Here is a 72,089-nt window from a genome sequence, read left to right as displayed (position 1 = left end):
GTACTGACAGCTTGGTAAGCGAAAACCACTCGGCGCCCCTTTCTCTCTCTTTCGCTTTAGAAAGAAAGAAAAAAAAAAAAGGGCTTGGAGCAGCTGCCCCACTCGGCTCCATTGTCGGGCCGGCCCTGATCTAGAGTCTGTCCCAGCAGCAGAAAAGTCAAGGGAACCTATTATATATATTTCCTTTTGACCATGAAAGAAGTACTTAATATAGTAACTTAATAATATCATTAATTACAGTATAAAAAAGGTTAAATATTGGGGAAATATTTAATTTTCTTTCTTAACCCCTTCGTGACAAAGGCTGATTTTACTTTTTGTACCCTTTGTGACAATGGCCGTTTTAACATTTCTGCGCTGCTCGTGTTTAGCTGTAATTTTCTTCTTTCCCGTTTACTGAACCCACACACATTAGATATTGTTTTTTTCAGGACAAGAAGGGCTTTCTTTAGATGACATTGTTTTGATTGTATCGTATTATTTACTATTAAAAAAAGTATAAAATATGGTGAAAAATTTTGAAAAAAATGACTGTTTCTAACTTTTAGTTGAAAAATCTTTTACTCATCTATAAAAGGTAATAAAAAAACCTGCTAAATAGATTCTACTATTTGTCCTGAGTTTAGAAATACCCAATGTTTTTATGTTTTTTTGCTTTTTTCTGCACGTTATGGAGCAATAAGTACAGGTACCGTTTTTGCTATTTCAAAGCCATTTTTTCCAAATCTGGTAATTCTTCCCCCCATGTGCCATTTCGGGTATCTTTGAAGCCGGCCAATGCAATTTACCCCATCAAGTCATATATTTTTGAAAACTAGACAGCCCAGGGTATTCCAAATGCTGGTATTTTAACCCTTTCCAAGCACTTATTCTACCATCAGCCTTTGTCAAACTTTATGGTAGTAATTTTTTTGCATTTGTTTTTTCACACACATTTTACTTTAGGTATAAATAAACAGGTTCTGGTATATGTCACTATCAAAAAACACCCCAATATGTGTTTAGCAACATCTCCTGAGTACAGCGATACCTCACATGAATGATTTTGCCTGGCTGTTTGGGGGCAAAAGGGCCACATTTGGGGCATGCACATTTTTCAATGTTGCACTTTGGCATTTGGGGATCCACTGCCCATGCCCTATTTGGTACATCTTTGAGCCGGGCCATTTCAGTGTGCCCAATAAAGCTATATATTTTTGAAAACTAGACACCCCAGGGTATTTCAAATGCTAGTATTTTAACTCTTTCCATGCACCATATCTACCACCAGTCTTTGTCAAACTTTGTGATAGTCATTTTTTTCCATTTGTTTTGTCACACACATTTTACTTCAGGTATGAATTAAAAAGTTCTCGTATATGTCACTATCACAAAACACCCCAATATGTGTTCAGCAACATCTCCTGAGCGCAGTGATACCCCACATGAATGATTTTGCCTGGCTGTTCGGGGGCAAAAGAGCCACATTTGGGGCATGCACATTTTTCAATGTTGAACTTAGGCATTTGGGGATCCACTGCCCGTGCCCTATTTGGTACATCTTTGAGCCGGGCCATTTCAGTATGCCCAACAAAACCATATATTTTTGAAAACTAGACACCCCAGGGTATTTTAAATGCTGGTATTTTAACTCTTTGCATGCACACATTTTACCACCAGCATTTTTTTAAAGTTTGCAGTAGTATTTTTGTGTGTGTATTTTTCCCACACACACCTACTTTATGTATGAATTTACAGCTCCTGGTATATGCCGCTGTCACACGACACCCCAATATGTGTTCAGCAACATCTCCTGAGTACAGTGATACCCCACATGCATGGGTTTGTCATTTTTGGGGGGAACTAAAAGGCCACATTTGGTACGTGTGCATTTTTCTAATTGGAAATTAGATGTGTGGCCATCCTTCCCCCCGTGTTAATTGGGACCTTGTTGAACCCGGCCAATTCAATTTACCCCATCAAATCATACATTTTTTTAAAGTAGACACCCCATGGGCATTTAATATGCCAGTATTTTAACTCTTTCCATGCGAGAATTGTTTTAAGCTAATATGCTAATTTTAGGACTTGCTCACAAAAATATATTTTTTATATATATATTTTTTTTTTGCCTTTTTTTTTTTAACATTTTTTTTCAACTTGAAGGTTCCCCTGATAGTGACATCAGTGGGAAATTATTTTTACATTTTACTGTTTTTTTACTATTTTTTTTCTAATTATTATTAATTTTATTTTATTTTTAATTTATTTTTTCTAATCACACTGTGATTAGAAAGCTGAGCTCCATTGACTTGCATGGTTGAATGCAGTACCTATATTCAACCTGCAAGTGGAGCCAGAGTTCTCTAGAGGGTCTGGAGACCGTCTAGCGAACTTTTTAGACTTTATTGTTTCTGTATTGAATTTTCCCGGACCGCCGCCATCTTGCAGATGGCGAAGATCACCGGCAGCTGCGGCTGTGACCGCTCTCCGGAGCGGTCACAGCCCATCCAAAGGTAAGTGTTTGGTGTCGCTGGATGCCTCCTGATCGAGGCATTCCAGCGACACCATTTAAGTTTAGGAGGTGATCGTTGATCGCCTCCTAAACGCTTTTAAAACGGGCGTCCGCCGCCATACAAAGTATGGCGGATGTTGACGCCCCGGGGAGGGGCCAGAGATGGCCCCTTTGTGCCGATAATGGCGTTGCTGAATGCCTCGAGGTCGAGGCATTACAGCAACGCCGTTTCGGTGCAGAAAGCGAAAATAGATCGCTTTCTGCACCCGTTTAATGACGTGCCGGTCCTGGCACGTCATTTGTCGTTATCGACATGAATTTCCGTGACGTGCCCGGACCGGCAATTGTCATCAAGGGGTTAAACTTCTTAGGGCATAGGTGATAGGTCAGTTTTCATACAACATCACTTCCAGTTTCAGAATTTCAGTTTCCGGCATCCATGGGATACAAATATACAGTAAAAATGCTTCCCACAATCCACCACCATAAATATTAAAAACAGAATTATTTATATAAAAAAATTACAAGAATTATATAATATAATGTATCTTATGATTTTTTCCTTCCTTTTAGTGCGTGATTATAGGGAGGGGGAGTAGTTACAGGGAGGGTGAGAGAATCCACTTACCTTACCGGTCCTGCCAGATTCTGATGTATTCGAGCTGAACTATAGGATACGATATCATATTGTGACCCTAAGCTTCTATACATCACGAGGAGGCCAGATGACAGCTGTGATTCACATCTAAAATAGGGATACATACCTGGAGACACAGGCCCTTTAACATAGGGGAACCTATGTTACACCACTGATTGCCTACAGGGCCTATGGAGGACAGGAAAACATTCAGTGTTTTAGTTAGTTGGCGGACCATGATAAATAAGCATCTACTAAAAGTTGGAAGGTTGGCTGTCAGAATCAGACATTACTACCTTGAACGCAAAGACTTTCTTCTCTTATCATGTTTGCATTTTATCCAAACAATTGTTTTATGAATTATGTATTATATATATTATAAAAGTGTAAACATTTATTTGACTTCTTTTCAAGTTACATTGCATTGGCACCTTTACAAATTATTCAAAGCTTACTCTAGCTGAATTTCCTTTTTGATCTCAACAAATTGCACTGGTAGGGCTAGATTTATGAGAGATGCTATGAGGCTGCAGGAATTAGGAATCACCACAAGAGGGAACCAGCACACTCTAGTTAGTTATTTTTATGTCAGTAGCTGGGTCAATACAGTTGTCAGACAGGGCCTTGTGCAGGGCGACTGCACTCTCCTGGGTGTTGAACATCAGGGCAAAAGGCACATAAGAGACTGACACACATAAATACAGGACTACCCTAGGACTATAAAATAACAATTGGAGATTTAGTCACATCTTATGGCCATAGTATGCTTAGCCCCCCACTACAGCAAAGTACTCCAATATTCAGTGGGTCCTAGCACTAAACCCTGCCTACTGAATTACTAATAAGCTGAAACATTGAATCTAAACACAGAACCGAGAAGGATGATCCTTTAGACTGTTGACTGAGACAAACATAACACCTTATAAAGGAAACAGGAGCTGAAGCTAAGAGCAGAACTGGAATCAAAGAATCAGAAGTACAGGACAGAGCATAAGGAACTGTAGCGAGACAGGGGAACTGTAGCGAGACAGGGCAAACTAGAGATAAGCAGCTCCGCAGCCTTAATGGGGCCTGACAGTTTATTGCTAATAATTGCAGTTCATGCCTGTAAACTAACAAAACATTAGTTTTGGTCCTGGCCTAATGCAGCATCCATATTCCTTGCAAACCAAGTTCTGGGCTAATTTGGTGAAAAAGATCACAGTGACGTAAGTTGTTAATAAGAAACATTATTAACATTAATTAACAAAATATAACATATCAATTTTAGAAAATGCACAATATGACTCAGAACTTTCTAAAATAAATATGTATAGACATAAAGAAGAGGATCTTTGTGTTTTTTAATTTAAATTGGGTTAACTGTTTAACTTAAATACATTGTGAGGTCTGTATATTCTCAGTGTATAATACAGGATATGCAGCTCAGGACTGAACATGCCATAGAATTAATGAATACACCTTAACAAGGCAAATAAAACTTGCATCTATAATTAGTCTACTCCAATGTCAGAGTTGTTTTCCAGTTTGAAAGTGACTTCTAAACTGCTCTAAAAACTAAATGCTCGCAATATTCTTCTTATCTTTATTCTTATATCAGAAGAATGCTTTAAGACGTCTTTTATGACTGCTGTAGAAACATGCACCTCCTTCACATTACACCATCAGGAGCTCCGGAGCAGGTGTGATGGGTCTTGGGGAACACTTGCCCCTGAAGAAGACTTTATAGATTTGGGACAAATTGAGAATAAATGGTTAGCTGGGGCAGGGTTGAAATGTTTTATTTCCCACCTGTGATTATAGAGTAGATCCAGACGGCAAATCAGCAGTGTAAAACATCTTGTAATATATTTAAATGCTACTTAACATGCAATATTAAGCATTATATTATTTTCTGATTTAATTATATCTATATATTCTTAATTATAGTTTCATAGGCAGCCTTATCCATAAGAAAAAGTGTGATTAGTGCACACACAGTGTCCACCCCCTCAGAAACTCAAACCAAGACAACACAAAGTAAACACCTAGTGGATGATGGCATTTATACACAGTTTAATTACTTAAATCCGTAGTAGTTTTGGACAAAACTATTATTCTCTTATGAAAACCTAAACAAAGTCAGAAAACATGAAAAAGAGGAAACATCTGCTTTATAAATAAAATGTTTTGCAATGGCATTATTGTTCAAATTTACCTTTCTTGGCTGTCAGACTGCTAAAATAGTATCTCACTTTCTGCCGCGTTAGTCCACTTTTAGTCCACAGGGGGATTTTACATTATATAATATTAAAAGAGCTATTTTCATTTTAGGACATAAAAAATAGTACATTTAGTAAGTTTTGATTAACATGTTTTGCTGCTTTATAGAAGGGTGACTACATAGATCGCTTAACTTACAATTCTTAATAATTTGCAGTGGGCAACTTTTTTAACATCTTATTGGTGCGGCTGGAACATTTACAGTATGCCAAAATTGCTAGCTCTCTTTACTGATTGGATGTGGGTGAGCCAGTATGGTTTGGCACAAGCCAAGATGTGACCAAGCCACGCACCAGCCTAGTCCACTCACATGCTGAGCCTGCCTTGCTGCCCAGATACAGAGGTCCTTCTAGATGAGTAAAAAATAATGAATTATATTGACAATGTTGTCGGATTGGGAAGTATCATATGCTTTTTTTTTAATCTCATGTTGAACCTACTGTATACATAGATTTCCTATATGTCTTTTTTGCAGGAAAGTGGTGGACATTCCAAAAAGGAGATTTGGAATTCCTCTTGACAGAATTGGCATGAACCGCCTTGCCAATGCAAGAGGCTAGTTGATTTAATAAGTGAGTTTGTCTTCTACTATGTTCTGCTGGCAGAGTATCAAAGACAATACCTTTGCATGGTTGATGCTTGCTGCACGCTCCATTCCCAATTTTGTATGAACCCAGTGGGGTCACTTGAGTGGCTACAGTGAATGTAGCTGTGACTAGACCTAGCAGCTGTTGTACCCTGAGTCCAGTTGGTGAGCAGAAAGTTCCAAGCTACATAGATTTCATATATCTTTATGATGCATGTTTACTGATTACAAAAAAAGAGATCCCTTTACCTTTCCACAGCTAAATGGCCAAGGAGTCTTGGGGTGAGGTCCCATATGAATGCAACCCTGGGTTCTCTGTACATTTGTTACCCCCTTGCCAACAATCTTATTTGGCTAAATTAATGTTTGTTGATGAAGGCATCAGTATTTTTTTTTCATTTAATTCACTTTTGCTTTTTAAGGAATCGTTGGCTTGATTAAGGAAATTGTAATTAACAAGGAATTCAAACTCTGACTTTGGTACCCTTACATCAAAAGTTGTTTAATTTGTTGTCTTGTTCTGTTGAGCTACCTTTCCTGTTTTTATTTTGCAGGTGCTCACACCCTGGATGATATATGATACATCTCAGCCACCAAAACACTTCTGATGCCTCAGAGAGTTCCTGCTGTTGATTTATGTTACAATGTTTAATGAATTGACCATCTATAAATCTATTTCACATCCTCTGTCAAAACAATAATAGATTCAATCCATCAGGTCAGAACTTTTCACCGCCAGGGTGTGTCTGCTCAGATCACAAGGTGCAGATGTGTAAATAGTGCACTGCACGGCAATGCTCCTAACCTTTAAAATAATCAATTTCAATAATTGTGTTTTTTATTGTTATTATAATAATGAAAAAGTCAAAACATTAATTTTTTTAATTCTTTTTTGTGTTAGGTTTTGTAGATAAAAGCGTAATTTTGTCCTAAAGGGCAACTGTAGCGCATTGTAATCTTTAGTAATACTGAGAATGTCAGTGCTCCTTCTATCACTCAAGCAAGTGGCATTAACAAGATCACCTTTACATTGTCTGCAAGATTGATGCCCAGGGGATGCATTTGAGTTACCCACTACCCCAATACTGTGTACAAACTTGTGAACATTTTTAAGGTGGCTCTGTTTTAACCCTCTTGAGCACCAAAATGCTGTTCGGCACCAATAGTAATCATCCATTACATACACATTTAGTAGATGCTGCTCTCAACATACCTGTCAACTGTCTGTTTTCTTTGGGTCAGTGATGAGATGTTTATACTAGTGGTTCTCAAAACAGTCCTGAAGGATCATTATTAGTACAGGTTTTATAAATATCCCTATAGGAACACTAATGGGTGGCTCTGAAATCTTGGACCCTTTACGATCCTTGGAGACAGATTTGAGAACCACTGTTTTAAAAATGTGATATTTATATCACCCCGTTATGGTAATTTCAAAATATTTTTCTATGGAATGATGCATCTGTTAAAAAGCTTCCATTCAAAACTAAACGCACACAGGACATTGAGATCAAAACAGTAAGGTTGGATTCTGGAACAAACCATGTAAGGAGTTGAAAGAGACATACATTTGATATGTACACTATACATTGGACACCAGAGGGAAGCAGAAAACAGTTAGGTCACACTAATGCATATGGAGTGGCTGGTCCACACTTCTTCCTTTGCTTATTTAGCTAATAATACTTTCTATAATTGTAAAATTACACCTCTAGAATACCTTGTGCTTTGCTATGTAGACACATTTGTCTATGGAAATGGAATACTTCTCTTGCATTACATTACAAGTCAATAGAATGTGAGAAAAAATATATGTATTATTTTCATGTCATATAGTAGGAAAATGGTTAAAAACAAAGACTTATAACAAAGAAGCCATTTTTTATGAATGCGTAATGCAAATTATCCTTCACCATCCTTGTCATTCCTGGTTGAGTTAAGGCTGGAACCCAGTATTGTCCTTGCACATTAGGAGAACTAGTAGGAGACTGGGCTGCTAGGCTTTAGGTACACTTGACATGCAACATTCCGCATGAACAAACAACTATTGTTATAATACTCAATTGTTCTATGACAAATGCATGCTTAATATGTGAGTTTGTCCTCACTCTTTTTCCAATATGTTTCTAATACTTATTCCCCATTAGGAATGAAACATGTACTTCTTTTCCTGTAATATAGATTTTCAGACACCCATTCTTATAGAATGCTAGGTTGTAGATATATTATTAGTTACCCTTAACCACTACATTTGGTATAAAATATTAACGTATATTTGATGAGTGCTTGCTCTTTTTCTTGTATTTGTTTGATGTATGGTTGGCTAACCAATGACCTCCCCAGCAGAACAAGAACCAAAATCATCCACAGCCCCTACAGTAGGCACATGGGACTGGTGGTTGGCAACTTGGCATTGCGGTGCAATGTACAATGATAGAGGAGCATACAAAAGCATGGCTGTCTCTCCTTTCGCTTATATTTGGCAACCCTTGTAAAGCTTATTTGGCATTTTTTACATTTGTTTGTTTTCTTATTAGAAACCATGCTAATTATGTGCAACATTGTAATGATATTCCTTTTTAAATACTGTATGTGTATTTCCCAGCAACATATGTCCCAAGTTTCATATCACATTTCTTTTCTTTCTTTTTCTATCAGTTTTGCTTAAGAATCTATTTTTAAAATGTTATTCATAAAAAGAGAGCATTAAAAGCCTCGGTTACATTTTTTCAGGCTACTGAATTTCCATCTGTCTTGGAATAAGAAATAAAATATTATTGACTATACTCAAAGCAATTTGTTTCCTTGTGTATTTCTGAAATACTTTATCGATGGTGCTTTTCTGGCTAGCCATTTGCGTGCAGGGGCAGGGAATGACTTATTAATAAGGGTATTTACAATGTAGTAACAAATTAAAAGGAAAAGTCAATAGAAACTTACAAAAACTTGAAGGCTTATCCTAAGTAACAATAACTACTGAAAACAGAAGAATTTAATTGAATTGAAAAGATTTTTGATACACAGTATTTAAGTACGAGTATTTAAGCACAATGCTTAACTTTTTACTAAACAATAAATAAAATAAAAGGGAACAAATCTAAAATGAACAGATAAAGCTGTTATCAAACCAATTGGATATGGTGCTTCAGGAATTCTCATTCTCAATGAAGAAACTAAATCTCTTTCTATAAATATTAACCTACCTAAAATATCTACTGTTATATGAACCACATGGCTCATGCATAGGGACTTCTTTTTGGCTTGTATAAACAGTGGATCATTTATAATTGTATGTTTAATATTTCATGTTGTTTTATACATAATCAGCAGGCTTTTCCATCATTTTGTTCTCGGGAGTAATTGAAAAAGTCAAGTAAATTGCATTTTAGAGGAACAGTCATGTCTGCTTTGTGACATTGTCCTCCCAGTCTTTTGTTGCTCTGCAGACTGTTTCTCTTTGCAGCTCTTGTGGAGTTGGGGAGAACTCCTGGTAAAACTAAACAACAAAGAAATGACAGTATCATTACCATAACATTACACTTTGATCCCTTCTTTACGAAGGTCAATCCAAATAATAAAAATAAAATATTTAAAAAATGTTCTGGTGTACAAAAAGAATTTAGAACCTCATCAGATATTGTTACCCAACTAAACTGAGGGAATTTTTAATGGGACCTAGAGCTGGTAATAAATGTAGTATAGGCCTCCTCTTTCTTAAAAATGCACTATTCATTTATTATTTTTTATGCAGTTTGCTTAGTGGTCTTCTAGAATTTAGCTACTCAGGATACACAACGGATTAACACTGCTCTTTTGTAAAGATGCCTTACAAAATGCCTTTACTATTGCCCAATAGTAAGATTATCCTGGCTACGCCTATTCTCTCCATCCCAGAAGTAATGTGTATGATGCCATCTTTCTGTTCACACATAAACAGATATGTTGTCCTTGTATATGCTACATTACAAAACAACAATCAATTCCTCTGATTCCAATGTTTGAAGAATAATATTTTTCATTATTATAAATATTTTTTATATAACCTCCAGTTATATGATTAGTCATACTTTGAATATCTGCCATTTTACAGTGTCCAAAACTCTCTTCGTATTGTTAAAAATGTTCCAGATTATTATAATTGTTGTTATTTTTTGCACCATTTATGTAAAAAGCAATAGATTTATTTAACAGAAAAGTAGAATTTTGAAAATGGACCTGGTAAATGAAAGAGAATTTAAATGAGTATCACTCCGGATGAATTACAATGAATTTTGGGTTAAAATGTTTTGCTTTTAAGTTTGCGATGCTTAAACATGCAAACCACACAATTTAATGTAATCTCTTAATAAAATATACTATATTTCCTATTTAAATCTAGTATCATATCTCAATGATTCTCAATGATTTAATAAATGATTTTCAAGTAGGGCATTGAATAAGAGAAGTAAAATCATTTAACATGTTTAATGTCATACCTGCCGTGTCCGCCGCGGTCCCTCGCCGGTCTGCCGCTGGTGGGCGGCGCTTGCGCGCTGACGCGCTCCCGTCCCCTCAGTGTGACGTGCCCGCGGCACGTACACTGAGAGGACGTGCCGCGGGCACGTCTTCTCAGTGTACTGTGCGCGCGGCACGGACGGAGGGGCACGTCGATGCGGCGCGCCCACGGCGGACGCATGATAACATGCGAGCCGCCGTGGCACGCCCACGACGCGCCAGTGGTCATGAGCGAGCCGCCGCGACGAGTCGGCGGCACTCGCAGGGTTATGAGCGGGTTGCCGCGACTCGTTCGCGGGGCTCGACTTCGGCGGCATCTGCCGATGTGGCACACCCGCGGCGCTCGCGGGTGTAGCACACGCAGATGCCGGTTTGTTTATTTTTCGCGCCGACGCCATTAATGTGCGCCGGTCGCGATGACGTCTTCCTTTGTTGTTTTCTTTTGGTTGCTATGGTGTTTCCCGCCATGCTTCCTATTTAAACCCCCTGTCCCATTAGTTCATTGCCCGTTCAAAGAGTCACTGTTGTGTATCTCTGGGTTATCGTGAGTTATTCTGATTGATCTACGTGTTCCTGACCTTGGCTTTGTTTTCTGACTTCGATTCTGTGCTGCCTGCCCCGACCTTGGCTTGTATATTAACCTTGATCCTGTGCTGCCTGCCCCGACTTTGGCTTGTATATTGACCTTGCTCCTGTGCTGCCTGCCTCGACTGTGGAACTTCCTAGACCCGTTGTGCTGTGCTACGCTACCGTCTCTGCATTGTGGGTGCATAATCCGTGTTGTCCTAGGTCCCGCATAACATTTAACGTGTATGAAGTAAAGAAAACACAATATTAATTGATAAGAGCTTTAATAGTGTTACAGGTGAAGTTTAAATTCAGACAACCTAATCACCTAAATAAATGATGAATCAGATATATCTATGGAACTATTTGACCATATCCTATTTAAGGCCATTACAAAGTAACAGAATTAAAGTTCATGTCAACAGCATGAATTTTAAGGGCACATGTTACCACAACTGTAAATGCATAAATCATCCAATAATGTAAACATGAAATAACCATGATATTTAACAGAAACTTTTTTCTATCTTAGCAGTTCAAAAAATGAAATGAAAAATAAAAATAATAAATTTTACAACATATCCACCCTGTTTATTACACATGTTATAGTTTGCAGCTGACTTAAAGCTTAAGAAATGATAATTATAAATGGAACTACTAGTTAGAGAAGCAGTGGGTTTGTAAGTAGTATAATACGCTTGTTTTTCTGCCGAGACAGTCACCAACAGTACATAAACATTGCTTAAAAAAATAACTTTGAATTTGCTCTTGTTACTGATGGTACTTGATTAATATGTCAGAAAGTAATTCGATTTGGAGTTCAATAGGCTGATGTCTGAGAGGCGATATTCACACGCAGTATTTCCAAAAGCAAGCTGTGGAGAGACAGAAATGAAAAGTTAGTGTTATTCAGACTGAAATATCATGACAGGGGTGCATACAGGTACTGGCAGCTCATCCGATGGAGATGCTATGGTCTATGACTTGTGCAACACTTGCTGAATCAAGAAGCTCCATGGAATATGTAGGCAACCAACAGGAGTTATTTACATATTATTATTTATTAATTTATGTATCATCATCACACTCCATCATGTTTGCATCCCTAGGCACTTCCCCAGGCCATCCTCCCATCCAGAGTTCCCTCTCCAGATTGTTTTAGCAGCCACAAAGCCATAGTCAAGATAATAAGTCAGGGCTAGTTGCATCACCACTGCAGTACCGACTGCAGTGTAGATCGCAAAGAAAAGACTGATGACATTGTTGCCTTCATGCTGACACTTGTACTTACACTGACAGAGGAGATATAGGCATTCTCTTCCTCTGGTGTCAACACTGTGACCACAGGAAGAATCCCTGAATCTAGTAGAGATCTGAACGGATGCTGCTGCAGTCTCCTAAGCACCACCCAGCCTCTGCTCACTCATACAGTGATGAGGAACGTAGAGCTGAAGAGTCTTGCTTCACGTCAATATATTATTAATAGGGATGAATAGGATGAGAATGGGGGTTGGGGTTGGCGTGTACAATAAAATAAAAACAAATTTAAAAAAAATAATGAAGTGCATAAAAATAAAAAATACCAAAAATAAAGGGAATTAAAAAAGTAATGTAAAACATAGTAATGTCTAGCTATTTATCAATCTATATACACCATGTAGCCCTCTCAGTAGAAATATACATTTTAAAAAATGCTTGAGGATTTTGTCACTTCAAAGTATAAAAAAAATATTTTATTCCCGCACTGCAGAAGATGTATTAACCTCGGTTATGGTTTTTATGAGGTTTTATGTTTTAGATCGAATAAATATCGTGTCCTATGTATGAATTAGGTTTCAAACAAAAACACTGCTTGTCCTGAAAACAATACATCATTAGTGTGGATAATCTGTTAGATAATAGAATGCCCTGTCTGCTTCTATTTCATCACAACAGGGACACCAGTGGCAATAATAACAGTCTATTGCGTACAATATATTATTATTATTATTATCTTTTATTTATATAGCGCCAACAGTTTACGCAGCGCTTAATACAATACATAAATTCAAGGGATATGACAAGACAAGAATTGACAGACTAAGACAAACCGATACATTTGGTGGAGAGAGCCCTGCTCGCAAGCTTACAATCTAGAGGAATATATCTAATTTACTGATTATATATATATATATATATATATATATATATCTACTGGAGTTGAACTGGTGTAATTCTATCCTAAATAACTCCTTAGGATGTTATTATAATAATTTTAAAGTTTCAGGATCCTTTAAACACAATAGCTGAATGGACAAAAAATAAATAAAATGGAGTGTTGTAACATGAAAACCATTCATGTGTCTGCATGGGAAGCACACCTCGTTTGTTAGGATGTGATGCAGACAGGCCATCCACAGTATACGTCACATCTGCAGTCTTCCCTTCCAAAAGCTGCTCCTTGAGTTTCTCCAGCTATATCAGATAAATATTAATTATTCTGAGGTCTTGCCAGGAAATAAGATTACCATATGGTCTAAATCATTTTATTGAATGTATTGTTGTCCTTGTAGCTTTTTTTTTAACCATGGGCCTGAATAATAATATATATGAATCCCAACAAAAATGCTAAAACATATAATGTAAGTATTGCATCCTTGGGTACAGGTAAAATAAAGCACCTCAAATATATTTAGGTCTACTTAGGTTAACTGTAAATAAAACTACATTTATTGGTGATGATAGCAATACAACTTAATAAATATTGCTCGGTTCTGACCATTTTACATAGTTCACTTTTCTGGATATGATAAGTCATAGTACCCCTAGGAAGGACTACCAAATAATAATTTAATAATAATGCTTTCTACCGTCTGTCTGGGCCAACCCTGTATGCGTAGCACTTAGTTGCAAGCAAATAATAAAATCTACACGCTATTATATAGCTCACCTGTTCCAGTTCTTCAAGCCTACTTTCTAGAACCAGCTCTGTAAGGAAAACCAAAAAAAATCATATTATTATTTATTCTGTTTTACTGGAAGTTGGAATAATGTATGAAATTTGCTAAGAGACTTTTTTGCAATTTATAAAAAGATCCCAAGAATTCTGAGCCACATGGGTAGCTTCATTATATATGGAAAGGGCATATATTTTTTTTATATGATTAATCATTTCAGTTTGCCCAAGAGTTAAAAATGTTTTCAGTTATGTCACAAATATCCAAGCTTATTTTTCAAAACGGCAAACTAGAACATATATAGGCTACTTATTTAAAGTATTTCTTTTATAAAGCTTTGCTATTCTTGTCTATTAGTTAGTTAATGGAGATCCTTACCAAAATGAGAGGGTCTTCTTACAGGAACGTGTTTATTGAGGAGGAATGTTAATAGCATGTCCTGATGTTGTATATCTTCTTTCTCTGGAAACAATTCATTATCTGGAAAAGGTTTTAGTGTATTTTACAACCCGTTTTTAAAAAAGAAAACACAGAGGAATAAGGATATTGAACGCAGCCTCACAATTTAAAGATCAAGTAGTTTGGAAAATAAGCTCTGCTATTCATCACTAAATAATCACATTAAGTCAATGAAGACTCAATGTGATTCAGTGTCATTGTTTGGGTCAATGAAGACATGTAGGTAATTGACAGTATTGTACAAAAGTATATGTAAAGTAATTTATGCACATAATTTGCTTTAAGGGTATAAAATGTATATGTGAGATTTACACATACTGTACATGGCTACAGTGCATCATGCAAGAAAAATAAAGTAGATATATTGGGGCACTTCAAAATGCCTAATAGGAAATGCATAAAAGTACATCTTTATAATAAAACCACCCAGAAATAATTCCTACTTGGAAAAAAAATGCATATCAAAGATTTAGATATTTACTTGGTTAGTTTGTTTCTACGAGTTTGTTTGTATTATATGTTCTGTATATTGTGTATGCATTTGCTCGAGTTGGATATTTTTTTATATATATTTCATGTGCCACAGTAACTATATTACTTACATGGTATATCATGAGGCAGTATGTGGGGACTGCAAATAATTACCATAGCTTGCCTGTTATTAATTGGTTAACTCACATCCTATATGGCTGTATGTAAAAATAAATATGGCATCATGACAGAATGTTGATTACTTTACATAGGCTTACTGTATAAGGACCCAGTCAGTTTAATAAGGATCTCCATTATTAGTAAGAATTAAAACAGGAAAGTGCTACGCAGGACCAGTCATTATTTGATTGTAACTCCTATTTAATATCTTCAAATGCTATCTGAGTCCAGGAATGATCTGCTACACCTGGTAGAGAACAGAGTACAGGGGGAAAAAATACTGTGATTTTACACAACTGATTCTCTTTAACCTGTTAAATAGACCATTTATCAAATACGTCTAATACATTTTGTAAGATGAGAAGAGCTCTAATGCTTTGATGAATATAGATGATGAAAACCAATGGTAACAGAGATGGAATATGTAGACATGTAAATTGGGGTACATATGGGTTAAGGAAGTGCATGGAATAAAAAATAGACCCCTGATCCAAAAGCCTTTATAATCAATGCAGTTACTCCATGAAAAACCCAATTAGGTAAATGCTGGTCATGACCTCTAAAAAATATCTTACAATATGGTTCTAGAGCTCATATGATATATATATATATAAATATATATATATATATATATATATATATATATATATATATATATATATAATTATGTCTGTGCTCTTATAGAATAAAGAAGTTAGGTAGATAGATGATAGATAGATAGACAGATGTGAAAATATACCTTGAAGTAAATAAGGCTTGCCTTCAGCAGACTGCATAGAAATTATGAACAGAAAAGTTAGTGTCCCAAGGCACAGATGAATGGAAGCAATTTTATCCATCTTATTCTTCCCGATGATTAACCAGTCTTGAAGATATAGGTTTAGAATGTGCATTTTCTTTAGCTGAGCTCCTTTTTAAATGGTCGCAAGAGACACCAATTGTGTAATCTTCCAAAATCCACCAATGAAAATAATTCATCCTGTCAATGGTATTCAATTCTTGGAAAACTGACAAATGAACTGAGTGAATTCTTGACGTCAAACGTAGGTCAATCTATCTTGGATATTACCCATAAATCGAGTGCATGGATACTCATACTAAGTACTAAGAAGAGGCCGGTGGCTTGTTCGGGCTAATTTATTGTTACATTTCCATGCTCTCATTTTAATTATGCTAAGATCTTTGTGATGAATGCAAAAATGAAGGCTGAGGAATCACTAATTGAATTGAATTTAGAACCCAGGATCCTTACAACGACTTTTACAGTTCATGGCTTGGTAAAACGGGATAAGTGCAGAGATGAGTGATAAAAGCGGGACTGAAACTAGACTGAAGAAAAATATCATATTTATCAAAGATACATAGCAGGTCTTCAGATGTGTCATGAGAAGTTGTAATACATTGTGTTTCTTGAGAGAACACAAGGCAGAAATTGACCAGTGGTTTGATTAATTTTAGATGAATTGGATGTCCTCTGCTGCTGATGACTTAAGGTGTAACTGTTGTTCCTTTGATTTTGTATAGCTATATGTCAGTGTCACTAAGACGTTTCTAATTTTCTTTATCCATGTTTGTGATCTGCAGGAGAATTGCACAATCTTTGTACTGAATGTGATAAACAACTAAAAAAATTGACATTGGTAGTGTGATTTTGTTGGTTCACCAGTGTTTCTCGTGGGGTTAATTCTTTGCAAGTTAAAAATAAAAAAAATGTCAAAAGTGTAATGTGTACAGCCCAGCTTTACTATCAACCTAAATCTTTAATATTGTATTTTCTGTTGTGTAAAATAAACTATTTGTCCTTGTAGCACTCCTATGATTACACTCATCCCAGGGGAATTGCGCAAAATGTATTGCAAACTAAATTTAGGAGATCATCCCTAGAGATGCACACTAGGGATCAGGAGTAGATAATTGTTCATAAAATGTAATCAATGTATGTGACAAAGCTTCTGGAAGTCATTAGTTCCTTGAGGATCTTTAGAGAAATGCCTTCATGAAACCTGTTGCTGTCTTCCCCTCCTAAAAATGTCTCTGTTAAAGGGCTCCTTGTTGGCAATATTTTGAAGGAATGGCAAGTAGTCCTTTTTTTGGTGTAATGAACAGTGATATATACTAGGTTGGCACTTCCCCACTGCAAACAATTGGGCTGATCATCCTCCATATACTGTTTTTTTTTATCACTTGAATTTTATTGGGTTTACTAAAAGTAAAACGAATACACAACATAGACCATGTAGTACAGTGCAAAAGAGCAATGAAAGTAATGCATATACTTTTTGAAAAGATGCTGTGTACTTTCAAGTCATGGAGCGCCAGGATATGATATCAGACCTAGAGCAGCACTCAAGGTAAACACACCTCTGGTAATAAATAGTAGTAGTCTAGCATACTTTGCAACTGTCCAGATCTACCTGGGATATTCATGATTGTGGGGCTCTGACCTGGAGAATGGGTTGATCCTGCGATGTGGAAATCAGCCCCATGATGTATCAGGTCTTCCCACACCACTCTTTGTATCTTACTGGTTGCCAGGAAGTGATGTTATATCTATGTGAGAAGTACAGTGATCCAGGGAGACTGGAAGCGTCCGTTGAGGGTTCTGAAGGTAAGGAAAAGTGATGATGATGGTGGGATGGTAAAGACAGAATATGATTGCAGGAAAGGGGTGTGGAGTATGCAAGCCTGCAGCGGGTTGTCTCGCTTTGCCAGTCTAGAATGTTGGGCATTAAGGTCTTTTATGCATAGTGTTACACCAAGGTGTTTCACCTGTCAACAAAAACTACTATCATGATATCACCAGGGTTGTTATATTATTTTTGTTAACCTCTTAACTCCTCTATTGAGGCACTGCTACTTCTACAAAAATGATGACAGGATATCCCTAAAGACATATCAGTACTTTTTTTCCACAGAAGATCAGACTAATCTAATCACATTCCATGCTCACCACTGTCAGCAGAAGCCAGCGTTGCTGACTTCCCACTCTGACAGTGGCGGATCTACCGGGGTCGCAGGGGTCGCGACTGCGACCGGGCCCCGGCGGCAGCGGGGCCCAAGCCAAGGGGCCGCCCGAAATCTTTTTTACGTTTTTTTTTTTTTTTAAATAAGGCAGGGGCGTCCAACATGCGGCCCGCGAAACCTAGAGGTGCGGCCCGCGTAAGATCGGCAGCCAGGGCAACCGATCTTACACGAGCCGCACCTCAAGCCCTGCTACTTACTTGTGGGAGGGTCTTCTGGACAGCACAGAGGAAGCGGAGTTCACGTGACTTCCTACTTCCTCTGTGCTTTAGCAGAGAAGGCAGAGGGAGGCCGCGCCCCCTGCTGAAGTCTGTGAGCGGCATCAAGGGAGCTGCAGTACAGGTAAGGGGGTGGGGAGGGTGTTTGAATGAGTGTGTGTGATTGAGGGAATGAATCTGTGAATTAATGATTATATGAATAAATGTGTGTGTGTGTGTGTGTTAGCATGGATGTGTAAGTGCTGGAACCTAGGCATGATGGGACTGTGATTGCTGTTAGCAATCACACTCCTATCATGCCAAGTCAGCCAGTACATGCTGAAACCTGGCCAGCTACCCCCCTTGTGTAGTGATAATGCCAGCAGTATGGGGTCTGCACTTACAGCCACCCTGTACCAGCATGTACTGGCTGACTTGGCATGATAGGAGTGTGATTGCTAACAGCAATCACAGTCCCATAATGCCTAGGTTCCAGCATTTACTGGATGGATGTGTAAGTGCTGGAACCTAGGCATGATGGGACTGTGATTGCTGTTAGCAATCACACTCCTATCATGCCAAGTCAGCCAGTACATGCTGAAACCTGGCTAGCTGCCCCCCTTGTGTATTGATGCTGCCAGCAGTATGGGGTCTGCACATCACTTACAGCCATCCTGTACCAGCGTGTATTGACTGACTTGGCATGATAGGAGTGTGATTGCTAACAGCAATCAGAGTCCCATCATGCCTAGGTTCCAGCATTTACTGGATGGATGTGTAAGTGCTGGAACCTAGGCATGATGGGACTGTGACTACTGTTAGCAATCACACTCCTATCATGCCAAGTCAGCCAGTACAAGCTGAAACCTAGCTAGCTGCCCCCCTTGTGTAGTGATGCTGCCAGCAGTATGGGGTCTGCACATCACTTACAGCCACCCTGTACCAGCATGTACTGGCTGACTTGGCATGATAGGAGTGTGATTGCTAACAGCAATCACACCGAGCACAGTCCCATCATGCCTAGGTACCAGCATTTACTGGTTGCCTAGGCTAACAGCAATCACACTCCTATCATGCCAAGTCATATTGCTAATTTTGTCCAATTGCGTGTTACCTACTTTTATTAAACATGTGAGTTTTTATTAGTATTTTTAAAGGTGGGGGTCATTTTCGGTTTTGGCTAAGTGAACCCTGAATGTTTTGGTCCAGAATTTTCATTTTAGTTCATCCCTAGAATAAATCTAGGGAATCCTGAATTTGTAGTCGCAAAACTTTCAAGGCCCAGAAATCAGTGAGAGGAAGAGTAAAGGTTTTGTGTCATTTTACTTTATTTTAATCTGCATATTTTATTAAAGGCCATATTTTTTGTCACAGTGAAAAATGAGTGCGGCCCGCGCACGTATACAATTCTGATGAAGTGGCCCACTGCAGAAAAAACTTGGACACCCCTGGATTATGCCCTTTGTACATGTGCCCCTTTTTCTTTGATTATGATTCAATATGTAAATTGAATTTGTTGAATTAGTTGAAAAAAAATTGTTGGGTAAAAATCATGTTTTTTGGGGGGGGGGTGGGGGGGCCCTTAACAGATTCTCGCACCCGGGCCCTGAGGCATCTAGTTACGCCCCTGCACTCTGATGTCCGATGTAAAGGCAAGCAGTGTGAGTGCCAGCGCAACTATACAAAATTAATGGTTGATCTCACGATCAGGCATTCCGTTTCTGCAGGTGTCAATGCTTACAGCTGCCTGAAGGTCACCAGGGGAAAGAAGAGACCCAAGAGGGTTTGCTGGCTTATCGCACACACTTTGCAATCAGCAATGCAGGGCTATAAAGCTTACTGAACACACTGTGTTCAGTAGAGGTGATATCAGAGGGAGCAAGGTTTCTGTAGCCCACTGGCAGACACAGATGAGGATGCCCTCTAGAGGCCAAAATAGAGCATATTTGGCGGGAGTTGCAGAGAAACCTCCCAGGCACAGCAAAAGCAGAGGTGGCACAATGCCGCAGTACAGAAGCGTCCTCAATAATTGGCAGTCAGAAAGCAACACAAGGTCAGGAACCAATAGGACATCAAATATAAACAATTTAGGCAAAAGAATGGTCAAGGTCACAAAGCACAGTTCTGGGCACATAGCAATCAACTATGGGAATCCAGCAAGAGTCAATACCAGTAATCAAGTATATAAATCCAAACCGCTAGTGAAGTACAAGGGCACTATCGCAGGCAATGATAGATTCTAAGATGAGGATTTAAATATTCTTCCATACTCCAGAACCCTCCTATTTATCTAATTAGAGGTGCGGTGACAATTATCAAGTATCCCTTTAATTCTTACATGAACACGCGTGAGATGCTCTCTGTGCATGCCCTGCTCTGTCTGTCGTTCGCAGGAGGCAACAAGCAGGAGCCGCTCGGACCCTGCAACAGGTAACAGTTTCTCCTTCTTCCGAAAATTGAAAAGAATAAAAATTAGAAATAAATGGAAAAATATATAAATAAATTATAATAGTAGTAGTAATAATAATAATAAAAAGAACACCCAATGAGGGTCTCTATTCATTGATCGGAGAACAGTAGAATAATAATAACAATAATAATGGAAGAGAATGTATTTTTTAAAAGTGCCCCCAAACCCTTTAGCTCTACCACTACAAGTAAAATAATCTAAAATAAAAATCTTCAATATTTAAGGGTAATATCTAAGGGTAATATGTAAAGGGATAGGTGTGGCCTCTAGAACATAGAAAATGATGTATGTGGGGTACTATTCTAATCAGGGAATGCTGCCAAACATAAATTGGGTTATTGTTAAACAGGGGCACATGTTCTATAGAAAAAATACTAAGCGAAATTGCAGCAAATGTGTTTTTATTCTAATTAACAATAGGCTTTTTACATTTTTACATATGAACATAAATAATTAATACGTTTTCAATTTTTTGAGTTAATTGGTTTAACATTTGTCAAGCCCTGTTTCAGTTTGTCACTACAGCTGTTAAAACTTTAGATAGATTAAAAACCTTGTGGTTAATACATGTTTTTGCATTAAAATAATCTATGAGGTAATTTTCTGTCACATTGCTCAACTGCACTTAGCAAGGACAAATGAAACAGGTTACATTCTACAGTACTAACCACAGGGACTCCTAGAGATAATTAAGCTGGACTGAACACCTTCAAACGTCATTCATGTTTTATGGAACTAGAGCTGTCTCCTTTATGAAAAATATAAACCAATTAACCTTAACGACCAGGCACTTCATGGAAATGCATCCTCTTGATGACACAAGAAACATATACAGGGGCGCCGTGTGTTCACTATCCAGGTTGGTCACATTTGCTATATTAAATATGGTGGCACACTGCTGCTGGAAAGAGCTTAGGAAGCTTTCCACATTCTCCTGAGACCTCTGAGCTCCTCTTGGAGGTTGATTACAGATATTGCAATCAACAATGCAGGGCTAATAATAATTAAAAAATAGTTAATAAAGACTCCAGTGTTGTCACCGTGACCTCTAGTTCCCCCCAAAAAATGTAAATAAATAAAAAATTTAACTTTAAAAAAAATGTAAAAGCAGGTGCCCAAACACCTCTTTTTTTGCTTATGACACTTTTTTGCACACTAGGGCTACATTTTTCTAAAAAGAAATTTAGTATTATGAAGCGCAGGTATAGTGCTGATGAGGCTTATACCTTCTTGGCCTCTGATTTTGAGGCCACTGACTGATTTTGATGTTTGTCTAGTGATGTGTAGTGCCTAATGTTTATGGGCCAGCTATCCCTCCTAACCCATTGTTTCTGTATGTAAACATGTTATGTTTTATTTTTACTGATATGTCCTGTCTACACTTTGTACAGCACAGCAGAGTCTGATAAAACAATACATAATAATAATAATCCCTCCTTATATTTTAACTCCTGTAATCAATATTGATGTAACAGAAGTTCCCTTCTTGCAGTTTGTGCAGATTTTTCTGGGAGATGATGTCTTAGGGGACATTGTCTCCCAATCTAACCTTTACACAGCAGTTCCATGCTGCTAGCCCTAAATTATTTTTTGGCAAAGCAGCCATGAACCCCTTAAATTCTAGCCACTCACATGCTATTGGACATCACTAAAAAGCCCTCCATCCGCTCCTACTGGAGCACCACCTCCATCTATAGTATGCCCATTCTATGGCTGCTCAAAGTTAATGACATGATCCTTCATTTCATGCATTTTATCGATAACAGCTTGTGCCCCCCTAGGGAGCACCTCCAGTTTGACAGGCTGTATAAAATCCACCCCCTGATTATTTACCTCTCCCCCAGGTTTCCATAGGCTTATACACCTGGTAGGAATGTCTGTGTGGATGAATCCTTGATGAAGTAAAAGAGAAGGTCGGGGTTCAAGCAATATACACTGCTCAAAATAATAAAGGGAACACTAAGATTACACATCCTAGATCTGAATGAATGAACTAATTGTATGACATACTTCCGTCTTTACATAGTTGTATGTGCTGACAACCACAATTCTCAATGGAAATCAAATGTATCAACCCATGGAGGTCAGGATATGGAGTCACACTCAAAATCAAAATGGAAAACCACTTCGAGTTACATTGTGTTGTTTAAGTGTTCCCTTTATTATTTCGAGCAGTTTAATTATTCTAAGTGTTCCAAGTATGGATTAAAGGTGTATAAGCTCTGCAAGAGCGAGACTGGGTATACTTAGGCCTTCCGGTCATACGAAGGAAAGTAGACCTTGACCCTCCAGGTTTCCCAGAACATCTGGGAAGCAGTTCCAAGATTGTTTGGGACCTAATATTCTGCCTTATGAACAAAGGGTAGCACTGGTATATAGATAATTTTGTTCAAGCATTCATATTGTTTTGAAACAGTAGCTTGTGGTACTATACATAGGAACTACGTAGGTAAAATACCACCATTTGAAATACCCTGGGGTGTATAGTTTTCAAAAATATATGATTTGATTGCATTACATTGAATTGTCCAGCTTCAAAGATGCCCCAAACAGGACATTGGTGCATGGATGACCAGATGTAAAGAAAATGGTTTTGAAATAGCAACACATTCCTTGTAGTTAAAAAAAATAAGAACATTGGGTATTTTTAAATTCAGGACATATATTAGAATCCATTTAGCTGTTTTTTAATTAGTAAAATAGTTTTAAATAGTAAATTAGATAATATGATCAAACTAACAGTACCTAAAGAAAGCCTAGGATTCCCTGTTACCAGTGCTCAGATATTCTGATGCTACCTCTTTGATACTGTGTATTCCTACCGCTGTGCTATTTGCCCTATTTCCTTTTGACCGTATATATCTTGACCTTTTGCTTGGATACCTGTTTCTGCTTTAACCTCTGCCTGCTGTGACCCCTGGATTGTCTACCTGTTTACTCTATTGGACCACTGCCTGCCTTGACCCCTGCATTGTATTATTATGATTATTTATTGTTTTATCAGATTCTGCAGCACTGTACAAAATGTAGACAGGACATAACAATTAGTATATAACATAACATGATGACATACGTAAATAACATTATTGCTGGAAGGGACTAGAAAAGGCGAGCTTAAGGAATATGGGAAGAGCATTGTTAAAAAAATCAGGTCTTAAGAGATTGTTTGAAGGACCGAAGGCATGGGTAAAGACATATAGGCAGCGGGAGGGCTTTCTAGAGGTTAGGGTTAGTCCTTGAGAAGTCTTGTAAGCATGCATGTGAACTACAAACCAGAGGAGAGGACAGACGGAGGTAATTAGATGAGCAGAGAGGCCACTTAAGAGTGTATTTAGTAATGAATTAAGAGATGAAAGTAAGGGACCCACTATGAAGAGCTTTGAAATAAAGAGTCAAGCCAGTCGAGAGACTGACAGAGGGGAGAAGTGTTAGTAAAGCGATGGGAAAGGAAGATAAGTCTGGGAGCAGAATTTATGGTAGATTGTAGAGGGATGAGACGGTATGAGGGAAACCAGCAAAAGCAGAGTTACAATAATTAAGGCGGGAGATAATGAGGGCATGGACCAGAAACTTAGTGGCATCCTGTCCTAGAAAGATAGGAGTTATAGAAGCATGCTCAAAGGAGGATGGAGAGAAGGAGAGGTTGAAGGTGTAAGCTAGTGTCGAGATCAAGGTAGATGAGAGAGACTGGGTAAGGTGAGAAGGGATTGGATGAAGGGGACATGTGGTTGAACAAGAGGAACACAGAGCATGAACCTCATCTTCTCTGACAGTAGATAATTGGTTAAATGTAAAGAAGGAAAATCAGTTCAGTGAATAGGAGGGGGAGGAGTCAAAGGGGGAGGATGGTGATTTTTCATATCTGAGAATTTAAATTTTATTATTGAAAGTATGGCAAAGTCAGAGGCAGCAAGGTTGTTCAACCACATGTCCCCTTGATCCAAAGTTGGAGGCAGCAAGGTTAGTGGAACGGGTAGTTGTTATAAGGCGAAGAAGTGAATTGAAGGTAGTGAAGAGATATTTAGGGTTACAAGAAAAGGAGGAGATAAGGGAGGTGACGTAGGTTTCCATGGCAAGTGTGAGAGCAGAATAGTAGGAGAGTAGAATGAATTTATAGTGCAGGAAGTCAGACATAGAATGAGACTTCCTCCAGCTACGTTCAGCAATACAAGAACAATGTCATAGGTGTTAGGTTACTGTCGCGTGCCAGGGTTGGAAACGTGAGCGTCATGAGGAGCAAGTAGTAGTTGGGGCCAGTAGCGTACCTAGCGCGGGGGGGGGGGCGGTCCGCACCGGGTGCCGTTCATCAGGGGGGTGCCAACTTGCCGGGACCCAGCACCCCTCCAGAGATGGACAGTAATGTCCGCCGCTGGAGGAGCAGGCTCGCAAGGGAGCGGTATCGGAGGTCTTTAACAGACCTACGGCTCCCTTGAGTGATTTTAAGCCGGGTTCAACCCTTGAACTCGGCTTAAAATCACTCAAGGGAGCTGGAGGTCTGTTAAAGACCTCCGATATCACTCCCTTTGCGATATGCGCGGCAACAGCTACTGTGCGCCGGGATTTGTTGTCAGATCCCGGCGCACAACACTGAAGCCGCGCCCACTGAACCGGAAGAAGACAGAAGAACTGAAGAAGAGGAGCGAAGAGGAGGAAAAGAAGCTGTAAGGAGAAAAGAGGAAAGGTAGGAAAGCATTCAGTGAGTGAGAGTGGATTGGTATGTGTGTGGATTGGTATGTGTGGATTAGTATGTGTGGATTAGTATATGTGTGGATTGGTGTGTGTGTGGATTGGTATGTGTGTGGATTGGTATGTGTGTGGATTGGTATGTGTGTGGATTGGTATGTGTGTGGATTGGTATGTGTGGATTAGTATGTGTGGATTGGTATATATGTGGATTGGTATATGTGTGGATTAGTATATGTGTGGATTGGTATGTGTGGATTGGTGTATGTGTGGATTGGTGTGTGTGTGTGGATTGGTGTGTTTGTGGATTGGTGTGTGTGTGGATTCGTGTGTGTGTGGATTGGTATGTGTGCGGATTGGTATATGTGCGGATTGGTAAGTGTGTGAGAGTGATGGGTGTTATGCTGTACCATTTCCAATGTATTTTTCATTATATAATTATGCTCTAGTACATCATAACTCCCATCACTCTATACTGTTTCATACAGTGGCAGAGCTGGGAGACAGAGGCCTTGCACCCCCACCGCAGGACTCCTGAAAGGTAAGTGAACTTCAAAGGGGGAGAGGGTAGATCGTTAGGAGGGGGTAGATAGGGAGAAGGGAGTGAGGCGGGGGGATAGGGGGTAGATAGGGAGAAGGGAGTGAGACGGGGTAGGTAGGACAAAAGGGAGTGAGAAGGCTCAACGATGACAACGATTTTCATTATCGATTATTATCGATTTTATCGATTAGTTGTTTCAGTCCTAGTCTCCATAGATGACAGAAGAGACATCAGAGGAGAGAAAGTGGGGAGGACATGAGGAGAAGTGGTCAAGAAAAATGCTAGAAGGGCCAGGAGGACAGTATATAATAGTGCAGGTAAGGGAGATTAGGAAGCTAACACCATCCTTTTTTGTCATTAGGTCTCGGAGTATGAGTAAGGTGGAGACCACCCTAGGAGAGAGCAGGGGGAGAGGCAGTATTACAAGAGGTTAGCCAAGATTCAGTCAGAACGAGAAGGTGCAGGGAACTAGAGGTGAAGTGGTTGCATAAGGCTGTTAGTTTGTTACACACAGAACGTGCATTCCAGAGAGCAAAGGTAAAAGGAGGGTATGAGGAGTGGCAGGGTATATAAAGTGGCGGTGGAAAGGGAAGGAAGGAAGAAGGGAGGCCTGGGATTTGGGGAGATGTTCCCAGGTGCTAAAAGTAGAAGAAGAGAAAGTGAGAGAAGATAGGAATAGTACTTGTAGGAGTAGATAAATTGCTAGGAGTGAAATGAGGTGGGGGGGGGGGTGTAGTGAAGGTGAAAAGTGCCTGAGATGAGAGAAGGGGAGAAGAAAGTAATGAGGGCGCAATATAGATATAGTGTAGAGGTACTAGTGGAGGGAGATTCAACATCGTGGATGTGCAGCAAAAAAATCTGAAACTATGTGATGCCATGGGCGTAGGAACCGGAGGGGACGGGGGGGGCAGATCCCCCCCAGTAACTCATGCGGGGGGACCGATAATGAAGAAATCCCCCCCAGGGCCGTAGGAACCCCCCCAATAGAAACGCCGCAAATGCGGCCCGCAAGACCTCGAGATGCGGCCCGCGTAAGATTGTCAGCCAGTGCAACCGATCTTACGCGGTCCACACCTCGAGCCCTGCTACAACATGAGCCCTGCTACTTACCTGTGGGAAGGTCTTCTGTACTGCACAGAGGAAGCGGAACCCAGCAGAGTTCATGTGACATCACATCCTGCTTCCTCTGTGTAGTAGCAGAGAACGCAGAGGGAGGCCGCACCCCCTGCTGAAGTCTGTGAGAGGCATCGAGGAGCTGCAGTGCAGGTTAGGGGGTGGGGAGGGTGTTTGAATCAGTATGCGTGATTGAGGGAATGAATCTGTGAATGAATGAGTATATGAATGAATGAGTGTGTGTGTGATAGCATGGATGTGTAAGTGCTGGAACCTAGGCATGATGGGACTCTGATTGCTGTTAGCAATCACACTCCTATCATGCCAAGCCAGCCAGTACATGCTGAAACCTAGCTAGCTGCCCCCCTTGTGTATTGATGCTGCCAGCAATATGGGGTCTGCACATCACTTACAGCCACCCTGTACCAGCATGTACTGGCTGCCTGGGTATGATAGGAGTGTGATTGCTAACAGCTATCATGCCAAGTCATATTGATATTTTTTTTGTCCAATTGTGGTGTGTTACCTACTTTTATTAAAAATTTGAGTTTTTATTATTATTTTTAAAGGTGGGGGGTCATTTTCGGTTTTGGCTAAGTGAACCGTGAATGTTTTGGTCCAGAATTTTCATTTTGGTGCATCCCTAGAATAAATAGAACTATTTCATTTTTAATTATAATTAAATTAATTAATTATATTTGAGTCCTGAATTTGTAGTCACAAAACTTTCTAGGCCCAGAAATCAGTGAGAGGAAAAGTAAAGGTTTTGTGTCATTTACTTTATTTTAATCTGCATATTTTATTAAAGGCCATACTTTCTCGAAGTGAAAAATGAGTGCGGCCTGCGCACGTATACAATTCTGATGAAGTGGCCCACTGGGATAGGGAGAGGGTAGATAGTATGAGAAGAGAGGGTAGGGAGGGGGTAGATAGTGTGAGAAGAGAGGGTAAGGAGGGGGTAGATAGTAAGAAAGTGTGAGAGGGGAGGAGAGGGGGTAGATAGTGTGAGAAGGGGGAGAGGGGGTAGATAGTGTGAGAGATGGGGAGAAAGTGGGGATCTGATGGGGGAAAATGCTGTCCCCCCCAGATTTTTAGGGGTTCCTATGCCCATGTGTGATGCCATCATGTCCATATGAGCAAAGTCTCTGAGGAATGTTTCCAGCACTTTGTAGAAGGTATGCCACAAAGAATGAAGGCAGTTCTCAAGACAAAAGGGAGTCAAACCCTGTACTAGCAAGCTGTACCTAATAAAGTGGCCAGTGAGTGTATTTACCAATTGATTAATTACCCTGCAATAAAACCATAGACACATGGGGGAGAGGGGATGATAGGTAACAGGGTACTTATAAAAAAAAAAGGGGAATACCTAAATATTTAAATAAACAGGACAGCCAGCAATGATGCAGATCACAAACAGGGCAAAGGCAAAACAGCGGAATGCCTAAATAATTTATTAGTTAAGCAGGGCAGCCAGCAATGGTGCAGATTACAGACAGTGTAAAGGCAAAAAAGTAGAATACCTGCAGATGAGAGACGACATACTATAAATTAGTTCCTGATGATGATTATGGGATGCGTATGGGTATGCAGCAGAACGAATCCCTTGTAAACTCCTTTAATTGATACTTAGTAAATTGGCACATCGGCGGAAAGTGGTCTGTGCCTCCAAGACGCTTGTGCCTTCAAAGTCAGATTGTATTACCTGTTTACGCACAATTACATATCCATACTCACACACACAATTACACATCCATAATCTCACACACAATTACACATCCATCTCACCTCACACATCCATGCTCTCACACACACACACAAGTACACATCCATGCTCACACACACAAGTACAGAACCATGCTCACACACACAGATGTACACACCCATGCTCATATATATATATATATATATATATATATATATATATAAACACATATATATATCCCACCTCATGCCCCTGCTTACCTTTCACCAATCCTGCCTCTTTCACTCTGCCTGCTCACGCACATTGTACGAGCGGCCTCTGTTTCACCCTGCAGCGTCGCGTGACCCTTGATATACTTCTTTTTCCCCGTGCCCATACAAAATAGTTTACAAATGGCCCCTCCGATTTGATTGGTGCGGTCCAGGTCTGAAGGGCCCTTTCTAAACAATTTTGAACAGGTACGAGGATGCCGGAAGAAATGGTCGCAGGAAGAGGCACGGCCCCGTCACAGCTGCGACCACTGCGACCCCTGTAGTTAAGCCAGTGCTTGGACTGTATCTGGACTTCTCTCTAACTACTATGGGGTCTCACTCTTTTTTGTCCCACCTTTACCTTGCTACACCGCTCCTGCCCTGGTCTCCTGTCCTGGATACCCATCCAGGTCCCAACAGTTCCCAAGGGCAGTTGGGTTATGTAGCAGGACAATGATCCCAAGCACACAAGAAACTCCATGGCTCAAAGAAACAAAATATACAATTTATTTAGTATTTAATTTGGTTTCTATATTATTAGTTTAAAAGCTATTTTACAATTGTTAGCACTAACCTAAAGTGGAAAAAAGATTTAACTATTACCCGATGTACTAGATATCTTGGCTACAGTTCAGCTACTTTTTAATGGACAATTTTCTGAATTAACCCAACTGAAATCTTAAAAACAAATCAATTATGTAAACAGGCATATGACACACAAATCTACATAAGAGCTGTATCCTCATTACTCATTGCTGGACATCCTCCTAATTAAAAATGTAAAAAGTATCATAATCTTTATCCTAAGATTATATTCATGGTTTTGTAAGCCAAATAAATGTTGTGCAGTAGAGATAACAGTGTATCATTTCTCACCCATATCATATTTTTTCCATATGTCAATGCATTCAAATAAAAACAAAGAAACCTATATTTGTCTGCAAATTAAAAACATATTAATGCAATATATACCTTCCAAGTGCACTTTGTGAGGAGGAACATTCCTTCACTGGACATTATATCCGTCTGTCTCTCTTTTCTTCCCCAATGTCCCCTTTTTTCCTAGGTGCTCAGTATCTTTGGTCAGTATGAGTTTCATTATAAGTCCTCTACAGTAGCAATAAGGTGGTGTATTTCCCTCTCTGCCGTAAACTCAACCCAGCAGTGCCCTCAGCTCCCCATCTAGAGTCCCCTTTTTTCGCTACAGGCGACAGGATATGACGTGATTTCACAAAACTATTTATACATTGGTGCAATCACAAGTTTTTGTGCCTAAGATATCTTTATTAACTATCCCCTATTTTTAGCGTTAAAAATATAAAATGCCAACAGATGGCAGCACTGCTCACAAAAAAAAATGTAATGTTCTGGGCTTCTTGGTAATGGTATGCCTTCGTTTTATTGTTCACTTTTATTGTTTTAGGGATATCACAGTATGAAACTTGGTGACACAAATGGCATCTAAATGGTGGGGTGTTCCCGGCACTTTACGTTAGAATAAGCACAGAACAGCTCGACAGAATGAGGTAGCCAATTCCAGAGAAAGCAGGAAAAATCTGTGAGACACAAGTGGAAAAAAGTTTTAATGAGTGAGGAGAGAAGCAAGCTGTCAGCAAAGCAATAAGGACATATAGAGTATGTGGAGCAGAGATATTAGGGTGCGGGTATAGTATTATCAAAGGCTCTGAGTAACTGTAAAGATGGGACCTTTCACCCTCCGAGATATGTTGCCACTCTGCCCCCTAGATATGCCCCCCCCCGCTAGACTTACCAATGCAGACTCCCAGGTGTCTAGCGGGCCCGGCGGCGGACAGCTGCGCGATACGAGACAACTTCCGGTGCCGCCACTTCTGCCTTGGGAAGTCCAGCAAACGTGCCGACAGCGGAGGTTGTTTACGCACATCGCAGCAGTCGGTGAACGTCTGCGCGATGCGCTTAGACAACCTCCCGTGCCGACACTCCCCCCCCCCCCGTGGAAAGTGCTGGCAGGGGAGGCTGTCTCAGCGTATCGGAGAGTAGGATGCAGGGGGCCTGTAGCCTAACCCTTCTGCCTGCCCGGCACCCGGAACTGCATGTCCCGTGCGTCGGGTGGAACGAATTGCGCATTCCTGCGCTAAACCCCGAATATAGTCCGCACCCCCACTTTAAAGACTTAAAGTGGGGGGGGGGGAGTGCGGCCTATATTCGGGAAATACGGTAATTACGCAGATCCAGAGAACAGGAACTTCAGATGCCTCTCCATGTAATACACATTAGGTGGGTTTTCTTATTGCTTATTTCATTCTGTAAACAATATAACTCTAAAATGTAGGGTTTGAGAAAAGTTGCAGACTCGCTTTAAAGTTCACTCCACTGTCACAGACAACCTTCTGCCAAGAAGTTACCTTAGGAAATAGCTGCAGCAGAACACCTTCTCCATTGTGAATGATGCTTCGCTTCACTGCAGTTAAGCAGAGCTGGCTAGCATGGCTGAAGATACATTCAGCTGAACACTTCGCCTGCACTGGAAATAGCCAGGGGTGGGGAAGAGGCAAAGTCACACAGGCAAATTCTGCAAACCCCCCAACTTTAAAGGACCGCTCAGCTATCATAAGCATTAAAGTGCCTATGATAGCTGTAGCGTCCCCTAATATTTTATAGTTTAGCCTAAGGAAATATGCTTAACTGTGTTTATTTAGTAAACTGGTCTACAAAACATATCCATATACCAGATGGAGGGCAGACAGAATAAGGCCTGGGGCGCAAGTATAGTCAAATTGCACCACCGAATCAGCCCAACATCCATGCCAATCTTTTCCTGATTTTCTAAAGCATATTGATGTAATGTGATGGGATTGGGAGTACATCATACACAGGACACCTGAAGCCACAATTTAGTGCCACTGATCCTCTTTAATAAAATATGCAGATTGAAATAATGTAAATAACACAAAATATTTACTTTTCTGATTTCTGGGCCTAGAAAGTTTTGTCCTCTGAAGTGACTACAAATTCAGGAGGGTGTTTTTATCTCTGGATAAGTAAAAATTAAATAGTTCAATTTATTTCTACTGTATGTAGAGTGCCAGGAAACAGATGACCAAATACACACACCAGGACAGGCTCTGCCACACAGAGGCCCAAACACACACACACCAGGACAGGCTCTGCCACACTGACACCCAAACACACACCCCACGACAGGCTCTGCCACACCGACACCCAAACACACACACAAGGACAGGCTCTGCCACAGCGACACCCAGACACACACAACAGGACAGGCTCTGCTACACCGACACCCAAACACACAAAGGCTCTGCCACACTGACACCCACATTCGGACGGGCTAAGCTACAACAATACAAAAGTATTTTCCACACTGCTTTGTCGTTAACCCCCCCTTTTGTGTTTTTGCCCCCTTGTGTATCACCCCCAGCCAGCACTATGTGTATTTATGCCTCCCAGCCTGCCCCTCAGTTTAGTATTGATTTATGTAATGGCCCCAGCTGCCGCCCTTGTTTATTGATGACATCCAGCACAGATAAAATGCTGCCCTGCAGTATGGGGGATGTATATCTGACTAGTTGGTTCCTTCCATGAGTCTATACATCCCCCATACTGCAGGGCAACATTTTATGTGGGCTGGTCAGCAATATGTAAGAGTTATATGTGTCCTGGAAAACATGGCCAATGTGGTCACTCTAATGCATATTTATACCAACACCCAGGCCCCCCCCCTTTAGTATTGATTTATGTGATGCCCCCAGCCAGCACCCCTTGTTAAATAATGCCCACCCTTTAGTATCATGTCAGCCCTGGCACCCTGATTGCATATACAGGATCTGCCCAACATCCAGATCGGAAGCACAGGACTTGTCACTTTTACCCCCAAACAGCCTGCCTGTGGCATCCTAGCCTCAAACAGCCTCCACACAGTGTGTGCAAGCAACGTACAGGTAAGCAGCAGGGCCTCTGTGGAAGTCATCGCGATCGTGGCTGCTGGGAAATTTCCAGGTCGGCCAGTCTGGTCTTATTTTCAGGAGCTGCAGCTCTATCAGCCCCTACGTTAATCCAGCCCTGTGCAGCGGCCGTTTAGTTTATATATATATATATATATATATATATGGAAAAAAACTGTTAATGCAAAAACACTATGTTTTTAAATGACACTAGTAATAAGAAACTATGGTAGAAGTGCCCATTTAATTTCTGGGGCTGTGAATTTTGCTCTTTTTAATACAGTTACTATGCAATGTTGGGCTTTTTACTTTTCATCATCATTTTGTATGGTGCTTGTGACACCACAGTCTAACAGACAAAACACAGTCGTTCTAGCATGCCTCTGTTCAGTATCAATAGCACAAGGCTATTGTTTCCCTGTAGCGCATGCAGATCAGCCCCAGGGGATTGGCAACACGTGCCAGATATTCAATAGCATGTTTTAGAGATACCGTGCAGCCCCTTTGGGAGTTATTTGACTTACTTTGCAGAATGGGAAGTTAGTCACTACGAAATAGAACTGTACCCACTGGAACATTATAATATATCATTCATTTGGCTACATTTATTTTCATGCCTGTAGAGATAAACCTGTACATTTGTAAAAGATACTGGTTATTTGGGATGCGTGTTACTCAAAATACACAACTGAACTGAAGGTATTACTTTTATTTTCATCCAAAACAGATTTGTAATGATTCAGCCCCTATCTGCAGTGTGTTCCACACATTGAATTAAACATCTTAGAAATTAGAAATTGTAAAAGTTCAAAGTCACGTGAGGACATCCATATAAAAAATTAAGTGCTTTCCCAGTATTACAACTGGAGATGTGACAGCAGTACTTACGTTATTGCCCACAAATGTTGGGGTTAACAAAAGGTAAAAAAAGAACATCTTAAGCAGCAATATATATATATATATATATATATATATATTGCTCAATACCAAAGTATATAATAATGCATAAAAATAAACCCCAATCACAAGCACGGGATTCCCCAATTAGAACTGTTTTGAAAAGCATTTAAAAAGCCTCTCGGTTTAGCCGCAGAAGAGTTAACCAATCCTCCTGCCCCCTGCTCTTAGCGATAGGTGTGAATACAGGATGATGTCATGCTTAATTAGGCCAACCCTCAAAAAGCAGTTTGTCCTTTCTCTCTTGCCGTACAACTAACAAAAAAAAAAAAAAAAGCCTTTCCTTAGTTGTGATTACATTGTATCGCACTTACGGATTCTTGTTGATCGAGCAATGCGATCTGGACGGACTCAGGGATCCTAAAGTCAGTATAAGCTCCGTCTGCATGAAACCAGGCCAGATCCTCAGGGCCGATTAGCGATATCTAAAAAAAAAACAAATATTACTCCGAAGGGCTGCAAGCAGACACCCGCCAAACATGACCGAAATCAGTATCGATAATTCTAAGCTCCCTGGAGTCAAAGAAGGTAAAATTACTTTATTTATACATCCGGACTGTATATGATATCAGCCTTTATTCACCCTGTTTGTTTTCTGCTGTCTGGTTCCAATGAGTTAAAAAAAAAACAAAAAAAACGTGCTGGTCATATGTATCCTTTTAACCTGTTTTAACCCCTTCACCGCCAGCAGGGCACTGTGCTTTCCACCCTAATCCTAATTATAAGGCTGAAAACAATGGGGCTAGAGGGTAATAAATATGAAGACTGACACTGCAATAAGTGCTGCATACATTGCTCACTCTATATAAATATAATATTATTAAATACCCTTAATGTTCGTTTGAAAGTATCCAGGCTTTAAACATGTTTTCCCATCTCTAGGATCTAAACATGGCTCCATCGTAGCTGCGTGATCGGACAGCATTTCGGGTTTTGCATCTAAAAGTTCAATAACTACATTTGGATCACGTCTGTATTTATAAAATGCCTCTTCCATCTTCACTTCGCCTCCAGGGGCGTTTCATTATTAGTTGTTGTTTTATATAGCACCATCAAACTCCGTAGCGCTGTACAATGGGTAGACAGGACATAACCGGTAGTATGTAACATAACAAATTGACTTACAGAGACAACAGGTGAGGAGGGCCCTATTTACCAGATTTGTTTTGGCATTTTTACCTTTATCTGCCTTTTTTTTGTACCCATGTAGACTATATATTGTTTTTTTTTTCTTTCAAGGAGAGATCGAGCTTTCTTTTAATAGCATATTTAGTCAAATTAGTATGAATAATAACTGGAGGGGAAAGAAAACAAACTTGACATATTTTCTTCAGGAATAATCCTCAATAAATCACTTCAATTGACAGGAAATACCCCCAAAATTAAACAATTGAGGAAATACCTCAGCTGTATAGAATTTCCATACTTTTCAAGCAGTTATAGGGCACACGTGTGAATTGCTGATTGAAAACTGATGGGGTTTTATGTGCTGCATTGATGGCTGGGATTTTAAACAAAGAACCCCCCAAAATACCCACAAAAGTACACATTTCTGTAAAGCAGACAGCCGAGGGTATGTTGCGGAGGGGGCTTCTGGACACCAGTCATTGCCAAAGTTAGCCTTAGCAATATTTTCCTGTGCTTTTTGTCACCAACACTTCTGTGTTGCTTTTTTCCACGGGTTGTGTGTTATGGCAGGGAAATCCCTCTGTGTCTAGCTGCATCAACGTTATTCCATATACTACGGAAATACCCCACATGCAAAGGTTTTTTACGCTATTTTGGAACTTGCAGAACAAAAATGTATTTATGGGATTTTGGTGCCAATTAAAAATACCCCCTATTTTTTTCCCCTTTGTGACTCGCCTCAATGCAGAAGAACACTATATTAGAAAAAAGAAACACTAATACTCTACTTTTAGTATTCTACGCCATTAAGCAATCATCGATGCAGAGAAGGACAGGAACAGCAGTGGTACATGGAGTCCCTCCTAATACCTTTTTTATTATTATTTCTTGTTTTGTAGCAGTCTCTGCCTCTCTTTTGAGGCTTTCATTTGGCACGTATTGTGCAAGGAAAGTGCCTGCCAGTAAGACGTAGGACAGTTTCTGTCTTTTTAGGACCGGTGCATCACCCTCTCCTCACATTTAAAAGAACCGCATGTTCATTGTGTATTGTGGCTAGAACATAGACGTTGTCTTTGTCAGTGTACCTGAGGGCCGGAATTTTTTCAATACGCAAAGCACTTGCTTATGTTTGGGGTGAGTTAAGTGTTTCGAGGAACCTTAAGGTTTGTGACGAGGCTGGGGTGTCAAAAATAAAACATAATAAAGATTATATCTACCCAGAGGTGGTAGCTTTTATTCAGAAGTAGGCACCACACTATTTTGCAACTTGTGCCAACTATGTGTGGGCAATCAGGTGGATCTAGGTGACTATCCTTCCCCTCATATATACTGAAGGACACTGTATACCCTGTACTGGTCTGTTGATGGGGAATACTCCTTAAAATGTAGTCTGCCCTTGAAAAGAACAACTGACTCATCAAAGCAGCCATTCTGCTTGGGGTGTAAATTTCAGAAAATGTATTTGCAAAGAAATTGATAATTGGCCTCAATTTGTACAGTCTGTCAAATTGTGGGTCACCTCTTGTGGGGATTTGGGCATTATCATTGAATTGCAGGAATGTTAGCAGGCCCAAATCTGACCCAGTTCATAAAAAGGGGCTTGATAAAATTGGGTCTGTGCTCCAATAGAAGGTTGTTTGTTTTACAATACCCGTCATTAGGGTCAAGACCTAAAATGTTTGAATTTCATAGGGTTCAGTAAAGTGCCAGGTTTGACATTTGCTAACTTGGTCAGCTGCAAGACATTGGACAGCGTAGATGTTAGTGTGAGCTGTTAATGTATGATGCCAGGAGTGGCAATAAATGGGAGAATTTCAGACTCCGACAGATTTGCGGGTTTGATATTGGCTTAACGGTGGCATAACACCAAATTGTGTCTTGCCCTGCAAAATGTGTTGAGGGGCACCTCCTGTCTAGGTATCATGTTTTGGATCCAAGTGTCTGCATTTTTGAACTTGTTAAACATGTGGAATTAGTGTCCGCTTATGCTTGGTAATACAATAGTAGACCTCGATAACGGCACATTAGGAGCAGTTTCAAATGACAAACTTCTGTACAAAGAAGTTATGGGCCCCCTAGGACTAGATTCTCCCCTGGCCTGTAGGGGCCCGTGTCGTGGCCCCGCTGGGATGGTGTCACATTTAAAGTTTGACATGTTGAAAAGTGTAGCTGGGGTGCAAGGACCACTCCCTGATGCCCCCTTGCCATCTGCCCCAAATGAAAGTATCCTGGTATAATCCTACTGAAAATAAGCACTTGTACATGTCATAAAAGGCTGAAATAACATTTGTTGCAGTGTATAAGCTTCCAAGCAGGGCCCCGTTACCAATGTATCCGTTTATCTCAATGCGTTTACATTAAACTTTACGTTTGTTGTTTCTAGTTTTGTCACACCTTTTGGATGTATGTACTGTAAGAAGCCTTGTGTAAATTGTTGGTGCTGTATAAATGAAAGCGTATAATGTGCGACAGTTTTCTTCTGCAAAGCCACTGCCGCTAAGTGTATAAAACGTATAATTTCTTATGGGATCGGTTACCCAGCTGAAGTTGAGTCTGCTACATTTTGGCTTTTTGACTTGTTCTATTAAAACTTGCTTTTAATTAAAATCCGTACAAACAAGCGATACAAGGTTTACATTTTGTTCTTCAGTTCTATTTAATTGTAAACTTTAGCCAGAATGGCTTCTGTGTTGTTGGATAGGTGTGAGGTGAATGCGGTCAGTCCTTTGTCACCACACTTGTAAGCCTCATTAACAAAACAAAGAGGCAGCATGCTGCCAGGTGATCTGTTGTGAGATCAGCAGGCACGCTTCTTAAAGCTAATCCCTGCTACCACGCAGGGTTCAGAGATTGCGATGTCACACGTTATTCCCCACTCTAACCCTATAATAAATGTGAAAACAATAAGAAAATAAAGACACGGTGACACATTTTACTTATGTCCGTTTTTTGCTTAAAAAGTAACAAAATGTGTTTAAGGACTTTCACCCACTAATAGTGGTTAAATATTAACTCCCAGCGGTGCAAAAAGGTTGGCATACATTTCACATTTTGTTTCTTTAACAGAAGAAATACATACACATGTATATAGAACCACATCTATCAGATAACTTTTTTACAGGGGTAATTTTTAAGGAAAATCTATACATATTTAAATTTTACTATTTGATCTGGCATCTATAGCGAAATAATGGACGTAAGAATTATATTTTTGTAACTTTACTTTATATTATACTGGTTTTCACAAACTCGAAAAATTACAAAAACTTGTCCAACAGCCCAGCACTCAAAGGGGTAACAGTCATGCGATATATTCATTTTTGTAATACAACAGTGACTTTCTTTTAAGGTTGGATATATATGTGTGTATAATTACACATAATCAGCCTAATTCCTTCAATACATTTACATTAAACTTCCAGATAAAACAAATTATGCAAGGCAGTAGACACATGACAAAAATCAACAACTTTTTTTGGGATGTTTTCAAAACTCCTGGGTGCAGAGGGGTTAACGGCCATTGTTTATACTGGCTATTCAATAGTAGGAGTGTTGTACATTGCACTTAAAATGATCCTGGTGCGAAAATGGTAAATGCGGTGCATTTAGTATGGCAACCAAAGGAATGGTCCTGCCAGCGCCACCACTTTCACTCTTTTAAGATTCTCTCTGGTTCTCATCATATATTTAGTTAGGCCAGTGTTAGATTAGGCATCGAAGGTGGAGCCGCCCCCTCATTGCACATGTGAAATTTACACTATGTACAATATAGTAATCAGGGTGCAACAACCCCTTGGTGCCAGGTCCTAATGGCAACAAGAAATCACTTCCTGGCACCAAGGGTTTGGTAGTGGAGCCCCCACGCTAGCATCTTTGTCTTCCACCTTGCCCCAGGCCGGGTTTACGGCACTCCATTAATCAAATCGAGTCTGAGCTCAGGGATATGACTTAATTTCCCAGCGCTCAGATTCAAGCAGCATGCGAGGACTGTGAGGGAGAAGAGGTGTCCTGAGCCCAAGTAGATGTGTTACACTGTGTGTAAGTATGTTAATATGGTAGTGTGTGTTAATTAGTCTCGTTAATGAAAATAAAAACTCCTACATTGTGGCTCTTAAATCACAACCAAATTTGTAAACCCCCTGATACTAATTGCCTAGTAGTATATCAGATGGAGCCTTTGGCCATATCGCGCCTGGTCTAAGTGCTCTGCAAACTCAACTCGAGTAAAGCAAACAAAGCGTGTCCAATATGCTTGTCTGAATAAAATCCTGCTATTAATCCAGGGCTGGCAGTGTTTCTGCATTACTTTCAAGGATTGTAGGTGGAGACGTGCCCACAAAGTCACTTGGATTTGCCTAAAATTGTGTACGGACCAGAGCAAACATCCAACTTGTTCTACAGCTGCCAGCATTATTGAGCTGTTATTTGTGACTGTGTGCCATGTTAGTATATCGATAGTGTAATTGGAATCGAAATCAGAGAAACATGTCAAAAGTTTAATGTGTTACTGTTTAGTATAGTTTACCTATACTCGCCTGTTGTATTTAACCTATATTTCTCACCTTTTATACAACACCCTATTATTATATTATGACTAACCCAGCTAATGGAATATTAAGGCTTTACAGGTTCCGTAACCATGTAAAAGGGTTCCTGAAATACTTTCACTTAAAATGTTTGGTTTGTTGACATGTATGGTTTTTATCTCTACTGCTTACAAAAGCCAGTATTTTATTTGTTTGTTTTTTGTTTCAAATTTTTTTATAAAAAAATTATTTATAAAAGCTCATAAAAATCACACAAGAAATATGTTTACAAGTCAGGTTCTGTGCTACAAGGCCACTAAAAATGATATTATGTAACCGTGAAAGCCTTTATCATTTCAGTACTATTTTCTTTAAAAGCTAAATCTAATTATATACCCACTTAATAAGCAAATGTGCAAATATGCATTTACAAACCTGATCTAAAAAATACAAAACCAGATGGTTGAAAAAACCAACCTCTTCCCCTTTTTAAATGTAAGGGGCTCCCCAACTACTAGTGTCAGGGGACAAGCAGATGTTCTACGGTAATAGTTATTCTACAGGTTGTAGATTTCATTGAAGTTTGGGGAATAGGTCTAATGAGCAGCACAACAAATCATGTGTCGTACCATTGTATATGTTCATGTGAGATTTGTAGTTGGGTTGAGAAGTTTGATAGTGTGTAGTTGGAGCTTTCATGCACAATACCTTTTGTTAACTGTTAATTTATATAAGTCACAGAATTACCTGTGAACCACCCAAAGTAACATATAAACATAGGTTTGTGTTCTATAGTATAGGTCTACTTTATGTCTGTATATACACACACACACACTAATTATTGTATCTTTTATGGGTGGTAGGTATATGGATGGCAAAGTGTGTCTGTCCATTTAGGGGGGTTTATTAACTTATGTTTTAATGAAAAGTGGCTTTTGGACAATTTAATTTGGCACATGTTTATATGCATTGTTATGCTGCCTAAAGTTACTGACAATATCAAAAATGAGCTCTGATACTTTGCTTTTATTTGAATTGGGTAAACTCTCGGGGTCATCAGGGCTGGAGCTCGCTCATATTCTAGTCTGTTGGTTAGATGCCATTCAAGATTGCCCTGCATGAGCCCGAGTAATTCCAACTCTGCACTAAGATCTAAAAAGTCAAGATTTGAAAAAACGGCAGCAGAACTTCCTTATGTACATTCCATTTAGATTACCATTGCGATTATAATAAACCAGAACAATACATTTTCAAGCAGTACGTCATATTCCTGCAGCTGTGCCTTCCTAGTGACTAATAAGGGAAAACTGCAGAATTCTTAAAGGGAGCTCCCACCATTTCTTCCTAGTATCAGATTATTATGAATGATATTAATTATATTATTGTAATATGCAGTCACATATAAGAGGTTATCGTTATGGACAGGAATTGCCTTTGAAATTGGTGCTCAAGTACCCCTTGGCCCAATATAACTTTACCCTTGGTCATATATATTGTAGAAGTTAAGAGACTAGTCCTCTTGGGCAGTCGTACATTTAAAGTCCCACGGAACAACTAAACCAAATAATTTCAATTAGGCAGATGAGTTCCATTGAGGCACATTTCATCCATGTTGGTTTACTCAGCAACGTATTTTATTTTTCTTCAGCAGGATGTAGCTTTATAGTCCTGTTATTGTCCTGTATAATAATGTTATAAGTAAAAATGCCCTTTGAAACAAACTATATATAATAAAAATAGCGCAGCGTATGCCAAACCATGTGCTTATCTGCAACTGTATGGGGGTTTCCGTAACGTTAAACGGTATATAGACTTGCCGTCCCACTCGGCGAGGACCACATAATGTATCTGTCTGTTTCCTGTCCTCCGTGGTTAATTCAGTTGAAAATTCTGCAATATTTGTAATATGTTATAAATCATCTACTTTAGACCTATAAATATAACTTTCTAACATTATACTTTTGAGAATTCCCGATCTTGGTAAGCCAGTCCAGGAAACCTTAACTTATCTATTATCATCATGTTTAATAGCTACCCGTCTTGAGGTATTGGTCCATGGACAGTTCTGGAGAAGTTTCAGAGTAGGAACATAATTGTTAAACAAAACTATTTTTATTTGATCAAGATTTCATATCCCCCCCCCCCCCCCCGATATGAAAACCTGTTTTATCTAGACCAGCGAGATACGCTAGTTTATCAATGTCTCAATGCATAGCTTTTCTTATTCCAGTCATTCAAACTGGGATCTTTTTAACATCCTTCTAATGCTTTTGCATAGTTTTCATTTAAAAAACTTTAACAATGTATACAGTTTTGTTTTTAAATCTAAAAGAGTTTATCTTTCTGTATTGCAAAATGCAGTATAATATCCGGTTATTCAGAAACCTACCCTAAAACAGTGTAAGAGCTAAATAAGAATGCATATTGTACAGCACTATAGAATATGATGGCGCTATATAAAACAAATAATAAAGTATGCTAAGTTTGTTTTATGAACGGAAGATAATAGAACAGAGTGATATGCCTGATTTCTTAAAGATTCAGTGAATATACATTTGCTGAACAACATTTGTAACGTGAAATTGTCAAAAAAGTTGATATTATGACAGAATTTGGTTACAATTGCTGTGGAAATTGGAGCCCATATATGCCATTTATTTTTTGTTAATATAAGTATGCTAATACTATTTTTGCAGGTGTATTGACTTGCAGCCACAGGGTTATTCTGATATCTAAAATTCAGTCTGAAAATTATCATGATTCTTTTGATAATGGTTAAGTTGATAAAGGTAATTCCAGCCTTGCGTAGCATATACAGGGCTTTGTTTCTGCCAACCAACATTCCAGTCTCTGACACCAGTTAACGATTAAACCGTTTTCTGCCTCTGTGGCCAGCTGTGCTTTATGGAAGGCATGTGTTATCAGGGAATCACCGAAACTGAGAACTTTTACGATCCTGTTACGTAAAAATAAATCCTCATTTCTTAAGTTATCCTAAGTTTACTTTTCTTTTAATACTATGCCTACCTGCTTTATAAAAAGAGTATTGGGTTTCTGCACATTTATTAGTGTCCAAATCAGAAAAAAGGGCCCCTCAAATATTAATAACAAATTCCTTATTACATTATGTTTTATATAGCGCCATCCTATTCCACAGTACTGTACAGTGGGTAAATAATACATAACCAGTATCTATGCCTTTGATCCTTTAGTTTTAGACTACAACTCTTTCTTCTACTTCTTTTTTGTGTTTTGTTGAATCCCTTTCCTCCAAGCTATACGTGTTGAGATCATTTAGTCTTTTCTAATATTTTTTTATCCTGCAAGCAATCCACAATTTTATTAGCCGTTCTCTAAACTTGCTCCAGAATATTTATATTCTTCTGGGGATGAGGTCTTCCAAACGGTAATGTAGGTGACCTCTATAAAGTTGGATGGCTGTCCTTTTCTGGTGCTTTGTTCCATGGGCGGCCTACCCTTAAGTCCTCAGAAATAAGGACTCTTGAATAGCTTTCCTGTGTTGCTAACCGCACAATGCCCATTTTACGATATTCTGATATGGGATTTTTATATCCTAAGTGTATTTTATGTTAAGATTAAACTGCAGCTGATGCACTTCTATTCCATACTTCTTATTTAGCTAAAAAATAATTACTATTGAATATATAATGTAATCTTTAACATTTTATATTTCTGTATTTATATACTATTCATATATATAATTTACACAGTCTTGATTAACCCCCACATTTAGTCCAAGAATGAGAATTGAAACCTCTTCAGTTATAAAAAGAAAAGTCTACTTTCAGTTCCTCCCTGTCCGAAACAAATATGTTGATGTGAATGCAAATATTCTAACGTGGTATGCGTTTTTAGATGAAGGACACGCAAGGACTCAAGAACTGAAGGGAAAGAGTCATTTCTTAGCTCACGTCCATGCTGGTTTCTGTAGCTGTACCAAGTTAAACCTAAGAGTTTAGTTATAGGAATTACTGTATCTATCTGGATTCTCTAAATAAAGCTTGTTTACAGCAACAGATACCCTGGAAATGACAATTGATTTCCTGTTTGTGATGATGATACATATGTTAATTGCATTACCCTCACAATACAATCCATCCAAATGATGTAACTGGGGGAAACTGATAACACACATTGTTTTAAATCGTATGCGTGGTGCTGATATGCAGAAATAACAAAGTGGGAAGGCTGGGGTTTCTGATGACATATAAGTTGGTAAACAGAGCCCGATGACATGGAAATTCATCGGAGATCCAGGCTTTTAACAGGCTATTTGTAGAAACTCGCCTGCAGCATTGTTTTCAGTTCCAGCCGACACATCCTTTGAAAATTAACCAAACGAAGATAATGGGGTGTCCCTTGCAACATGTTGCCCCCTCCCTAATAAGCATTGTTGAAGATCAGTAGCTATATTGTACTTATCTAAATGAAAATCTCATTGATTACCAAAACAAGTGAACAATGCATACAGCCCAGTATCAACTAAACATTAAGTATTAAAAATATTCAAACTTTTTTCCCCAGCATATTTTATGTGAATATCTATCCTAATTTAGTGCTGTGTCCAATTTTTCACCCATATACTTCAACTCGTCCCAGAGCCTTGTTTTGATGGTCCAAGAGGTGTGTTGACATGTCTGCTAGGCATGATAAGCCTGGATGAAATGAATGACAATAAATCCCAGACGAGGCAGTTATGGATTTGTGGCCCCATGTGCATTCCTGGTTGAGCCTTTCTTAAGATTTAAAATGTTGCCACATTTTCATGGTGGAACATAAGTCTCTTAACGGTTCCAAAGCTTGATGTGTGCTGGGTGTCTTGTGATCCTGAATGATATCAACGCCAAGGAAGAAAAAACACTCTCCCCCTACAGTGCAGCGTGGGAGCCTTTAAACAGTTGTGCTCTAGTGATGTTTGCTTAGTCCGTCCAATTAAGATGAAGTGAAGGGTGTTTTGCAGAGATTAAAAAGTACATGGCCTTGTAAGTGTGGTGTGTTGAGTATAGAGTTTTCATTCAGCACTTTATTCTGCAGGTGAAGGACAGCTGAAGAAAATGAGGTTGGTTTTATTTAATTTCCTATTGGAATTGTAGTCATAAAAGATGACTTCAGTAACAATGTCCTCTGTCAGAAAATCCAAAGTTAGTTGTTTGAAAATCCGAGTTTATTAGCTTAGCACTCGCTAGGAGGTTTGCAAATAGACAGCAATGAGTGATGCAGTATTTATCATACTGGTCTTGTTAGTGATTACACAATACAATTAAAAGGGACTATTTCAATTTTAGATTCTGTCCTGAATTCATCTTCTGTCCGTTCACCCCCACCCATGCAATGGTCGCCTCAACCAATCAACAGGACATCTAATAATATGGAGATAGAATATAATGAGAAGGAGTAATCTTGTAGATCAGTCACTTCTAAAATTCTATATTTTGCTGTTCTCTACACTCAATACACTCACATGACTGTGTTTTAAATTAAATGAGCAATCCTTCATGTAAAGTATCTCTCACTTGCCGATTTTTGGCGATTTAGACCCCAATTGTAAGTGTAGCGTGATGAGAGGGGTGAGAACCTCTGGACAGGACATCCGTTAGCTAATCCTAGTTCTGCCACTCCAAAATAAAGATGTCAGTATCATACCGATATATTTTTTTCCCCCCCAACTAAAAGCACAAGCTAGTTTTAGTTTTAATTACCGTAATATAAGTATTTTTTTAAAATGCCCTTCTCCATTATGTACACCTAAGTTGAGTTTCTAATTCTTATATATTAAGATGCAGACCTATAAAGCCTATTGGGCACACCAGCCGTTTCTGGGTATTTTTATGCTTTCAAGTATACATTATGGATTCTATATTTACTTACTTGTTCCATACCTTCCTTCTCTTTGTTTAACCCTTCTAGTTTTGAAGGATGCCCAGTCTCCCCTGCTTTATGTCACTATTAGTAGTGACTACGGCAGTGACTGCTATGTAACTATTTGCTTTTACCGAGTTAGCCGCACCTTGTCAACATGAATGAATCACTTAAATTCTGAAGTTATCAACCCAAGTAATGCGAAATGTCAAACAGGGAGATTTATAACCTTTGCTATATAAGGTGAACTATTTCCATCTTGGTAACCAGGATATTAACGAAAAAAGAAGAGCACTCCCATAATCAATATTTAGAAATAGAAATATTTAACAAAAATGTTACTACTTTTTTTTTTTTTCTTCTTCTTTTGAAGCAGTGGCATAAAATTATATCTATTTCTAACTGCTTAAATTATTGGTATCATAATTTTATTTATAAAATTAGTGTTGCATCAAAGTACCAATTTTTGTACTGTATCTTCAACCGAGAGGAAGAAATGTAAATGGCTCTTGCTGGCAAATTTTTACCTCTAAATACCTAGGTCTTTTCTAATTTACTGAAATACAGCCATGTTGGAAGGCCTATGTAAACTTGTGCTTGCGTGTGTTATGGCTTGTTAACCCTGTCATGCCTCTGTTTTGGTTTTACAGTGGTTCGGGATTTTGCAGTGTTAGAAGATCACACTCTTGCCCACACACTTCAGGAGCAGGAGAGTGAGTACAGCATGCTTCTCAGAATCATATGTACAGTGTGTAGAATGAAATGTGTATTACTGGGTGATGAACAAATTCAGTTATCATTGCGCTTTGCATGGTGTAAACATTTGATATCAAAGTTTAATTTCCCAAATCACAGAATTGTATTGTCTGTTCCATTCATCTTCTGCCCTTTACACTTAAATGTAGTTTGTGTCCCTACAAGTTCTGACTAATGTTAAAATCTTTTTTTCCTAGTATAGTGGCAGTACGTATGGGTTGTTCTTTCCCCTCAGGACAAGCTTCTGAAAGACCAATCAAAAATTAAACTCCTCCCCTCCTACCCATAAAGGCCGGCAAACTGGTAGAGTCCCCAGTTCTTTCTTGTCCCTCGTAGGGTGAACAGCTTAGTGGATTCTTCTGATGGTGCGGCACACGGGTTGTTGCCGGGGGGGGGGGGGGGAGTGTTTGGCTGTGGTTTAAACTTCCCGGGTGGAAGTTCCGTGCTGCGCGCCTCGTAACTGGCTTACAGAGGCAGCGTTCATTCTATCCTTTTTGGTTTCGGAGGAGCGTGTGCAGCTGTGTGGAATGCACGCCCGGGTGGCTATTCGTTCCACTGTGATCCTGTAGCGCGAGCTTAGCATGCGCGGGACGGATCGTTTTTATGACGCCAATTCTGATGATTTGGCAGCCTATTTTAAGCTGTGCAAACCTGACTGACCACAAGAGTGTGTGTCAGGTCAGGTTCCTGTGTCACCAAGCCCCCACACGGTTGTCTTGCATTGGGTTTAATAAGTGTTTGATTGCGGTTTAAACTTCCTGGGTGGAAGTTCCGTGCTGCGCGCCTTGTAACTGGCTTACAGAGGCAGCGTTCTCTCTATCCTTTTTTGGGAATGGAGGCTATTTGCGCTTCAGGATCACAGTGGAATGAATAGCCACCTGGGCGTGCGTTCCACGCAATTGCGCATGCTCCTCCTCCATTCCCAAAAAAGGATAGAGTGAACGCTGCCTCTGTAAGCCAGTTACAAGGCGCGCAGCACGGAACTTCCACCCCGGAAGTTTAAACCGCAATCAAACACTTATTGAAACCAATGCAAGACAACCGTGTGGGGGCTTGGTGACACGGGAACCTGACCTGACACACACTCTTGTGGTCAGTCAGGTTTGCACAGCTTAAAATAGGCTGCCAAATCATCAGAATTGGCGCCATAAAAAAGATCCGTCCCGCGCATGCTCAGATTGCGCTTCAGGATCACAGTGGAATGATCTGAGCATGCGCGGGACGGATCGTTTTAATGGCGCCAATTCTGATGATTTGGCAGCCTATTTTAAGCTGTGAAAACCTGTCTGACCACTAGAGTCCACACTGGTGTCTTGCATTGGATTTAATTTGGGTTTTATCTAATACACATGTTTAACCCTTCATCTCCCGAAAAAAGACAAACCTGTTCCTCCTGCTAAGATAGCTGCTTCTAAAGCTAGACATCTAGCCTGTGCAGAGTGTAATATGCTGCTCCCGGACAGCTACAGAAAAGACTTGCCAACAGTGTGCTGCGGACATCTTGGCAAAAGAAAAGCAAAAAGACATGCAGTCCTTCTTATGCTGTTCCAAGATAATTTATCCCAGACCTTTCAGCATTTAAAGATGCGGCTAAAATCTCCTGCACCTGAGTCACCTGCAAAAAGGCATAAAAGGCTTTGTCTGACCGTTTATTTGGGGGAATGCTCTCGCTCGTCTTCTGAGACTAATTTTTATGATTCAGAGGACGGATTTGGTTTTCCGCCTCAAGAAATTCACAAGTTTTATTAAAGAGGGAGTGGAATAACTCCAGCAATCGAGCTTTTATTTCTAAGCGTTTTAAACAATTATTCAAGTTTCATATTAAATGGGAAGAGCTTCCAAGGGTAGAGGTGCAAGTTGCACAGTGTCCAAGTAAACCGTGCTTCCTATAGGTGAGATAGCGGGACTCAGAGATGCTATGGATGAGAGAGCCGAAATAGCCGTTAGGAGAATGTTTCAGAGTAAAGCAGCTTCAGCGGGAGCAGCTGTTATCAAAGCAACCTGGGCTTCCCGCCCGATCCATGGGGCTGTCATCAGTGGCCAGACGGGCAGTATGGTTAAGATCTTGGAAGGCGGTTACAGCCTCTTAAGCAGCCTTATGTGACCTGCTGATTGAACAAGGAAGACTTTTTAGGTACACCATTGGAAGACAAAAGAGCAGGGGTCGCCTGCAACCCTTTTTGAAAGCATGGTTTCAGTCTACAGGAAACACATGGATAACAGAGTGGTCTAGACAAATACCGTATTTGCTCGATTATAAGACGAGGTTTTTTTCAGAGCAAATGCTCTGAAAAATACCCCTCGTCTTCTAATCGGGGTCGTCTTCTAATCAGACCTCAAATAGAGTCTGATTAGGAGACTAAGATCCAGATCCCCCGCACCGCTGCAGGGGACCTGGATCCTCCTGTCTCACCCCCCCCCCCCCATCATACACACTTACCGGTGCTTCCTGCTGTATTGCCGGGGCAGCGGGTTGACGTCTACGCGATCCGCGTAGACAACGTCCGCTGCAGCCGGAAGGAGGTGTGGCTAGCAGCGGGGGTTGTCTGCGTCCGTCGCGTAGACCTTCCCTGACTGTCAGAGATCTCTGATCTCTGACAGCCGGGGAAAGTATACGCGACGGACGCATACAAACCCCCGCTGCCAACTCCACCTCCTTCCGGCTGCAGCAGAAGGCGACGTCAACCCGCTGCCCCGGCTGGAAGCACCGGTAAGAGAGGGCTGAGAGGGGAGAGAGGAGAGGGGAGGGGAGGGGGGGGAGAGAGTGTGTGTGTGTGTGTGTTAGTTAAATGGGGGCATAGGGCATTTCTGGAGTGGCGTTAAGGGGGCATTTAATAGAGCACTCTGCCTCCTGAAATGCCTTATACCTCCCTATATGCCACTCTGCCCCATAATATGCCTTTTAACCCCCTAAATGCCAGAGTGGCATATAGGGGTATAAGGCATTTCTGGAGGCAGAGTGCTCTATACAATGCCTTTTAACTCCCTTAATGCCACTCTGCCTCCTGAAATGCCTTATACCTCCCTATATGCCACTCTGCCCCATAATATGCATTTTAACCCCCTAAATGCCAGAATGGGATATAGGGGTATAAGGCATTTCTGGAGGCAGAGTGGCATATAGGGGGTCAAAAGGCATACCATGGGGCACAGTGGCATATAGAGGGTTAAAAGGCATATCATGGGCCACAGTGCCATATTGGTGTGGCAAGCCTGGGGGCAGATGTGCGTAACTGGGGGACAGGCTGGAAAATACAAGAAATAAAAACAAAAAAAATATTTTTCTCAATCATAGCTTTTATTAAAAAAAATAGTTTACATGAATTAACATTTACTGGTAAAACTTTTTTCCTTTAGGGTCGTCTTATATTCAGGCTTTTTCTTTTTTCCTAAGTTAATATTCAGATTTTGGGGGGTCGTCTTATAATCAGGGTCGTCTTATAATCGAGCAAATACGGTAGTTTTTGTAGGCTACAAGATCAGGTTTTTCACTGTTCCTCGCGACCACTTCCTGTGTTCCTCTGATCTTACAAAAAGAGAGAACAAAGTTTTGTCAGCAGTAGTGTTGAAATTGTTAGTGAAAGAGGTCATCGAACAAGTGCCCTCAGAACATCAATAGAGAGGAGTGTATTCTCGAATTTTTCTCGTGCCCAAACCAGATAACACATTCCGTCCAGGTCTCGACTTAAAGGCCATCCGTCAATGGTTGTATTGCTTATCAACATTTCAGAATGGAAGCCATTATATCCGTTTCCCACATCATCTGAGAAGGAGATTTCATGGTCACTATAGACCTAAAAGATGCGTATCTACATGTCCCTATGGCAGGAAGTTCCTGAGATTTGCTATAAGAACAAAGCATTTTCATCTCAAAGCTCTTCTTTTCGCTTTGGCTACCGCTCCACGAGTCTTCACAAAGCTTCTCTGTCCAATGGCGGCGCAGTTGAGACAGTTTAGCCGTCATCCCGTATGTCGACGACTGGCTTCTCAAGGCATCCTCTCCAAGTCAACTAAATCACCAACTGAAGACTTCAATAACCTTTTTAGAACAGCACGGATGGATCATAAACATAGGAAAATCTTACTCCATCCAGGAGAATAAATTTCCTAGGTCACATTGTGGACTCTGTATCCATCTTTTTGCACCTTACTTCTCAGAAGATCAGACAGGCAGTAAACCATCTGCAACGATATCCAATTTGTATCATCGGGAAAGCAATGAGTCTCCTGGGCCTATTAACCTCTACCATCCCAGCAGATGGGCCCGGTCAAGAATGAGGCCACTTCAGTGGCAGATCCTTTCCAGCTGGTCCAGGTCACAAGAAGAATTAGATTCTTAGATCCAGGTGTCAAGAGTGGTTCTCCAACAGCTCAATTGATGGCTTTGTTTTCAACCAGCAGACTGGTCCATTGTCACAACAGACGCGTCAGAGACAGGTTGGGGCGCTCACCTTTGGTTCCACAGCGCCCAAAGAAGATGGTCTCCAGAAGAGAAGCCAGTCATCCAACTAAAGGGAACTGGATGCAGTTTTTCTAGCCCTAAAGGTGTTCAAATCTTGGATTATGTTCCACCAAGTAAGCTTCAATCAGACAATGCGACTGTAGTAGCTTGCCCCAACAGACAAGGAGGCACAGGGGCTTGGAAGCTTCAATGTCTTTGTTCGGAGATTTTTTTGTTATGGGCCAAAAAGCTGACAGATCTATCGGCATGTCATATCAGGCTGACGATCCGAGCAGGGGAAGATGTTCTCAGACAGAGTGGTCTCTGAGCCCAGTTATTTTTCGACAAGTTGGTCGTCAAGTTTGGGCGTACAGAAGTAGATCTCATGGCTACAAGACAAAACAGAAACCCCTCTTTTTGCGTTTCTCTACAAAATGGACTATCCTCATTTTCTAGACGGACTAACAGTGATATGGCAATTCAAGCTAGCCTATGTGTTTCCGCGGTAGCTCTGATCCCGTGTATCCAGAAGATCAAGAAGGACAAAGCCAGGGTGCTTGCAATCCTTCCCGTTTGGCCAAACCGGGGCTGGTTCTCGGACCTGCTCCAGATGACGATTTGTTCTTGGGAACTTCCAGAATCTCCAGATCTACCGGGAAACCACAATGTCCATACACTCCATTCAGATGTTTCGCTTAACGGCATGGATGCTGCAAGGCTAATTCTACAGGAGTAAGGTATTCACGGTGCTATGGCTGGTCAGAAATTTACCTCAGAACTTGGAGCAAGTATTTGGAATGGTGCCAGGATCAAGATTTCCTGACCTATCCTCCATCTATTTCAGTCATCTTACAGTTTCTCGAGAGGGGGTACAGTGCAGGTCTCCAGGTGGCTACCCTGAAGGGACAAGTGTCCGCCCTCGGCCACTTCTTGATTTGGACTTAGCCTCGGATCCCTTTTTATTAGGCGTTTTTTGCAAGGCTATTACTCTGTTTCCTGGGCAGCTAAGGCCTTAGCTTCCCCAGAAGAAATTTGCGAAGCGGCAACCTGGTCTTCATGGAATACTTATGTTAGCCATTATAGGCTAGACTTTTCTGCAGCTTCGGAAGCTGCCTTGGGCCGTCATGTTCAAGCGGTCAATGCCTCTATCCCAACCATCTAAGGGATCTTTCTATATCCCATACGTACTGCCACTATACGCAGGAAATAACAATTTCTTACCGTGAATTTTCTTTTTCCTAGTATAGTGGCAGTACGTAGTTCCCTCCCTTATATGTTTGGAGTGAGTAGTATTTCTTGCTATTACAGAGGACTCTACCAGTTTGCCGGCCTTTATGGGTAAGAGGGGAGGAGTTTAATTTTTGATTGGTCTTTCAGAAGCTTGTCCTGAGGGGAAAGAACAACCCATACGTACTGCCACTATACTAGGAAAAAGAAAATTTACGGTAAGAAATTGTTTTCCAACACAAAAATAATTTTTTTTTGTATGTTCTGGAGCACTAAAGAAATGGAGAAAGGTGATTTCTATAGACTATATGCCATACAGTTTTAAAGTGACATGTTTAAGTTTGACAGATTTTTGTCTGTAGTGGTGAAAAGATATTCAATGAAACATTCAAGACGATGCACAATGTTGACGAATTGAACACTTTTTATTCATGAAACTTTAATTAAGCTGTGATTTTCAATCCTTCTGATTGATTTTACATGTTTATGTACGTGATAATGTAGGGATACACATTAGACTGTTTATGCTACAGGAGCTTGATGCCCATCATTAAGTGCCCGCACTCCAAAAACCAAAGTCTCTCCTAAAGATTACCTATTGATAGCTGTAAATAAATGATATGCCATCTTTAGGCAAACTGTTTATTTTTTTGTGGTATTGCAGAACTGACATTGATAGACATTCCTATCTTATTCACTCTATATAGGTTTGATGTTTGATAACCTGCATATTGTCTAATAATGCCTCTCAATGTTAATGTTATACTTAATTCAAAGGGTATTGTTCTAGCTGTTGTAGGTGGTATCAGGGGCGTAACTAGATGCCTCAGGGCCCGGGTGCGAGAATCTGTTAAGGGCCCCCCCACCCCCTCACCCCCCCCCAAAAAACATGATTTTTACCCAACAATTTTTTTTCAACTAATTCAACAAATTCAATTTACATATTGAATCATAATCAAAGAAAAAGGGGCACATGTACAAAGGGCATAATCCAGGGGTGTCCAAGTTTTTTCTGCAGTGGGCCACTTCATCAGAATTGTATACGTGCGCGGGCCGCACTCATTTTTCACTGTGACAAAAAATATGGCCTTTAATAAAATATGCAGATTAAAATAAAGTAAAATGACACAAAACCTTTACTCTTCCTCTCACTGATTTCTGGGCCTTGAAAGTTTTGCGACTACAAATTCAGGATTCCCTAGATTTATTCTAGGGATGAACTAAAATGAAAATTCTGGACCAAAACATTCAGGGTTCACTTAGCCAAAACCGAAAATGACCCCCACCTTTAAAAATACTAATAAAAACTCACATGTTTAATAAAAGTAGGTAACACGCAATTGGACAAAATTAGCAATATGACTTGGCATGATAGGAGTGTGATTGCTGTTAGCCTAGGCAACCAGTAAATGCTGGTACCTAGGCATGATGGGACTGTGCTCTCTGTGATTGCTGTTAGCAATCACACTCCTATCATGCCAAGTCAGCCAGTACATGCTGGTACAGGGTGGCTGTAAGTGATGTGCAGACCCCATACTGCTGGCAGCATCACTACACAAGGGGGGCAGCTAGCTAGGTTTCAGCATGTACTGGCTGACTTGGCATGATAGGAGTGTGATTGCTAACAGTAGTCACAGTCCCATCATGCCTAGGTTCCAGCACTTACACATCCATCCAGTAAATGCTGGAACCTAGGCATTATGGGACTGATTGCTGTTAGCAATCACACTCCTATCATGCCAAGTCAGCCAGTACATGCTGGTACAGGGTGGCTGTAAGTGCAGACCCCATACTGCTGGCATTATCACTACACAAGGGGGGCAGCTGGCCAGGTTTCAGCATGTACTGGCTGACTTGGCATGATAGGAGTGTGATTGCTAACAGCAATCACAGTCCCATCATGCCTAGGTTCCAGCACTTACACATCCATGCTAACACACACACACACACATTTATTCATATAATCATTAATTCACAGATTCATTCCCTCAATCACACACACTCATTCAAACACCCTCCCCACCCCCTTACCTGTACTGCAGCTCCCTCGATGCCGCTCACAGACTTCAGCAGGGGGCGCGGCCTCCCTCTGCCTTCTCTGCTAAAGCACAGAGGAAGTAGGAAGTCACGTGAACTCCGCTTCCTCTGTGCTGTCCAGAAGACCCTCCCACAAGTAAGTAGCAGGGCTTGAGGTGCGGCTCTGAGGTGCCGATCTTACGCGGGCCGCACCTCGAGGTCTCGCGGGCCGCATTTGGCCCGCGGGCCGCATGTTGGACGCCCCTGCCTTATTTTAAAAAAAAAAAACAAAACGTAAAAAAGATTTCGGGCGGCCCCTTGGCTTGGGCCCCCCTGCCGCCAGGGCCCGGTCGCAGTCGCGACCCCGGTAGATCCGCCACTGGGTGGTATAGTCCTACAATAGTGGGGCATGAACTGAACTGCTTCCTAGCCAAGCCCTTCTAGAGGCTGATATAACATGCTTCTTATTTTAGATATTTAAAAAAAATAGATTTATTTTACATAAAGTAGTTTTAAATTTATTTCCGAATTGTCTTGGGTTATTTTCGTAATTGTATTAAATGGCTTGAAAAATGCAATTAAAATCACAAACTGTGACCTACACAATGTAAACGTTTCTGTTGTCTAGTTGAACATCATCTAGCAACCAACATCCAGAGGAACCGTTTGGTAAAGAAAGACTTGCAAGTAGCTAAGCAGCTTCAACAAGAAGAGGACCTCCAAGCACAAGCTAGAATCAAAAATAGGCACAATGAACTGTGAGTTACAGATGCTTTTTTGTTTGCTTTGTTTTTTTCACAAAGCAAATGTTTGGATATGAGTTGGGGGTTTGTTCCACTGGTAGGATTGAGAAGGTGCAGACCATCTTTAATGGTAATCCTCACTTTTTTTTTTTTATTTTTTTTTTTAGTGGATGTTAACGATAAAAATGGCTGCTGTAGTTTACAGCTTCCATGATATGGCTTGTAACAGCAGTGGTAATTGAATTGCAATATAACAAATGTTTATTGAGGCACAGACACTTTGAAAACGGTAATAATACTGTTTTAATTAACTTGGCGACTGCAAAACAGTTGACTCCACATGAAGTGAGGGCAAAACTTCCTCAAAGTGGGGATGGTGGAATAATAACTGGTGTTTGACGGTGGAATAATAACTGGTGTCTGACAGTTATGCTTATGTGCTTCTCTCTAAAGTCATTGGGATCTCTTCTTTCAGACAATGATTTCAGAAAGATTGATCATAAGTTGTCCTTCCTCTTCTTTAGGTCATAATGTTTACTTCCATAAACACTTGGCTCTTACTGCTCACACACTCGCAGACGCAACATAGTTTGTGGGCCTAGTAGAGTTCCGCTAAAATGAGGCCCCTAATATGTACGCTGTCTGTTGGGGCACTAGTTGGTTTACCGCATGTCCCAGATTGTTGTCCTTTAATTACAATCTACTGATGATTGTTGCAGCCTTCAAACCTGCTAACAATATATATGTTAAGAAGCAGACTTGTTGGTACACTATTATTGTTGTTTATTGTTCTATATAGCGCCATCATATTCTGTAGCGCTGTACATTGGGTAGACAGGACATAGCAAGTAGTATATAACATAACAATTTGACTTACAGAAACAGGTCAGACAGGCCCTGCTCAAAAGAGCTTACAATCTAGAGAGTTGATTAAGGATCAGAGCTGCAGTTTCCGGTGCCAGTGAAAACAATAAACCTGTATATACTGGTCAATCCCTTTTGTGTTTAAAAGTATATACTGCATGTTTGTATGAAGCTTGCCAGTGTTTTATGCATTTACAGAGCATGCTGAGAGCAAGATTGTAAAGTTAGTGTGCAGTTGACTGATAGGGCCTCATAGACATACCTCATAGACATACCCGCCCTTTAGGGGTGGCCAAATGGTCAGTATTAGACAAACGACCTAAAATAAATAAATAAATAATAATAAAAAAAACTTAAACGCCCATTGCCGTTTCAATATTGTAACCAGCTCTGTAGAGCAATGGTTTTTGCAGAGAGAAACCTGTATTATGGCAGCTTGGTCTCCCCGTTTAACAGCTGCTTCCTGTCAGCAGAAACATGCACTCAATCCCTTCGCTCGTGTTGTTAATCTCTCCAATGAAAGAGTGGAATATATGTGTTTGTGAGTGTGTGGTTTTAATATCTTCAATACACTATATATTTTTTGTTTTTGTTTTGAATCTCCCAATTCTACCCGCTGTCTGTGGATCCCATATAGGAAATGGGGTCATCTAATGAACTAGTAAATGCCTCCAGTCCATGAGCCAAAATAAAGCTACTTCATACATAGCATTTTATCTCTACAGTGAACTCTTAGATGTTGAAATAGCTCAGGAGATCCAGGAGAAACTCGTGATTGAAGCAGAACTCCGGCGCCGGCAGGAGGAGAAGGATGAAGTGAGTACATAGAATAGTCTAGCAATGTGTATCTGTATGACCCACTCATGAAAGCTAATGTGAAAAACACCACACAGAGCTTTTTACATGCAGTTGGACCATGCATAACCCTATGAGACTTTGCATCCTCAGTGACTTCAATAAAGTGCTTTAAGTTCCAAATAGTTCAGCGAGAGGCTGAACGTGTTTCATGCCTTGAAAGCTTGGCGTCATTCAAGGCTCAAAACACGTTAAGCTCCCCCCCCCGATGTAAGCTCTACTATTTGGCACCTTGTTGCACATTAAAGTACTTTATTAAAGTCACCTTCTGTGTGGTGTTCTTGGGAGCATCTGATGACCTGGCGGCTTTTGGTGGATCAGTCGGGTGTTCTGTTGGTTGCGGGGTTGATCAGATTTGTGTTTGGCATGGTAGCCCACTGCCCATGGCTATAATATCTAGCTCCTTTACAAACTCTATGCAAAATTGTACCCTGGTGAGTGAAGAGTAAACAAATATCTCCCTTGAGTCCCTCAACTTGGTTTTCGGCTCTTGAAACTCTTCCCTTCTGAAGTCTGAGCTGTGCCATGGGAACATTGTTTACAGATGTATACGACATAAAAGCCATAATGGGGACCTCATAAAGCATCCTGTCTTGTGGATGCTCCTAAAGTATGTCACCAAGGGTATCTTGGTGACCATCTGTGGACTCACAAATGAAAAGTGCAAAACAAAATGAAAGCTTTTTTTCTATTGACCGAAATGATCAAATTGTAAATATTACATTTGATATCAAGTCGTTATGTGATTTAAACTATTTTCAGGGCTTTGGGTGCACAGATTTTGGAGGGTTTTGATTTGCTTCTGTACTTGTTTTCATGAGGACTTTTGGTTTGGTTAGGGATGTGGGTGTTTGGAATTGGTAATGTCATGTATTTTGCTTTACTTTATGTCCAAAGCCTTGCTCCACTTTTCTATTGATTGTGGCGAAGCATATCTTGCGTAAGATCTCATGGGACAATATGTACCATGTGCCATCCATTTTCTGTCTTGCACAGCCCCCCATTTTGTTACTGGTTATTTACACTAAAACACCCCTAGTCCCTGGGAGCATCTGTACTGTACGGTACATGGACACCATGAACATAAGGTGTAGAATGGGCCCATCTTGTTTTTCCAGACACTCCATCATAGGCATCCTATACACAGTGTTACACCTCTGCCTAGTCCTTGCTTGTTAATTTATACGAATAGTAATACAGTCTGTATACAGGTGGAAATGTGTTTTTGGACACCGTACTACTTGGACAGCCTTGGAGATGAGAACTGCCAGTAAAACTGAAAACCTAAATCTCTCCTGATAAATTAATTGTGCAGGTGGAAACATCCACACTCGGCTATTCTGGAAGTCCCAATTCGATTTTTGTAACTGGCAACCATTAAATTGAAGCATTGCCCTATTTGGCATCCCGCAGTCCTGTTATATTACAGCTCGATCATATTTCACTGTAATACATCTTTGAACTAATAAGACCTATGATAAAATCCCTGCTCTGAGCTTGTCCAGGAGCTGGAGAATCTCTTATCTGACCCAATTTGAAACTATGTACTCGGCAATATAAAGTAATAGGTTGTCACCATTTCCCCGAATAGCTGTTCCAACAGTCTCTTGTGCTGCTTACAATAAAAATCAATTTCCAAGAAGAAATAGGAAATACCCTTTGTGCGATTATGGGTTTTGTCGTGTTACATGTAGGGCAGACCTGGGCAAAGCACGGCCCGCGGGCCACATCCGGCCCGCTGAATAGCTCGGACCGGGCCGCAAAGAGTGTCCTGGTGACTCACCAATGAGTCCGGTGTCCCCCCCCCCGCCCCGGTCACTTACCTTAAACTCCTGTGTTGGAAGCGTTTGTCTCGGGTGCCGGCGCTTTACGCTGGGTGCCGGCATATGACGTCAGACGCCGGCGATCAGCAGTGAAGCGCCGGCACCCGAGACAAACGCCTCACGCTTCCAACACAGGAGTTTAAGGTAAGTGACCGGGGCGGGGGGGGAGATCCTGAGAAGGGGGGGGTTAGGGAGTTAGAGGGGAGATACTGAGAAGGGGGGGTTAGGGAGTTAGAGGGGAGATACTGAGAAGGGGGGTTAGGGAGGGAGGTCTTACTGTGTGTGTGTCTTACTGTGTGTGTGTGTATCTTACTGTGTCTGTGTGTGTCTTACTGTGTCTGTGTGTGTCTTACTGTGTCTGTGTGTGTCTCACTGTGTCTGTGTGTGTCTCACTGTGTCTGTGTGTGTCTCACTGTGTCTGTGTGTGTCTCACTGTGTCTGTGTGTGTCTTACTGTGTCTGTGTGTGTCTCACTGTGTCTGTGTGTGTCTTACTGTGTCTGTGTGTGTCTTACTGTGTCTGTGTGTGTCTCACTGTGTCTGTGTGTGTCTTACTGTGTCTGTGTGTGTCTCACTGTGTCTGTGTGTGTCTTACTGTGTCTGTGTGTGTCTCACTGTGTCTGTGTGTGTCTCACTGTGTCTGTGTGTGTCTTACTGTGTCTGTGTGTGTCTCACTGTGTCTGTGTGTGTCTCACTGTGTCTGTGTGTGTCTCACTGTGTCTGTGTGTGTCTCACTGTGTCTGTGTGTGTCTTACTGTGTCTGTGTGTGTCTTACTGCGTGTGTCTTACTGTGTTCATAGCTTATTCAGTTATTGTAATAAATATTTTAGCCCATTTTTTAGCTCAAAATATTTTTTCCTTTTTTTTCTCCTCTAAAATCTAGGTGCGTCTTATCAGCAGGTGCGTCTTATAGAGCGAAAAATACGGTATGCACTCCGAAGCCTTGTTCATTTTGTTCACTTCTGTGCTGTGCTAATAGTTATTCAGGCCTTACTTATTCAAGCACCTCTACCAATGACGTAGGCTTGAATAACTTTATTAAACAGCACATAAGTTAACAAAATGGACAAGGCTTCGGAGTTTGTAGTTTGTAGAGGTCTGGCCCTCTAAAACCATTCCAATTTCTCATGTGGCCCCATGGGAAAATTAATTGCCCACCCCTGATATAGGGTGATTGCAGTAACATTAATTATTGTGGGTGATACTGTTAAGGTGTGTTCAGTCAACCGATATTGACAGTAAATTTCACATGGTTAGGCGTTTATAAATGTGTGAAATCTATGTAATATGGTGGCAATTAAACAATTGGTATATTTTTTTTCTCAAAAACCTTTTGACCTTCTAGTTTTTGTTGTTTGTCAAAACTTCCTTGGATGCACATTAACCAAAGTAGTAATGATTATATGTCTCATTTATTTATTTTGTAGGATATTGCCCGACTACTGCAAGAGAAAGAAGAAAAGAGGAGAAAAAATTACCCATCATCGCCTACACAACAAGAACCTTATCTAGACCACGGAGGTAAGTTGACATATTCAAGTGGCATAAATTTTAATACTTTAGTAAATGGGTACTATAATAATCTTATGTAAAGCTATTCAATTTTGTTCCAGAAAGGTGCAGCTCTTTATAGAGTAAACTGATGACGTTTCCAAAGTATCATACTATATTTTGTGCGTTTCTTGCTTAAAACCAATTACTTAAGCGCTACTCTGTTGCTTAACTGTATAAAACTCTAGAATGATTCTGCACATCTGGTGGAGAATGGAGTTGTGGAAATAAATATATATATATATATATATATATATATATATATATATATATATATATATATATATATATATATATATATATATATATATATATATATATTGGCCTTGGATTGCAAAACTGGTACTTGTGAAGTAGTTCTACTCTGATTTAACACTTCCATAACCAAAAAAACCTCATTCAAAATTGCGTAAGAGGTGTGATATGTTGCTGCTTTAAAAAAAAAAAAAAGGCAGGACTGTGATAGGCTTCTATATAGCTGCTTGGTTCAGGATACCATAAAGAATATTTTATGACACAAACACTTTAGCTAAAGTTGAGCTTAAGATTTCTGTTCATGTGAAGGAGTGGAATGCTTTTATTCTTCTACTAGTGTTGGTTTCTAACTTGTTTGAAATGCAGCCAAGATTGTCTTTATTGCTGGATAATGAAAACCTTGGGTAAAATACCGTATAATTCGGAGCAGATTGCTTCTGTGTGCCTTAGTTAGCCTTGAATAGGAAATAACCATGCACACTCCCTCCTAGTATATGGGGACTAGTCTTTATCTTAAACTGTTGTCTCCTACTTAAGAATGTTCGGAGCTGACATTGTGGAAAAGTTTGTTGTATAAAGCAGTAAAGAGAATACCTGCACAGAAAAAGTGATCTTGTTTAAGGATGGTATCCTTGCCACATGCAACATCTACTTGTATCAACTTTGACTAAACATTCAATTTTTTTCTTGAGTTAATATGGAAATATTGTTTTTATTACATGCAGAAATTCAAAGTATTAGTAAAATAATGAATCCTTTCTTCATTCTGGTGTATTAAGAGGCAATAAACCTCAACAATCCCAGTAGATGTTTTATAAGCAAATAGATCATACTAATGCTTTGTGCAGAGTCTTATAATTCCATGTTTGTGGTGTTCCTTTGTTACTCAGGCCACCGTAGGGGTAGGCATAAGGAAAATGAATATGATAGACACCATAGGCACGAGAGACCTGACAAACCAAGGAAGGAAAGAAACGAACCAAGGTCTGAGTATTTTGAATCTGACACAAATATTGGAATCCGTGGCCACTCTGCAGAATCGCGGCCTTTTTGCAAATACGATGATGACACTGGCCATCACAGGCATGAAAACCATCCACATAGGTCATCTAATAAAAAAGACAGACCAGGAAGGCCGCCGCCACCCAGATCAAATAGGCATGAGGACCTGGGTAATGACAGGACAAATGGAGAACATTTCAATGAGCACTTATCAAGAAGGGGCAGGTCTCAAAGCCATGAATTTCCAGGCACACACAGTTCTGGGAAAGGGAGGCATCATGAACGTTTTGATGCCAGCGACCCCAAATGTGGTGACTGTGAAAGTGAAAGACACAGGAGGAGAACACCTTCTCCAAAACGTGAGAGACAACATGGAGATACAGGTAACACATAGTGGTGGCAGTGGTTCTTCTAAAGTGATTCTGATCAAAATCTCCCTCAAATCATTTTTCCTTTTTTTTTTTCATCATGCTTTTTTTGTTTTGTTGTTGTTGCTTGTGCTGACTTTCCATTGAAATCTTTGTTGGTAAACGGAATTGTAGGTGTGTGGGTTTATGGTTCTGTTGTCTTTTTGCTTATGTGTCATATACTGAACACGTGTACTTCTGTCCCCTGCTGCAATTGTGTCAGAGACATGTCTAGCCTGTATGCATCTTCAATACCAAGAACCTACACTGCGATTGGTATCACACAGAGGTTCCAGACCTCTTAACGAAGGTCCTATTGATATTTAAGGGACTTCCTAGCATGGCTTCTAGCTGTTGCTTAACCTTTAAATGCAATCTGAGATCATTCCACCTGTGGAATATACTGCTCTTTACCTGCAGATCTGTGAATTTTTTTTAATTTGTGTTATTTTTACAAAATTTGGATATATTGAGAAATCTCAGCTGTTTTGAAGCAAAAATGTTAAGGCTTTGCCTTTGACACAATATGGTATCGAGTGATATTCTGTTCTGATTTTTTTATTTCTTTTTTAACAATATACTCCCAAGGCGTTACTAAAATAGTATCTTTTTGACACACAGGTTGTCGGCCAAAAGGAACACGTGACACGCATCGCGCAAAAAGTAGGGAAGAATATGATGCTGAAATCGCCAGGAAACTCCAAGAAAGGGAACTTAAGGTGAAGTTACCAAATATTGTCTATATATTAGAACACTATAGGGTTTATTCACAAAATGGTGAGTTGTGTTAAGATGAAACATTTCATCTCCCCAACTTTTTTATGTTATAAAGGGCCAACCCTGTTAAGCGTTCTTTGCTGCAAAGTTGTCTTGACTATGCATAATGCACAGTTAAATAAATATATCTTACCTTCTTTCAGAAGACTCTTGCTGAGGGTTACCCTTCATAACGCATACTTTAAACTCAATGACTGATCTCGGTAGAAATCACACCTACTTCTGTTTAAGATATAATATGAACCGGAGAATGAAACTCCTGCTGCCTGGGTAGAAAAAGTAAAATTGTTAGAACTGGGTCAGTTTCAGTATGCTGTATACCTTGTGATAGTGAAAGAAAGTGGTATAATACATAATTAGTAATACTAACTAGGCTAAACGGTAAAAAAAAATAAAAAATCAACTTGACATAGCGGGAGCTTCAAGTTTTCCCTATATACATGTGTAAATGATTGAGCTATATGGAGTAAAATACTACATATATACATGCATACATATAACTAGCACATTCCACTCAAAATCGCATTTAATATGTAAATATTTTCATTGAATATATTTCTGTAACCAAACTTGGACCACAGTACTAGAAGACAGTTATTGAAGGCAGTGTTTTACATTTATTTTTTTGAATTGTAGGTGAACGTGGAGGATGTACGAGCAGCGCAGTTGGCTCAGGATGAGGTCAGTTAAGAGCTATATTTGAAATTTTAAGCGTATCAGTTAATAATTTCTTACTGCTAAGAACTTTTAACAGTGTGAAATATCTTTGCAATGAACAAAGTTTAAGTAGAAAAATAAGTGTTGTAAGCATTACATGCATAGAGGGAGCTCTAGTGCACAATAAAAAAAAAAAATAATCGACTACACAATCCATGGCCTTCAGTGACAAAATGTATCCTGCTTTTGAGAACGTAGAGAATGTATCATTCTTTCAGTACATTGTTTCTGAATCGGATTAGCGCTTGTGTAAGTACTGTGTATTTATTTTTACACTTTTTCAGGAAATTGCTCGTTGGTTAATGGAAAAAGAGGAAAGAGCTTACAAGAAATCCAAATCACGAGAAAAGACGGACAAAAGGAGGTCCGAGGAATGGGAGGTGGGTGTGATCTGTGTTAAAATATTCACCATATAGGACGGCTCCTCAAATAGAAATCATACACATCACACCCAGTTCTTATTTCTCTCTGATTGTACCTTGCTGAAAAAAGTGATACTATCCTAAAAATAACCACTGACCAGTCTGAATCCTGTGAGCTTCTCCTGAAAGTAGGCCCTGCTCAATGTATAATTAATGTTGGTAAATACGAGTCATATCACTGATTTTAACTAATCATCATGCAGGGCCCATCTAGCTCTACTCACTGGGGTTGTGTATAGTGGATCAGGGGGATAAAATGTTCAACTTTCCTGCAATCTCGTGGTTTAGTAAAAACACTTCAGGGTATACAGCATGGAGCCCCCCCCCATGCAGTGAAACCATTGGAGGTGGGATTCAGGTATTTTGGTGAAATTTGGTGGTTGCCAAGTCTACATAGTTATGCTATCTCTTGATTTATCTTTAAAAAATGCTACAAAAAATCCTTTATTTTTAGCAACAGGCACATGAGCATGTCCGTCCAAGGTCAAGGGAAGGTCAAGAACAGCACCGGTCTAAAAGTGATAAACCATACAGGTAAAAATAAGATTTCAGCTTAATTAGTAATCTGAAGAATGGATATTTCTTTTATAAATGGGTGTTTATGAAGTGACATTTATACACAATAAAATATTAATATGCAGTACATCTAGATTTTGGAAGGTACATTTTTTAACTGGTGCCAGAATCCTTAAATTAACAGGATATGTGCAGAGCGCTACCTTCTAGGGATGCTGGAGCAGGATATGCACTACCACTTATGTTAAACCTATTGGGCATTCCTAATCTGTCCATGTGCACACAATATGAGAGAGAAGCAGAAAAAAGTACAATGTGAATTGTCCTCGCCATCTTAAATTGTTTGTCTGTTGGGTTTTCTTTTTTTTCTGTTTGGTCAGACCTCTTCCTCCAGCTCCAGATGAAGATCGTGAAGATTATACAAACCGAAGCCAACACAACTCGCCTCGACCCAATTCTAAATCACAATCTTCCCACAAAGGTATGTTTATATGAACATGAGTGTATTAAACCACTGTTTTCTTGCATTCAGCCACTTTGGGCAACACCCTCCAAATAAGCTCTGATACAAGCAACTGCCTTATGAGAGAGTAGAAGTCTCATCATGTGTTGGAGTCTGTCCATGTGCAGTCAGGGTCACATGATCTTACATTTAATACTCCTGTTTTAGAAGGCCTCGTGGGATGTCAGAGAATGTTTTAAAGAAATGGCACCTCAAAGCTAGTCAAAGTTTGGCTTTATCCTGCTATTCTCCCTCCATCAAATATACTTTATGTCAAAAGACCTATTTTGATCTATATATACAACTTAGAGGGGAGTTCAACCTCTAGGATCATGTGTAGTTAGATTTTTAGCCTTTTTGAAACAGTCCCGTAACATAGATCCTGATGTTCCCAAATGTATTGTCTCCTACCACCACAACGATAAAAAAAGTCTACAGATGTTTTGAGGCATAGCAAAGGCTTGTGTGTGGCAAACAGAACAGGCATACAAAACACTTGTGGCCCATGCCCCTAGAATTAAAGGGGCAGTTCATCAATGGCACTAACGGCATTTTATCTTCTTCCTGTGGTCACAGTCAGTTGTATTGCGTAAACTCATAACTTTATACTGCTCTCATTACATTACAACATAGTTGTCCAGACTGTAGCATACTCCGTTCTGATTTTGCACTCTTTTTCTGCAAGGAAAACAAAATCTAATTTTATGTGCCTTTTTCTTTTCTTATTATAGGTTCCTATTACAGACCATGAAGCTCTGCACCACACTGGCAGTGATGCTTACAAGATTCTAGCAAATTTCCAAAATACTCTGTGCTCCATTTGTCCTGAGTTTAAATATCACGGACTGACCTTTTACTCTCGTCCTGTCAGTTCTTGTATGCAGAAGTATCCTGCACATATGACAAACACTGCACAGCATGTTGTGGATTTTGTGCAGCTGACCATGTTAATGTTGCACAAGAATAATTATGCTGAGAGCCAATTTAAAAACCTAAAACTACCAGAAAGTCATAGAAACTCAGCTGTGAAAATAATGTTATGGTTTGAAGTGTTTGGCTTTAGGGTCATCGCTGATGCATGTGATTAAGAAGGTTTTGTAAAATAATATTCTACTGCACTGTGAAATGTGTGCGCCATAAACCGAATATTCAAACTTGAAGCATTTGTGAGTCAACTAAGTCAAGGATAAAGGACTTACAGCAGAATTACGGTTCTACCATTGTTTTTGAGCAGAACACTGGCAACTCTTGTTGCAATAACCACAGAAATCAGTCAACTGAAACCAACGGTGCCAAACTGTCATTTTACCCCAACCCTAGAGTTTCCTACGTGATGTTCTAAAACAATGAGACCTATATGGATGAGTAATTTCCATTTGAGTTGATACCTGCTTGGAAAGGACTAACCTCAGCTTAACTTGGTTTATTTTTATCCATCATACTATATATATAATATATATATATATATATAAATTCCACTTACATTTCCTCAGGAAGCAGCAGCATATATCAAATGTCCAATGCTGTGTTGTGTTTGTCATTGCAGTTGACACTTGATGTGTACGTCTAACATTACCAGTAAACATCACAACGTGTGTACAGGTAGATAAATAAGTGCCATTGTTTTTAATGTTTGTTTTATGCACTTGTGCTTATGTTTTTATTTTTGTTCTCTGATTAAGCGAAAGGTGCAGGCTACCATTTTTAAATACGTTTGCTTCATAGTTTATTTCTACTCTTCATATTACTCAAAAAGTGAGTTATTATTTTACTGTTTTTGGATGCTAGACTGGTGACCATGAAAGGTCATGATTATTTTTTTTACATTTTTTTTTAAATGTGGCAGCATTTCCCTCTACAAAGTAAAATTGGCTCTCACGTCCTGCAGACTATTACTCCTATCACATGGGAGTCGTAGTAATCTGGATGAGGAGTTTTCTTGAGGGACTGTTGTATATGTGGAGCAATCCGTTTGCTAAGGTTTTCACAGAAACCTTTTTACAGGTCCTAGATAAAATGGTATAGTGTATTGCAAAGCACACAAATATTCCTAGCATTTCTTGTGACTGCAAATTTATTATGGTTGCAACTTTTGCTGGGGGTAAAATGTCATCTATACCCGTCGCTGGTTTATTGCTGTTAAAAGGTCAAGCCTCAGTGGATTTGCTGGCCCATTTTCACCCATGTTACACCCTAGGTACATGCAGTGAATTTAAATGTGAGCTACCAATCTCACTGGTTTTAAAATGGGTTTAAAGGCGCTATTTTGCATAGATTACATTAACTTTGCTTTCCTAGTATGTTAAGCGCATAAACTTAACATTTAATGGTTTCCTGTGGAGGTTTATTCACGTAAAAACAGCACATAAATATGTAGAAATACTTTTTATATGTTTCTATCGTAATGACCTATCAGTGCCTGCTTTTGTGTCACATTACAAGTCTTTCGCCCAAAAGTTATACATTTTACATGATGTTTAAAATTTCTAAGAAGGTTTTGGGCATTCAGCATTGCCTGGAATTGTGTTTCTAATGCTGCATTTAGTTACAAAAGTGTTAAAAGTTAGAGTAGGGGTTATATTGGAATATATGAAAATTAACGTGAATGTTTGGTTTTTTTTTTTTAAGAAAAATAAAACAAAAACATAATGGGTTGTGATTCAGGGCATTTGGTATGGCCACTTTTTATTTTTATTAAGAATAATAATTTTGAAAGAAATCATTTTGTACTTTGTGCTAATTTGATGTTAGTTGTGAGGTTGCTTACATTTTTTAAGCAGAAAACAATTTTTATTTTTCGCTCTCAGTTTTCAAGATCTTAAAACTGCATATAAACGGACTCCTAGAAACGGTTATACTTTGCCATTTTTATTTTTTCCTTTATGGCATATTCATGTTTATGCATTAGCATTCAAGAGCATCTATATTTTGAATGAGAGTTTATTTAAAAATCCAGTAAACATTGTTTTTAATGCTTAATGAAATGATGAAAAGGGTTTGTACAATTGCTATCAAGTTTTCAAGCAAGAACAAAATAAGTTTTGCTTAGCCACTGCTGATCACTTCCCACCATTTTGGTTTCTCTCACCGTGATGGTGCAGAAAGAAGCCATATGGATTCACACTCTCGGCATTGTGATGCTTTTATATAACTAAGGTTTACCTAATAGTTTTACTGGCTCTTTAAGGTAATGATTGAAGAATTGATCTGCAAGGATTATAATTTTTATTACAAGAAAGCTTTGCTTGTAAAGACTGAATGAATGACAGAACAATAGTTCTTGGGGTAAATCCATCAAGCCACTTAGAGCAAGAAGCAATTAAATAGACAAGAAAAGTGGATTGTGCTTTCCATGATATAATGCTTAAGGATAAATTTAACATTTTGTATTCTCATTGAAAAAAAACGTGTGAAACTATTCACTAGAGGAAAAGACAGAAAAACAAGGCAATTAACTTAAGAATCCCCCACAGAGTTATTGTCATCTACTGCAGTGCTCAGTACGACAGGGATTTATTTCTTCCTATAACTTATTTCTTTCTATAACTTCTAAAACTTTCCACAAATCAAATGTGATGTGTTATAAAAACCCACATATTGAAAGCACGTTCTGTGTGATAACATAACTGCATACTTTTGTATTTAAACAGTTATTTGGGATGGAGCATGAAAATGGAATGGGAATAGTATATTTTATCCTTTTTGCCAGGTGTAGGTCAGACAAACTATTGGCGTGAATTAGGATAGCTTGCATTCTGCTGGTAGCCTCATCAAATTCTTCAATAATGTTTAATGTCTTATAACTTATGATATTAGTTTGCTTCTATAAAGGACTGAATACATTTTCTTAAGGTTTAGATTTGGGGATTTGTCCTTTATATTCTGATTTTACAAAGGGTTCATCCAGTATCTCCAGCTGGGACCTTTCCTAGCAGGAAACTGAGGAACCAAAGGCCACGTATTATGATGGCATCAGGTGCCATATCAGATGCTTTCAGGTATGATACCTGGCTTCTCAGATAGTAAGGATCACAGGTACATAAGTGATAATGCATTTTATATAATAATAATACAATGTCATATACCTATCACTCAGTGTACAACATTAAATTTAATTTGAATATACCTAGAGGGCCATATAGGTTTTCTCTTTTAATTTGAATATCATATTTTGAATAGCTCACTTCAGCAATAACTAGAAAATGGCATGTCCTTTCCAGCACTACAAATATTCAGGATTTTGGAATGTTTTTATGTTTGTGTTTTATCTGATTCAGCATTTGAATGTAGCATTTTATATGCAACTGAACATTGATGTTATTGCAAATACTGTGATGTGACTGATTTTTAACCATTAACACAAGTATGGTTTTTGTGAATCTGCCTGGAATTCACCTTGCAGATGAAACAGACATTTGAACTGGATGAAGTGAAAAGCTATTTACCCTAAATATGAACAGAATTTTGTGATAAATTGCACTGTTGCTAAATTCAGGTAGCTAAGAAAAATGCATAAGAGTTCCTTTGAATATGAATTGCACACTTTTGTAATTCATCTATGCAATTACTTTTTTTCCTTTAATTACCGATCATGCCGTGTGTGACAGATTTAATGTGTCAAAATATTTTTTAACCAAAGCATCGTGGTTTGAATGTATCCACTTATTTATCTTGAGCTCATGAATGTTAATTGAATGTTCTCTGTTCCATGTCCTGTTCAATAAATTGCTATATAAAATGATAAATACATACCTCGCAACAGTCTTCATTTTTGGGAAATGTCCCAGGTAGCCGCAGTGTGGAGCATGGGCCAATTCAAGGGAGATCCTCTTATCTCCTTTGACTCCTTTTGGAGGCGCTGCTGCACTACAAACCTCCACTGCAGCTTCTACTTTACCTGCTTGCGATGCTAGTGTCACCAGGTGGTTATTCTTGTAAATCCCACTTCCTGGGCCAATTCTGTCCATTTATGGTGCCAGCCTCTCCTCGCCTGTCACACACACCAGCATGTGTCCTGATTAAGACACCTGAAGCGTTGGGGTAGTATGACAGGAAGTGTAATGCCTCCCTTGCTACAGGGAAGGGAATTCATATTGCCAACAAGCAAATATATAAATGACACAACAATAAAACTGGAAGTAGGGCAAATGCCCCTTTTGCCCCATTGTTAATATGCCCTTGTGGAGTGGTTATCTTTATCCCCTATAACGCATGTTATATAGTTGAAAACACAAAATGCAGTGCTGTATACAGTAATGCATTTTAGCATTGATTTTAATGTGGCTTTCTTTCATTTTGTTCCAGTAAACTTACTTTATCTGCGGACCGGGCCTGGAGGCTGCCATTAAACCAATTACAACATACTCCATACCATGTTGATCCCAAGCCCTCCCTCCACTCCATTGTTTTCCTTATAATAAAACTATACACGAGAAGAGAAACATTCCAGTTACAGCTATAGTGTGAAATCAATCCTAATCCCCTGACACAACTCGACTCACTCCCTCTACCACCCCAAAAAACCCCCATTGAAACTCATGGCAGTCCAACTGGAGGATATTGTATCATTCTGTCCGTAGCTCATCCTCATTCACATCATCCCACAAGGGACTCTACCCTTAAGCGGTTGTGTGCTAAACCAAGATGTGGCCTGAAAAGTTTTTATAATTCGGGTTTTGAGTGTATCATCCAATGTACTAATAAAGCATTATCATTTTTTTAAAAACTTTGGTATCTCATTCTTTATTTACAAAGGCATCCAAACAGTCCATTCTAAGTAGATTTAACAGTTTGTTGTAGAACAGGGCGATGGGCAGGGCCTCCGGATATATCCATTGATGCAGGATAGATTTCCTAGCTAATTCCAGCATTATGCGTATTACGGCCACATAACGTATTCCCTCAGTGAGCACAAAGCCATGAATGGCTGCCTCCGGTGTAGTATGGAAGTTGGAAATGTGTAACTGTCTCAGGAAAGACTGAAAACATGCCCAGAACAGTTGAATTAGAGGGCAGGTCCAAAAATTATGGAACAAATCCGCACCTACAAATTTACATTATTCTAGGGATTATTCCAATTAAAAACTGTATGTGGGGAAAGATAGGCTTTGGTGTGCAATCCATAACTGCATTTCAAAATAGGAGATGGCAGGCAGACTGTTCATGACAACGTCAATAATTTGTGCTTATCCAATGACATCCATTCCTCCATAGATTTTCATTATTCAGAGAATTCCTCTGGCTGATTAAGGGCAATTCTATTATTTACAAGTAAGTATGACAAGGAATCAGGGTCTTTGTCTAGTAGATTGGGCCACAAGCTACACATATGCATGACTAACATGCATTTTTATGTAGAAATTTTATTTAATACAATGAACACTTTTCTTAAACTCATTTTTGTGTTGGTAGTAATAAAAAATAAAAATAAAAAAAAGGCAAAGATCCTCTAATTTACTTCATAATTCATCCCCAGGTGCATGGGCAGAAATATCACAATGTCTAGACTCGTTACCAACTTGAAAGCAGTGCAATGTTTAATAGAGTCAGATTTGCCATAGATTCCTTGAAATTGTGCTTATTAAAGCACAACATTCTTCCTAAAAAAATTCTAAAAGCACATGAGTGCTGCTATACTATTTATGTGTACCAACACTCATATCGTTGCGTAAAACTTTTGGGACGCATCTAGTTCCTGAAAGTACACTATATGGACACTATAATTCATACAGGTGCTTGTGATTCATTCTTCAGGCTGCAGGCTATGCCATATTGTACGAGTTGCCCTGAGACTCTGTTGTGTCTCGTATAGTCTAAACAGTAAGTTTATCATGCAATTAAAGTCTGCTGATGAAGCATTTCTATGCACTAGAGTAGAATACATTATGCTCGAGATCTACTAAACAAATGTGATGTAATGTGTAAGTGAATTATGGTATGGTCATGGATTTGTAGTACTCTCTCATCCTGCAAGTTAGAGTTGGTTATTGAATGAAAGTAATGCCCTGCCGTTCAAATTCGATTTAAACTATTGGCAGAGAACGACAATTGTAGTTTCAAAGGGAATATGGCTAGCTTCCCCTTCAAACATATGTGATTATTATAGTATTTGTATATACAACTAAGAAGAATCTATATATTTTCAGTTCAAACCATAAATTTGATGGCACGTGACTTCAGTCAATGCATCGTTGATCTAGTGCAGGGGTGTCCAAGTTTTTTCTGCAGTGGGCCACTTCATCAGAATTTTATACGTTTGAGGGCCGCACTCATTTTTCACTGAGAGAAAATATGGCCTTTAATAAAATATGCAGATTAAAATAAAGTAAATTACACAAAACCTTTACTTTTCCTCTCACTGATTTCTGGGCCTACAAATTCAGGATTCTGGATAAGTAAAAATAAAATAGTTCTATTTATTTTAGGGATGCACTAAAATGAAAATTCTGGACCAAAACCGAAAATTCAGGGTTCACTTAGCCAAAACTGAAAGTGACCCCCCCCCACACACTTTTAATAAAAGTAAGTTACACACCAAAATTGTACAAAAAAATTATATATTATGATTGTTAACAGCAATCTCAGGCATACCCAGATGCCAGCATGTACTGGTTGGCTGGGCATTGTATTTTTTGTACAATTTTAGTGTTTAACCACACTTTTATTAAAAGTAACACACCACAATTGGACAAAAAAAATCAACAATATGACTTGACATGATA

At 39.6% G+C, this 72,089-nt stretch overlaps 1 protein-coding gene across 1 annotated transcript; it reads left to right on the top strand.

Annotated features, from left to right (window-relative positions):
• The first annotated feature begins 34,441 nt into the window (after positions 1-34,441).
• Positions 34,442-65,119, top strand: LOC149282207 (uncharacterized). Its single transcript, XM_089498527.1, has 12 exons — positions 34,442-34,490; positions 46,147-46,209; positions 54,565-54,694; positions 56,269-56,359; positions 59,647-59,740; positions 60,916-61,410; positions 62,056-62,153; positions 62,848-62,892; positions 63,213-63,308; positions 63,811-63,884; positions 64,247-64,347; positions 65,100-65,119. The coding sequence occupies exons 1-12, from the start codon at positions 34,442-34,444 to the stop codon at positions 65,117-65,119; spliced, it is 1,356 nt and encodes a 451-aa protein (XP_089354653.1).
• Positions 65,120-72,089: the final 6,970 nt, after the last annotated feature.

The sequence above is a fragment of the Sceloporus occidentalis genome, unplaced genomic scaffold (assembly GCF_023333645.1).
Source record: "Sceloporus occidentalis isolate IW3139 unplaced genomic scaffold, rSceOcc1.0.p SCAF_121, whole genome shotgun sequence".
In the NCBI taxonomy this organism is placed as follows: Eukaryota; Metazoa; Chordata; class Lepidosauria; order Squamata; family Phrynosomatidae; genus Sceloporus; species Sceloporus occidentalis.
Note: the sequence above shows the minus strand (reverse complement) of the source record. Positions and strands in the feature narration are given on the sequence as shown.

Bases quoted from the DNA above. Each gene is read 5' to 3' on its own strand.
- LOC149282207 (XM_089498527.1), top strand. From the start codon at position 34,442: ATGACCGAAATCAGTATCGATAATTCTAAGCTCCCTGGAGTCAAAGAA. The intron at 56,360-59,646 runs GTGAGTACATAG...TTTATTTTGTAG, and splicing joins GGCAGGAGGAGAAGGATGAA to GATATTGCCCGACTACTGCA. The intron at 62,154-62,847 runs GTGAAGTTACCA...TTTGAATTGTAG, and splicing joins TCCAAGAAAGGGAACTTAAG to GTGAACGTGGAGGATGTACG.